A 60,948-nucleotide genomic window follows, 5' to 3' on the forward strand; every position below is an offset into this window, starting at 1 on the left:
TTGACAAAATCTTAGAAAACAACAGCAGCCATTGCTGATTTATCATTCAAAGATTATCATAATTACAATCTCACCAAACCTTAAAGTGGTAGGCCAAAAGATGTTTCTTGAAAAATCATACCATCCATCAATAAAGTAATCAGAGTACAATCAGTTCATTAAACTTGACCATAAATAAAAATCCCATAAAAAATAACATCTTAAAACCCAATAACAATAATAAAAAATCAGATACTTAAATAGCAGAAAACTTAGGAACATCTACAGGAAACTCATCAATCTCATCACTCCAAGGATTCTTCTCTTTAGCAGGATTGACCGTCTTTAACGCCTTCCAAACCGCACTATTACACTTGAAGCCCGACCCGAACGCAATCTGCCATGCTCTATCACCTTTCTTGATCCTCCCTTTAGCCTCAGAATAAGCCAATTCATACCACGGTGAGCTACTCGAAGTATTCCCGAACCGATTAAGTGTCATCCTCGATGGCTCCATATGCCAATTGGTTAACTGCAAATTCTTCTCAATTTCATCAAGAACCGCTCTCCCACCCGCGTGAATACAAAAATGCTCAAACGCGAGTTTGAAGTCGGGAATATATGGTTTAATCTTCATTCTAAACAACTTCTTTCCAACCAAAGTTGCAAAGAAAAGTAACTGTTCTGACATCGGTAACACTAACGGGCCCAAAGTTGTGATATTCGTTTTCAAAGCATCACCTGCGACTCCCATTAAATCTTTAGATAACGCGACTCCAACTTTACCAACCGGATCTTCTAACTGTGTGACACATGAAAAACACTTATCATCCGACCCTTTATGCGTTCTAACTGTGTGCACGAGTTGGTACTTTGACTTTCTTCGGTCAGAACTTTTGTTCGAAAGTAGAATCGCAGCACCGCCCATACGGAACAAGCAGTTTGACACGAGCATCGACCGCTCATTTCCAAAATACCAGTTTAAAGTAATGTTTTCCATACTCATAACTAACGCGTATGAGTTAGGGTTGACTTGTAAAAGGTCTTTCGCGAGGTCAATCGCAATTAAACCCGCGCTGCAACCCATTCCACCGAGGTTAAAGCTTAAAATATTGCCTCTAAGTTTATAATGATTAACGATCATCGAAGCTAAAGACGGGGTCGGATTGAACAAGCTACAATTCACAACTAATATCCCGATATCCTTCGGTTTAACGCCCGTTTTAGCTAAAAGATCATCAATCGCACCAAACATAACGAGTTCAGCTTCTTTTCTCGCTTCCGCCATGCACGGGTTCGGTGGGACCCGAAGAACCGCTTCCGGGAGGTAAGTCGACTCGCCAAGACCCGACCTTTCAAGAATCTTTCTTTGAAACTCGAGACTCGAGTCAGTAAACGAGCCGGTTGCAGTAGATCTTTCCATAAAGATTTGTCGGGTGCATTTCCGTTCTTCTTCCGGCTTATAACACGAAAAGTTCACAAGGTAAACAGGCCGAGGACGGGTCAAAAAATACAGAGTCGAAAAGAATACCAAAAGGGTCGAACACACGACAACCGAAATGAGATTGAACCTTAAATGATCCCAAAGAACATACACATCTTGAAGCGAAAAGGTGGATAATTGAGCAGCAAGAACAACAACAGGTGATAAGAACAAGTACATTCCATGGGTTATAAGATAATGATACCCCAATTTCACATATTTAAGCTTCACAGATTTCTTGAAATCAGGAAGCTTTGAACCAGAAGACTGTGAAATCAAGGGTTTGACTTCTGTGACGTCACTCATGTTATTATCAGATTATAAATTCCAAATTCAAATTCAAATCAATGAAAAGGGTATGAAATTGAAGCTACAAATTACACAAATCCAAGATCTGGGCGTCTGAATTTGTAATAAAAACGTAATTAGATCAAAATCCCCAACTCTTGACCTAATTTCTTGAGATCTGAGATTTGAGCATCAATGGCGAATCCTGCAAATGGGTTCTGAAATTAAACATGTATTATGTTGAATAAGCATGAACCCATGAACAATTTCATGTTAAAGAATCGAAATTGATTGAAATTGAAGAAATTGAAAGCTAACCTGGAAATGGGAATGTGGGGAGTGATGGATGAGTTGGAAATGGGTATTTAAAATGGTGATGAAATTGAAGTGAAATTGGAGTAATTTTATTTATTGAAATGAATTGAATATATGTATATGTATATATATAAACCATAATAGTAATCACAGCGCATGATGACGACAACAAAGGAAGAAGCTTCTTTGAATTAGGCGAGTAACATCTCAGATGGTGGTGTACATGTACCATGTACCCAACTAGGTATTAATTGTAAACCATGTTAGATGTTTTTTCTTATGGAAAATTATTTATTTTACTCTCATTTTAGGCACGTTATATTTATAAAAATATTTTTAATATGTTTAAGATTTATTTTTTCAAAAATTCTGTATTCATGTACTTTGCGTGAATACACACTTTCACATATATGGTTACTAGGATAACAACCCGTGTTACACACGGGTGAAAAACATATCAACAAACAATATAAAATGTAAAAAACATATTTAATCAACACAAATATTTGACATAAGTTTTTTACCAGCAGATATTACAAAAAAAGTTAAAACTATGCATATAAGATAAAAAGAAAATACTTTATAAATAAATAATTAAGTAAATAAGGAATAATATAACATAAATAAACCATTATACCTGAAAAAAAACAAAAAAAAACACATTAGTAACAGATTTTGTAATATTTTTTGAAAACTAAGCTTACAAATACATACCAAGTTTAAACTTATATTTTCACCCATGTAAATTTTTCGTTCAAAAACCTTTTGAAACAAAAAATGTCGGGTTTAAAAACCGTAGCTTGCATTCGATTCTCCTGTCATGAAATAATAATAATAATAATAATAATAATAATAATAATAATAATAATAATAATAATAAGAAGAAGAAGAAGAAGAAGAAGAAGAAACATGTGTAGATAATTAATGAAAAGAGTAGCATAGAAAAGAAATATAAAACAACAAAAAATTTACAGATTGATTCATGAGGATCACTCCATCAAGAAGTCCTCGTTTGGAGTGTTTGTTATTCTTGACGGTCCATACTCTCAAAACTCTAGCCTTAACTGTGGATGGAGATTGTTTTGGGTAAAAATCAATAAGTGTAATTTTGTAACCAAATTAGTAAGTGAGGTTTAGGTGCTTGATAGAAATGAACGTAAATGCAATGACACAAGGATTTTTTGCAAGGAAAACACCCGTTATCCTGAGGATAACAAGAAAAAAACCCCGGGCGGTGAAAACTATCACCACCAGTTTATTAATAATCGAAAAAGGTTACAAATGTTTGGAGCTTTCTTCTCTAGATCGTGTTTACAGAGTAATGCTATAGCTAGAGTGTAAGTTGTGTGTCCTATATGATCTAAACAGCTCCTATTTATAGTTACAAGAAGGATCACTAGATAATAACTAGCAATAAAGAACATTAATTGTCCTGATTATGATCTTGGAGCGGTTATGGCTTGCATATCATTGTTATAAAAGAGTTGTAACTCCCTCCAACGTCTACAATCTTTAATACTTTATTAATTGTTGACCGTTTCTTTTGTTTGGAGGATACTGCATGCTGAAGTTATCCTAAATATACCGCATTTCAGGATACCAAAAATTCTCATGTATAACAGTTGCTTAGTGGTCTGAATCTTTAGGAGATCATGTGAAGTTGTATGACCTGGTAAACACCAAAGAAAGACGGTTGAACTATTAGTATAACGATATATTAAAGATACCTATTGCTTGGGAGGATACTGTATCCTGAAGTTATCCTGAACATATCCTTTGCTTAGGATACTGAAAATCCAAGCCCTAACAATTGTCCCCAAAATTAACGGCTGTAAAAGGTTTATAGCTGTTGATTTTTTGAATCTCGAATTCTTCACCCGATCATTATCCAGGTAAATTTCTTTCTCTCTTTGCTCTTCATCTTCAATCACCATGAGTAACAAACTAAAGCTTTCCGTCATCAAGTCTAGGCTCAGGAGGCTAAGGCTGCTGGGTTGGAGACTCTCTTTTGGGACGTAACTTCTTGGAAGAAGGTGCTGGCGGAGTTGACTGGAAAGAGCATGGAGGAAGCGGGCCCGAACGGAGCGGAGAAGGTAGCGGAGCAGGCTGTGGAGGTGGCGATCAAGGATGCGGTGAACGCGATTGGTGATGAAGCACAACTGGGCAATGAAGGTGGAAAAGACAAGGTCTGAGCTCAGTTTTTTTAAGTATGTTTGTTTGGGGTTTTGATGTTGGTTTGTAATGGCTTATTGAACAATTTACTTTTCTGTCTTTTAACAAGGATGCTTTAGGATAATATGATATATGGGTGGAGGGATCTTGACTTTTCAAGATGAAACCCATGTTATCTTGACTTCTTGAACATCTAGTAATGCTCGGGTGGAAGGATCTTCCACTTGTTGAAGATGAAGCCCTTGCATTGTCTTTTTATCCATCTTTGTAGAGAACATTTATAAACTTAATAAGGTTACATATGATGTCCCCAGCTGTGGGCCCTTTTCCGTATCATGCTTTTGGAATTTGCTAAGTTAAGCACAACTTAGTGATATTTTTACACTTAGCGATCGGGCCGATCTTCGATCTGTCAAAACAAAGTTAGATAGTTCGGGCGATAAAGCCTTATTACTGGCGATAAAGCCTTTTTACTAGCGACAAGGCCTTTATTTGAGAGACATGAAAATGTCTAAACCTTAGATAAAACTGGGGAAAGTCCCAAACGTGAGGGCGTGAAAATGCCGAGACTTTAGATAACATGAAAATGTTATAAACCTTAGATAACATGAAAATGTTATAAACCGTATGTGTGACACGTCTGCCACTTATCTTAAGGATCCGGTATATAGCCAACAACAAACGGATTATCAGCTGGCCTGGTCCGCCTGTCTCGAACTATATCCGAATCATCGTGCGCTCCAGGCGGCGTTAGAAAGGTGAAGACCTTTAAACCTTAGGAGATATCAGGGATATCATGTTCGTGTGGGAGGTGAACAGCCTCTAGCGGTTGTCAAGATAACATATCCTTTGGATAACTGCAAAACACTAAACTTTTACTGAAGGGTGGGTGTTAGCTTGGCTAACACCCCTCCGATGCTTAAGTCAGTAAACTTGATTTAGAGATAAAACAGAAATATGTAAAAATAGATGAGGGGACATACCTTTATCCTGAGGATATGAACATACCAGTTAAGGAGACTAACAAAAATATGCCTTAAGGTGGATAGCATTCAAAGCTCTTGGTATTGGATCACCTTCCATAGTGATTAACCTGTAGGCCCCTTTTACTGCTTCTGAATCAATCAACTAAGGACATTCCCACTTTGGAGCTCGTTTTCCATCTGCTTGGTTAGTGGTATTCTGAAATGCTTTTCTTAACACCATATCTCCTACTTGGAATCTTCGAATTCTGATATTCTTGTTGTAGGACTTGGCTATTCTTTGTTGGTATGCTGCAATTCTGATCCTGGCGAGATCTCTGAGTTCATCAATGGTATCCAGGTCTTCAGTAAGGCTTTGGTTGTTGGACTCAGTATCTTGGATGCTGGTTCTTGCTGTGGGGATCACCATTTCTGTAGAGATAACAGCTTCGGCCCCAAACACCAAAGAGAAAGGTGTTTGTCCTGTTGAATTTTTTGAAGTGGTCCTATCAGCCCAAAGAACAAATAGTAGTTCTTTAGCCCATTTTCCCTTCTTGGATCCCAATTTCTTCTTCAAATTGTTGATGATGATCTTGTTACTAGATTCTGCTTGACCATTATCTTGAGGATGTATTGAAGTCAAAGTCACCATCATGATTCCCCAACTTTCACAAAAGCTGGTTGTTCTACTACCGATGAACTGTGATCCATTGTCACAAACAATCTCTGCCGGGATACCAAATATTGTCGTGATATTACATTTGATGAATAAGATCGCATCCTTTTCTTTAACTTGGACAAATTCCTCTGCTTCGATCCACTTGGAGAAGTAATCTGTCATGGCAAGCATAAAGACTTTTCCACTAGGAGCCTTGGGCAGCTTTCTCACAATATTCATCCCCCATTTCATAAACGGCCACGGGGATATGATAGGATATAATGGTTCAGCTGGTTGATGTAAGATGTTGCTGTGTCTTTGACAAGCATCACATTTTTTTGGAGAAGTTCATTGTGTCCTTCTTCATTGTTGGCCAGAAGTAACATGTCCTTAGTATGTTGGATACTAAGGCTCTGCCTCTAGTGTGGTTTCCACAATCACCTTCATGTATATCTTTGAGAACTTCTTGTGCTTCTTGATATTCCAACCATCTCAAGTATGGACCTGCAAGTGATTTTTTATACAACACATCATTTAGGATAATATACTGGGTTACTTTCATTCGGAATGCACTGGGATTTTCTCCTTCTGGGATCATGTTATCCTGAAGATACCGTATTATGGGACTGGTCCAGGATATTGGCTTGTCTTCAGGTAATGAAGTCTCCATGACTTCATGGTTCTCCTTTGTTGCTGGAGTCAAGATATGAACGATGGGTATATTGATATCGTCTGGTATCTTGAGAGCTGATGCTAAATTTGCTAAGGCATCTGCTTCAGTGTTCTCTTCCCTTGGTACCTGTACTATATCAAATATTTCAAAACACATAGCTAATTTCTTAACTATTTCTAAATATTTTGCTAAGTTTTCTGCATTCACTGAATAAGATCCATTAAAATGGTTAGCTAGTAACAAAGAATCAACATAAACTTGAAGATACCTGACCTTCATATCCTTAGCTAATTGCAAACCAGCTATTGAGGCTTCATATTCAGCCTCATTATTAATAGCCTGAAATTCACAGGATATGGATAGAGGTATAATGTCCCCCTGTGGCAATTTTAGCAGGATACCAATACCTGTTCCTCTTATGTTGGAGGCACCATCTGTATGCAAGGTCCAACTTTCCTTGATCTCCAATTGGTAACTTCTTTTTCCACTTCTTCGAGTATATCCTGGCTAAAATCAGCCACAAAGTCGGCAAGTGCCTGTGATTTGATGGTTGTCCTTGGTTCATACAGTATATCGCATGCACTAAGTTTTACAGCCCATTTTGCCATCCTTCTTGACATTTCTGGTTTTCTAAAAACAGCCTTAATAGGATAGTTAGTTTTTACATGGATAATTAGTTTCAAAATAATGTCTTAATTTAGTAGAAGCCATTATAAGTGCTAAAATTAAATTTTCAAGATAAGAATACCTGAATTTAGCATTTAGTAGGCTTTTACTTACATAATATATTGGATGTTGTTGACCTTCATAATCTTTGACCAAGACAGCACTTATTGCACTCCTAGAAACGGCTAAGTACAAGGATAATGGTTCACCATCAACTGGCCTCATCAGGAGTGGCACTGAGGATAAGTATTCCTTCAAGGATATCAGAGCTCTTTCTTGCTTTTCTCTCCATTCGAATTTTTGATTCTTCCTCAGGATATCATAGAAGTCTTTACACTTCTCTGAAGATTTTGAGATGAATCTGTTGAGAGCAGCAATTCTTCCGGTCAATCTTTGGACATCTTTGACGTTCCTTGGTGATTTGATATCCAGGATGGCCTTGATTTGCTCAGGGCTTGCTTATATTCCTCTTTTGGTGACCATGTATCCAAGGAATTTTCATGCTTTAACCCCAAAATGACACTTGGCTGGATTCAACTTCATGTTGTATTCATCCAGGATGTCAAATGATGTTGCCAAGTCTTTTAGATGATCCTTAGCCCTCCTTGACTTTACCACCATGTCATCGATGTAGACTTCCATCGTGTCCCCCAGTTGGTCTTTGAACATCATGTTGACCAGCCTTTGGTATGTTGCACCTGGATTTTTTATTCCAAAAGGCATTGCGGTATAATAGTATATACCTGTGGGGGTCATGAAGGTTGTGTCTTCTTGATCTGAAGGCTCCATTTGAATTTGTTGAAATCCTGAGGATGCATCCATGAAGGTTAGCAGTTCATGACCAGCAGTTGCATCCACCATTGAATCAATGTGTGGGAGTGGAAATGGGTCTTTTGGACAGGCCTTATTCAAGTCTGTGAAGTCCACACACACTCTCCACTTTCCATTCTTTTTTGGACTACTACTAGATTGGCTAACCATCTAGGGTAGTGGACTTCTCTTATCATTTTGGTCTTGAGCAGCTTCTGCACTTCTTCTTGTATGATAACTTTTCTCTCAGGAGCAAACTTCCTTACCGGCCTGAAAGATTTATCTATACCAAGTTTATGAGTAATTATGGACTTAGAGATACCTGTCATATCTTCATGTTTCCAGGCGAAGGTAGAGGCTCTTTCCTTTAAGAAGGATACCAATCCTTGTTCGATATCCTCAGGCATACCTGATCCTAACAATACTTTGATCTCGGCATCCTGAGAATCCAAGGATACTTTCTTCACTTTTTGGTCTCTAGCCTGCAGGACCTTCCCTGGTTGTTTCTGTAATTGCTATGCCTGAGTGGGCTTTGTAGTCACTTCATTGATGATGCATAACATTCTTTTGCGTCTTGCTGATCGCTTTAAATCTTGATAACTCCCCACGGACTTGGTAGTTTCATGCATTGATGATAGGTTGATGGTACTGCCTTCATGCTGTGGATCCATGGTCTGCCTAATATCACATTACAACAAGATAAAGAGTCAATAACACAAAACTTTTGTAGGGAGTTAGTTCCCTCAATATATATTGGAGGTTTAATTTCTCCCAATGTGTTTTTGGTTTTGCCACCGAATCCCACAAGAACTGAGGACTTTGGGATAATCTCCATTTCCGGGATATCCATTTTCTTCAATGCATCCATCTGAATAATGTTCACAGAGCTTCCTCCATCAACGAGTATCCTGCGCACATAACAGTTAGCTATACATAAAGTAATTACCAAACCGTCATGGTTGGGATCAACAAGATCACATCGATCTTCCTGATCGAAGGAGATAATTCTTTGAGTTGTCAACGTGGAAGTACGGAGAGGTCTTTCTCCATTGTCCATCTTCGTTTCTTTGGAACGCTTCTTAGCTGCAGAATACGAGGTTCCACAAATGTCCAATCCTCCCGAGATAAAGGATACAACCTTGGCTCCGGGTGGTGGAGAAGGTGCCCTTTCAGGTATCTTGACAGGATCCTGACTTTTGTTCTTGTTTCTTCCAAATAGTTCCTTCAGGTGTCCTTTGCTAAGAAGGTATCATATCTCCTTCCGAAGTGCTATACAATCATCAGTGCGATGGCCAAAGTCTTCATGGAATGCACACCATTTAGACTTGTCTTTGCTGGATCCGGGCTTCTCATTTTTCTTTGGCCATCTAGCCTTGTCGCCTAAATCTTGCATGGCACATATTACACCACCAATATCAATATTAAAACAATATTCGGAGATTTTAGGATACTCCTCATCGTCTTCGTTTTCATCCATGGCGTTTATCCTGGAGGTATCTTGTTTGGAATAATGTTTGGGCCTAGAGAACTTCTGTGGAGGGTTTGACTTCCTGTTGGTAGACTCATACTTCGGGATAACCAAACTTCCATGAGCCTTTTTATCATCCTCTAGCCGTATGTATCTTAATGCCCTGTTTTTGACTTGATCAAGATTCTTGCATGGAGTCATGACAAGATCGTCGTAGAAGGATGAATCCTTCCTTAACCCCATCTTAAGAGCTTCAACAGCAGCCGCCATGTCAGAGTTGGGGATATCCAAAGCTTCCCTGCTAAATCTAGTTATGTAATCCCTTAGGGATTCATTATTAGGTTGAACAATTCAATATAAGTCACCTGTCATTTTCTCAAAAGATCTACTACAAGAAAATTGATTATTGAATAAGTTAATCAAATGAGCAAAGGAAGTAATAGTATTGGAAGGAATACTTAATAACCATTTGAGGGCCGGCCCCGTTAGTGTTGAACCAAATCCCTTACATAAACAGACTTCTTTGATTTCAGCGGGAATTGGGTTAACCTCCATCCTCTCTCTGTATTGAGCTACGTGTTCCTCAGGATCCGTAGTGCCATCGTACAGTTTCATGCTGGGTGTCTGGAATTTCCTGGGGATCTCCACGTCGCATATAGGCCAAGTGAACCTGGATAATCTGTGACTGCCTACCGGAACTTCAGCTATTGGACGGATTATCCCCGGGATATTGGAAATCATATCCTTCATTTTCTGCAATTCCCTGGCTATCTCGGGAGATATCCTCTTATCCTGCACAGATCCACGGTTAGTGTATAAATTAGCATTAAGTAAACTGTTATCGAGATCGCGGTTAGGTCTCTTGTATCCTGAGCCTTGACGGCTAGTTCCTCCATTGAGGGTATCCTCAGGATAAGGTGACGTCTGCATAGGGATGTCATCTCCAACATGTATTTCAGAGGACACCATTGGAGATCCTGACGTGAATATGCCGGCTGGCGTGGTTGAACGAGGCTGCATGTTGATGTAGTCCGGCCTCGTCGGTCTGGGTAACTTCGAGAATACCGGAGGACAGATTCCCCAATATCCAGATTGCTGCTGAGACGGGATCCTTGTTGGTTGTGTCCCCAAGGATCCTGGATTCTGAAGGATAGATGATCCTGGAGAATCATAATCAAGAACCCTGGGCATGATTGGAGTATTCTCCTGCCCTGGTTTCTTTTTGATCCCTTCAATTTCCTTGAATAACCTTGAGTTGGTATTTTCTTGCTGCTCCATGTGAGTTTTGACCTGTTTCATCAAAGCAAAATGTCATTGTTTGATATAACCGGATCTACCCGTGTAGAGGTTCCCGGGTACGGTGGAAGTTCTCCTCTGCGTTGAGTGTTCTTCTTCGGGACTGGTGGAGGACCAAGGTTAACACTTGAAGCAGCGGTGACCACCGAAGCAAAAATGGAGCTGGTTTTTGGTTGTGAAGATATGATGAAAGGATGAAGGTGATGGAGAATGAAATAAACGGTTTTGAAAGATTGAAGCAACGATTGCCCCACGGTGGGCGCCAAATTGTTTTGGGTAAAAATCAACAAGTGTAATTTCGTAACCAAATTAGTAAGTGAGGTTTATGTGCTTGATAAAAATGAACGTAAATGCAATGACACAAGGATATTTTGCGAGGAAAAAACCCGTTATCCTGAGGATAACAAGAAAAAAATCCCGGGCGGTGAAAACTATCACCACCAGTTTATTAATAATCGAAAAAGGTTACAAATGTTTGGAGCTTTCTTCTCTAGGTCGTGTTTACAGCGTAATGTTATAGCTAGAGTGTAAGTTGTGTGTCCTATATGATCTAAACAGCTCCTATTTATAGTTACAAGAAGGATAACTAGATAATAACTAGCAATAAAGAGCATTAATTGTCCTGATTATGATCTTGGAGCGGTTATGGCTTTCATATCATTGTTATAAACGAGTTGTAACTCCCTCCAACGTCTAAAATCTTTAATGCTTTATTAATTGTTGACCGTTTCTTGTTGTTTGAAGGATACTGCATCCTGAAGTTATCCTGAATATACCGCATTTCAGGATACCAAAAGTCTCATGTATAACAGTTGCTTAGTGGTCCGAATCTTTAGGAGATCATGTGAAGTTGTATGACCTGGTAAACACCAAAGAAAGGCAGTTGAACTGTTAGTATAACGATATATTAAAGATACATGTTGCTTGGGAGGATACTGTATCCTGAAGTTATCCTGAACATATCCTTTGCTTAGGATACTGAAAATCCGAGCCCTAACAGAGATGTTTTGAGAACATCAATTTCATCCAACATTGTAAAGCTTTGAACCTCCATTGTAATCTGTTTTAAATCAAACGATAAAAGGCTTTTCTGAAATAATTCGTTTAAATATAAAATTTATAATTAACAGTTGAAGAACTTACTTTGTAAAAGCTTCAAAGGCAGAAGATTGTTTTAATGTGGAGAATGCATCTATGAGCGGATGTTATATACCACATATGGAGATGTTTATTTTTTATAAACACCGTAAGTTCAAAAACCGTTTTAATTAAATAATAAATACAATAAATCGAATTCAATATAATGCAATATACATCCTATAAATAAAACCCTATAAATGCAGCATATAATTTCTAATAAAAATCCAGGGCTTGATTTTTGAAACTACCAGAAATTAGACATCTAACTATAATAATAAACCAATTTGACCTGCTGACTAATTTAGAAACCGTTTTAATTAACCCATTTTATTTTTTTTATTTTTATTGAAATGTTTGCCGGGGATCCATCCCTTTTGAAAAAAATTCTTGGTTTGTACTTTGTAAGATTGTTTTAATTGTTTTTTTGTAAAATTTTTGTTGCAGGATTGCTTTAATTAAAAAAAAACAATTTTTGTAAGGTTGTGAATTTCTAGCCAATATATAACTAATTGATCAACTATATTAAAAAAGATTTTAGTTTCCAAAAATAACAGTTTAATATTACCAAAAATTAATTCTGAATATGTGGAAAATAATTTTACGGAAATGTGATGATGTGGAGTTCTATGTGGACATCCTAGATTCATGACACGTGGATAGAATTGAGTTGCTTTATTATATTAGTTAGATTAAAACAGTTAGGTTCCTATCCATATATAATAAGATTTTCAAATTTTAAATTGATAGGTAATAAAAATAAATTAATATTAGTGAAACTTGAAAAAAGGTGTATTATGAACAAAAAATCACATTATATAAACATAATTTTAAGTAACAAACATATTAAACATCATATCGATTAACCGATAATTTAAAAAAATCATACCTTTAAACCCTAAATAGATTAAAACATAAATCGATTAATATGAATAGATTAAATATCAAATCTATTAACCGTTAGTATAAAAAATCATGCAGTTAAACCCTAAATCCAATAACAGTAAATCAATTTGATGTTGTTCTTCACAAAAATTTATTAAACACTAAAACATAAATCATACCTGATAATTGCAAACGATGAACATATTTAATGTTATTTGGATTATGAAACCGACAAATCATGAAGAACCAGTTATAAATGAAGCGAAGAATCAGGTTACAAACGATGGGGAGCGTTATTATTTTTGAATTAAGCATGTGCCTTTTAAAAAAGAAACGATGAACAATTTAAACCTAATAAATTTAATAATTTTTATAATTCTAACAATAATTAGAATAATTAATATCATAATTACATTAATAATTAAAATCAATTTGATGTTGTTCTTCACAAAAATTTATTAAACATTAAAACATAAATCATACCTGATAATTGCAAACGATGAACATATTTAATGTTGTTTGGATTATGAAACCGACAAATCATGAAGAACCAGTTATAAATGAAGCGAAGAATCAGGTTACAAACGATGGGGAGCGTTATTATTTTTGAATTAAGCATGTGCCTTTTAAAAAAGAAACGATGAACAATTTAAACCTAATAAATTTAATAATTTTTATAATTCTAACAATAATTAGAATAATTAATATCATAATTACATTAATAAGTTACAAAAATATAAAAGTCAATATCATTGATTAAAATTTTATATGAATATGTGGAAAACAGATTTATGGAAGGTTGATTACATGGAAGCCTATTTGGACAACCTAGGTGAAGGACATGTAGACAAAATTATGTTGTTTTAATATATTAGTTAGATGTTGTTATATTTTTAACAGATTTTTTTTAAAAAAATAGATGAAATCAAAGGATATGCGGGGAAAATAAGTAAATCATGTTTTATTTCAAATTTATCTTGATGTATTGAAGTAACATTTAACATGTATTTATACAGATCTCAATATTATAAAACTAGGTTAGATACCTGTTTCCTACACGGGTTGAACAATTTAAAAGAATGATATTACATTAAAATAAGTACAAAGTTAAATTGCAACTATAATTCACAAATTTAAAAATAAATCATATATCTCTAAATATTTTTTCGATTCAACATTAGATGATACACTAAAAATATGGCACTATCTCCCTTTAACCCTTTGAGTAAAATATGGCAAAAGGAAGGAAAATCCATGTATCGACCCCATCATCTCCACCCCGTAGGAACTACGAGATTCCAAGGACGCCTTCGGTATCCAGGGGTCACGGACCGACCATAGAACCCTGTTTAATAAGTGGAACGCATTAGCTGTTCGCTCTCAAGTTGGACAGTAAGGGTCGGAGAAGGGCAATTACTCATTCTTAACACCAACGTTGTTAAGGCTAAAGAGTTGGCAGAAAAGGGGGGAAAGCTCTCCATTTCTGGTTCTCCTGTAGCTGGATCCTCCGGAACCACAAGAATCCTAAGTTAGAATTAGAATGGGATTCCAACTCAGCACCTTTTGAACCTTTTGAGTGAGATTTTGAGAAGAGTTGCTCTTTGGAAAGTAGAATAGTATTATGAGAACATAACCAGTACAATTGAACAAAACGAACCTATCATCGGTGAAAGAAAGCTTTCAACTAGTCGAAGAATGTGCAGTAAAAGAAAATCGATATGGTTTTGATTAACAATATATGGACAGAGAAAAAAAAGGCGGGTCAGGTTCATTTAAAAATCCGTGTGTTTTTAACAATGAACTGAGTAAGTTTTAAGGGCAAAAATGATTCATATATATGTAAATGTTTATATATATATATATATATGATATAATGCATATTAGAGAAGTTGTTAAATCATGAAAAATGCCCAATTTAAAACAAACCTAACTTTTTTTAAATAAAATACGTTTTTAAAAACAATTATAAAAATTAAAATGAATTAAAAAATATGTATATTTAATGTATAATTAATAGGAGAGAGAGGCGGAAAGAAAAAGTAAATAATGCATCAAAGATGACACGTGCCATAAGAAAATTTTTATTTATTATATAGTATAGATAGATTGTTGTTAATGTGTATTTATAACGATTATATAATCAATATACATGCAATTTTTTACTTGCTAACTTAGACAAGACTCTAATGATACTTTTAAATTTACAGTTTTGTCTATCATGGAACTTGTACCCTCAACATCATGAAAAGATAAACATTATCATCACATACATCTAAACTACAAACCATTTAATATTTACCAGTATTTAAATCTGGTAGTTTGAGCTTTTATTATATTATATAATTTAAAAACTAAATATGAGATAGTGTATTGATAAAAATCTTATATAAGAAACGCAATTAATTAAATCGGTGACTTTTGTTTCAAAACTTTGGGTTTATTATATTACTTAAAGTAGTTTCTTATTCAAGTAAAATAGAAAAATTTTCTTAACCGAATTAAATTTTTAATCAATAAAAACAAAACCCAATTAAAAGTTAAAACACACCATTTAAATTTTCCAAAGCTCTAGGAAGACTATTCATAAAAAGTGGCTGTTGGTCCATCTTTAGTTTATACTCTAGTTGTACTGATGGATTCAGTAATTTTTGTTATGTGGTGCACTATTTTTATCTGCTTAAATATCATAGAATTAGGTATAAAAAATTTCGGGTTGATTCGATGATTCGGGCAAATTTCATTACAAACTAACAAAAACTAATAAATTAAAACTAAAATCTAACAAATAACTTAAAAAATTAACAGCATCAAGAATTAAATATTTAACAAATGAATTAGGGGTGTGTTTTATAAAATCTTAAATTGATATAAGGCTTACTTTAAAAAAAATTTAAATTCTATTGCTGCATGGAATTGAACCCATGACCTTCCATTTACAAAACAAGCAATTTACCAACTAGTCGAGCACTTGTAGTGCAAACAAAGTGGTTCATTTCTAATTTACAAGGTGGTTCCTCTAATATTTTCTATATATCGATACACTATTATTTCAAAACTCGGATGGTTTCCGGGAACCACCCATTTGCACTCTAAATCCGCCCCTGTCTAGTTGACACAAAGATTCCTACAATTAAATTGTCGAACGACCATGAGTCTTTTAATACATGCTTGAAGTTGAACTTTTAGAAGCAGTCAATCTAAAAATCTAGCATGTTATCATATTGGCAAGATGAGTTTTAACTTGTGGCTTTGATGGTTGCATGGTTGAACTATGCATACATCTTTTATGTATTATTTAATTCATGTGTCCTTATATTAGATTACTTTGTTGTTTTAGATTTGAAATATTCAGAGGAAGCGTTTTAAACATGTCATTATTTGTAACCAACTGATACATAATCAAAATTATGTTAAAAGTTGTGAGAACTGCATAAACATTTATACCTATTGCTTCAAATGTAAAACATAAAACTGTTAAAACCGTGTATTGATAATAACTTAACCGATTATTCAGATGCAATAAAACGGAATTAGGTAAACCGAGTTGTAAGTTTTCTCAAGCAGAAACGTTTGCTTTCGAAAGACAAAAGTGAGTATGCCTTTCTCTAAAATGTAGAATTCAAATCGAATTTTGCAACTACGAATTGTCACTCAGTGTTTTGTTTTTAAATATTTGTCACACACAAGTTCCTTTCTCTCTTAAGTCTTTTCCTTTATAGGATAAACGTAGAAACTAAAATATGCTCACATAGTACGTACTTGTCAAAAATAAAATTTAGATAACTATTTTATTTTCAATAACAAAAGATTCTAAGAAATACGACCTTTAACGTCATCACAAACAATTTTTATAACGGTTTATAATCTACTCTGAATCCATATAACAGTCTACTGCAAAATTTAAATCATTAGCCTTCTAAATAAGAGAATACCTATTACACCACCTAATATCATTGGGCCAAATGCCCTTCAATGTCATTAGTCATCACGAACAAATTACCTTGCCATTTCTAAATGTAAGAAAAACAAGGGAATACCTATTACACCACTCTGGTATCATTTAACTATCACTACTTTGGTGGGGTAGTCAGGGATTTATCTTAGTTCTAAAGGTTTCTTCTGTTTGAAGTTGTAGGTTTGAATCTCACTCACGCGTCATATTCATGAGTTTTATGTATTGATAAATCATGCCTCAAAAGCAACCCCCCCCCCCCCCTCCTTTTGAAAGCTTTATAAGGGTTTAGCCCATTTTAGAAAATATTGCAATTCCAACAAGATCCTAACTAATGTTGAAACAAAGTTAATCATGATTATAAAGACATGATTAAAAAGAAATATTTGTGTTTTACATGTTTCTTGATATGCATTAAAATTTTAAAAATAAATTTGTAACCTTTTAAAAAATCTCTTATATCAGATATGCTAAATCTTTTAAAATAAAGTTTATATGTGCTAGAATAATGACATGGTCAACGTCAACTTATTAAGGTCAAAAATTGGCAGTCAAATATGAACGTTGTGAGCATATGGAATGAGTTGTAGGGTAAAGCCGCCCTGATTTAGCTGTCAAATACCAAGTCACGAGCCGTCGTGCATCAAGGGCCCCACCCGTCCGTTTCGGCAACTGACCCACCAGTAGCTATCACGTGAGAGTTTAAAATTCCTCAAGTGTATAATCATATAATTGTGTATGTGCGCCCAGACTTAAGTTCTAAACAGACATGAAATTACTGTGAAAATTATGATAAATGAATATAACCATTAGTTTTATTTTATGTTTTAAATGTTTGAAAATAAATGAAAAAAATATAAATACAACAATAAATGCATTATTTCTCTTCAATTAATACAACTAATATAACCATAATAAATCACTCTCTTTTCAAGTAATACATTTAATATAACCAAAATAAATCCTCTCTAATTAATAAATATCAAAACATAATATTTTTTTTCAATTGATATACTTAGAAAATTATTGTTATAAATAATAATAAAAAATATCATACAAATGTGTTCATTAAATGTAAACAATAAATATACAACATATACAAAATTATATAACCTACACTTGTTTTGAGCAATAAAAACGTACAACATACAAAAAAGTATACAACTTACATATGTAATTCGACAATAATTATATAAACTAGAAAAGGATACACACATACTATACGTGTGTAGATTATATGTTTTTCATGTGTAGGTAATATGTTTTCTTATTCTTAGAACAAGTGTATGTTACATGTTTTTGTGTAGGTTATATATTTTTTATTGACATTTAATACTAACATATGTAAGATAGTTCTTGTATTATTCATCATAATGTACCTACGTGTTGATGGATATTGATATATTGAGTTGGAAGAAATTGCTTTTGGATAGAAAAAATATTTAATGTATGAATAAATTGTATTTAAATGTGTAGGACAAAATTTTCGAGTGTAGGTTATATATTTTTTGTGTGTAAGTTATAAGTTTTCGTGTGCGTGTGTAGTTTATTGATGCTGAATTTTGTGTGTCGGTTATATGTATTTCGTGTGTAGGTTATATGTTTTCTTATTCTTAAAACAAGTGTAGGTTATATGTTTTTGTGTAGGTTGTGTACTTTTTTGTTGATATTTAATGTAAACACGTGTAAGATAGTTTTTTGTACCATTCATCACAATGTCAATACGTGTCGATGGAAATTAATATAATGAGTTGGAAAAAATTGGTTTTGGATAAAAAGAAATTTTAATGTATGAATAAATTGTACTTGTGTAGAATAAAAATTCAAGAGAGAAAAAAAATAAGTTATAAAAATAAATGAATTCTTAATATTTTCCAATTATAATAATTTGATCAGTTATATTAATTAAATAGATAACTATTATATTTATTAGTTATATTAATTGAAGAGAGAGCATGCATTAATACTTTCCTCATTTATCTTTAAGCATTTAAAACCTAAATTAAAATTAGTGGTCCATATTCATTTCTCACATTTCTCACAGTAATTTCATTTTTTTCCTGAACCATCCCCTGGGTGCCTATATATATAATATAAACGAAAACCCTAAAATCCTATGTGTCGCGATATGGTCACTCCCCCCCTTTTATGGAAGCCACCAGATTGCTTGATTTTTAAATGGAGGCCTCTCATTGATTTAACCCAAATTCATGGGTATGGGTCTTACCAAAACCAGATGGCTCTTAAACGGGTTATAACATCTCATTAAATTAAAAATTAATCTTACCAATTATTTGATATGAAAATCCTATAAAATAGGGATATACTAAAATTTAATATCCAATTTAAAAAAAAGATATTATTTATAATGAATAAACAATTTTACAGTAATGAACATAAGCGGGTCATGGGGTCACCAAAACCAGATAATTTTTAAACGGGTTATAACATATCATTTATTTATGAAACCATTTCATCATCACACCCTAAGTATATTAAAAACCTTCTTACAATAAAGAAAATTAAAATCCAAAAAATAAATATTAAAAAACAAAAAATGTAAAACAACCATTATCTCAAGCCATCAGATTGTTTTATTTGTAAATGAAGGCTTCTCACGCATTTGATCTGAATTCACGGGTAAAGGTCTCACCAAATCCAGATATCTCTTAAACTGTTATAACATCTCTTTATATTAAAAAACAATCTCATCAAATATTTGATATGAAAATCTTATAAAATTGGAATATACTAAAAATTAATATCCTATTTTATTTAAAAAAAATATTATTTATAATTAAGAAACAATTTTATAATAAAGAAAATAAACGGGTAATGGGTATCACCAAACCCAGATAGCTTTTAAACCGGATTATAACATATTATATATTTGTGAAACCATTTCATCATCAAACCTCAAGTATATTAATTATTAACTTTCTTACAATAAATAAAATTAAAACCAAATATACATATATAAATATTAAAAACGAATAATGTATAACAATCCCCGTAATATAAGGGATAAAATCTAGTATATATAAATATAAATATAAATATAAATATAAATATAAATATAAATTTGGAACGACCAACTAAGTAACTCCGGATATTCCGTACGCGGCCCACAATGGCTAAAGGTAGCCCAAGCCGGCCACGAGTCTGGACAGATGGAGCCCCTAGCGGTCCACCTATTGAGGGATTCCCCGGATAAACCCGACCCCCACGCCCGCCAAACGACACGACAGGGAGGAGCCAGTAAAACCGAGTGAGATCAGGACTCGAACTCTGGCAAGCCAAGGTCATCCCTCATATCTCCCATATAAATTGGTGATAGTAAGGTTTGAACACCCTACCTCTCACTAGTAAAGTGAATGCTCTACCATTAAGCCACATCCAATTTATGTATGGGCGCCTATATTGGAAAATTATTTATTTATTTATTTTTTCACGGAAAGAGTATAATTACATTAAAAAAAGGCGTAAACGTATCCAGCGGGAAACTTGAAAAAAGTTACAGACTTTGAAAATAAAAAAAAACAGTGAAGAATAAGAGGTAAACACTTAAGAAGTAATGCAAGACAATGGGGAGTCGGCCCTAACACTTCAATCGACTTCCTTATACTTGGGCCTAAGTTTGAACCACCCAAATAGGCTTCTTTTAATTTCATCAACCGTGAAGGCAATGGATAATGCCCAAGCCTTAAACACCTTCACGTTCCGTTGTTTCCAAATGAACCACAAAGTCGAGTAAATAATCGCCAACAATAAACGCCTTCTCATCTTACTTTGCGGCTCCACCGTAACACCCAGAAGATGCTCAAAATAATCTAGTCGGTAAAATCTCATCTGCACCAAAGTGAGATTAACCTCCAGATCGCTTTAGCCCGGGTGCAACCCAAGAAAACGTGTTTCGTCGATTCATCCTCCAAAGCACACACCCGACAATTGCTCGATAGCAAAGGCATCCCTCTAGCAATTAGGTTGGGCGTGACCGAGATCTTGTTTTGTAGCAACTTCCATACAAAACAATTTATTTTAATTGGAACCCAAGTTTCCTACCTGCAAATCTGAACATCGTCTCCATGAATAGAGTCTGCCACGAGTCGTCTCGTCACTTGAACCGTGAACCTGCCCGAAGAGTCACCGGTCCAACGCTACTCATCTTTACCTTCATTGAATGAAGACAATGTAACCATTTCCTTGAGATCATTTAAGTCAGACGACTCCTTAGAAGATAGGTTTGATTTATACCATTCAATATCCGCAAACACTAGCCCGGAACCAAACGAGGAAACCAAATCACTAACCAAGCACGTTTTCTTAACTGCCAATTTATAAAGATTAGGGAAAATATCCTTCAAAGTGAATTTTCCAAGCCACACGTCTAGCCAAAAACGAGTCGAGTGACCCGTCCCCACCTTTCTAACAAATGCCTCATTTAATTCAATCTCGAAGTCTAGAAATTTTTTACCGATCTTCGTGATGTTTTGCCACGATCCACGAACGGACTGATCATTTTCGGTTCTCCATCGCCACCACCATTTGGCTAGAAGAGCCAAGTTCATCATTTTTAGACACCCAACGCCTAAACCACCATATCGTTTAGGCTTCATAACAATGTTTCAAGAAACCAATTAATTCTCTTTTTTTCTCCAAGGCCACCCCACAGGAATTTCCTCCAAATTTTTTCAAGTTCTTTTATAGATTTTAGCGGTGCATGGAACATTGAAAGGAAATATAAAGACAGACTCCCAAGAACGGCTTTAATTAACATAAGCCTTTCACCGAAAGACAATGAGGTAGCTTTCCATTGGTTAAGTCTCTTCTTAACCTGGTCGATAACGGGTCTTCAATGTTTGGAGAGACCCATATTCGGCCCGATTGGTAACCCGAGAAACATAAAAGGGAGGGCAGCCGGTTCACAGTGAATTATCCTTGCCATGTTACGTACCTATTGGAAAATTATTTGGGCACTAGTTTGATATCACGTATAATTTATACGAGTTGTATAATGTTATATGGTTTCTACTAACTTTTAAACTCGTGTATTACACGGAAATTGTTAAATAATAAAAATAAATAAGTTTCGTTATTTGAAATAAATAAATAAAATTAAAGGTAAAAAGAAAATAAAATATACAATACAAATAATAAGAAGTCTAAAATCTTAAATTTACAAATTCGTAAAAATCTCTTTATATACAACATTTGACAAATTTCTTTTGACCCATTACCCATGGATAAGTATTATGAATGAGATGGGAGATTAGAGAATTAGAAGGTAAATTATAACCTATTTGTCAAAATTGTTTTGACCTGTGACCCATAGATATGCATGATAAATAAGATAAGAAATTAGAGAATTAGAAAAGAAATTATAACTTATTTGCCAAAATTATTTTGACCCATGGCATATAGATAGCTAGAATGAATGAGATGAGAGATTAGAGAATTAAAAAGAAAATTATAACTCATTCGTCAAAATAGTTTTGCCCCATAACTCGTGGATATTTAGAATGAATAAGAAGATAGACTAGGCCAAAAATAAATGTGAGACTACCACATCATCCATATTGTTTTCTTTTATTAGTATAGTTAGATGAGAGATTGAAAAATAATAACAATTTACGAATTTGTGCTAGTTGCTAGGTATCAATCAGAGTCGGTATATAACGGAAACACAAACACACACGTGCACACGAAAGCAATATAATAAACGACACAAGATTTAACGTGGTTCGGTCAAGATGACCTACATCCACGGGTTGCAATTAGGGTATTTTTATTAAGCAGTACAAAAGATTACAATACATAACTAGGTATTTATAGATTACAACTAGGTTAAATGAATTAGGCACCAAGAAACCTCCAAACGGGCATCCTCCATAATTAAACGAGTTGCCCCTTTTGTCTTCTAATTATCAACCAACGAACCCGACCCAACTAATCCTAAGAATCTTCCAATTGAAGGCCTTGCTATAAACTCTAGCCCGCCATTTAAGTACAAAGCATAATATTAGTAATCTTTATTAACAAGGCTTCCAATCTTGCAATTCCTATAAGCAAGCTAAGACTTCAGTAATAACCCAGTTATATCCTTAATGTGCTAAACATAGTTATATAATTATTAAATAAAATCATGCTAATCTAGACACAAAGTAATAATTCTTCACTTTTAACTTAACTAAAACTACTAGCCGGCAAGTGAAAACGGTCGACTCTGGTACAGCTAGGTAAGTCCGGATATCGAACCCACAAGACTCTTTTATTTACGTAACTAGCTAAATTAGACTTAACTACAGACATGACTATTTATTTTATTATTATTTTGGGGGTGGGGTTGGGGGGGGGGGTTACTAAGATACTAATTTTAAACTAATTAATAAACTAAAGACGACTCGACTTAGAACTTGGACTTAATTCGGATGATGAAAAATAACCACCTAGGCTAGAATCCCCAAAGTTTCAGTTATCAATTAATCGTAAAATGCTTTGTTATGGAACTGGGGGTCATAAAATAGTCAATTAAAGAAAACCCGAATAGGACCCCTGACCCTTCTTAAGAAGAGACCTATGGATTTATGTTAAGTTCTTAAATACACTAGTTTTAATATTAGACTCACTTACGGCTATCTATAATTATGAACAAGTATATTTAAATGAAACCATACCTTACAGCGCAAATATCAAAGGTCGTTTAATAAATTCATTAGACATTAATAGACAAAGCTGACAAATCAAATCTAGACGGACTCCTTACGAAGAACTAAATCTAGCAATCTTAATCAACAAAGACCTATCAAATAATTTATCACCTTACAACTTTTTAGATTAGAAGCACATTTTTATTTATTTGATTAATAATATTGTTTCTATGATCTTATTGTAAATCAACCATAAACTAGTCAAAAACACACAGTAGATTACCTAACAGAATCCTCATATGAAACAATCACCAAGGAAACTGTGAAACCATAAAACTTATCAAACAAAACCAAGCACACATATGCATCGAATAAATAATATCAACTGTTTACCGATTCATAAAACCATAACAAAAAGCAAATTCCAATCAAAATTAAACATCAACGATGGTTCATCATAAAACCTAGGCAGTCTATAATGTTTAGCCTAGCATTATTAAATCAAACAAAGCAAATAAAATAGGATTCATGGTGAAAAATAGATAAAGATGATAGATTAGGGTGACACAACCCTTAGTCTTCGATCTTGTGTTGATATCTCTTCACCGTGTGATTCTAGGCCTTTAAACGCTTCAAAACTTTCAATCTTAAGCTCCAAATTTGTCCCAAATGGCTGGAATTCGTCTCATTATGATAGGGTTAAGGTTAAACATGCTTATATAGCGATTATGGTCCCAAACCCTTCATAACGTCAAAATATTTTAGAAAATAGGCCTCGTTGCGTAGTGCAACGAGGAAATGAGACCTGTCTGCGTGTGGCGACGAGCTCAAAATTTCAAAAATAACTCCAATAACCACACCACCACGCGCGACGTGGTATGCTTATGTGGTCGCGTGTGCGACCAAGTTAATCTGGGCCGGTTCTTTTCCGATTTGACCAGTTTCTACTGGTTCATCCGGTTCAACCTTGATTCGTCCCGACTCTTCGTTTCAGCTTGTTTAGCTTCTTTACCCCCTTTTTCAGTTGTGTTTAACTCCCAAGACCTACATAACACAAATATGCTAGTGGTATACATATTTTAAAACAAAAACGAACAAAATACTAATAAAATATTATATAAAATATGTGAAAACGCTATTCGAGCTAGAGATCTAGTCGCAAATCGATACGTCAATTCGTGAATACGTTAAGGGATACTTTATTCAATACGTTAATGATGATGATGAATACATTATGTTATAGGGAGAATCTGGCAGCATAATGTTACACGGAGAATAAATATGGCATATATCTCTATGCATATTCACTATGGAAGGCCTATATGTAGGCAGCTCTCATTCGTTAACATCACTAACGAATGAGGTCTTCCCATAGCGAATGACCTCCCATTCGCTAAACACCCTTAGCGAATGTGCTTACTTTAACAAATGAGCTTAGTCTTTAACGAATGGACCTCATTTGCTAACATTAAATGACTAAACTATCCCTAGTCTATTCGAACAGCTGCGGACAATAAATCATGCACTAACAGACACCCCCTTTGCTGTAGCTATCAAATACTTTGTCCTCCAATACTTTAGCTTCGAATACGTTAAGGACAAATACGTTAATGTTAAATACGTTTAAAGTGGAATACTTTAGTGATCAATACTTTAACTGCAAATCATTAGCCGTAATACTTTAACTCCCCCTTGACTGATGATTCTCGGGCTTGTGCAAACAGACAAGTCTTTATGTCTTATAAGCAAACCAATAACTCGTAGCTTCTCATATCAGATCTCCCCCTCAAATAAGCATCTCCAGGTGATCATCCCGATCATCCAACTAGCTTATGATGTGGTTCAATCTTTCAACAATCAGCAACATGCCATCAGCTATCCGTCAGCACTGGTAAAGTAATAATATCTTTACATTTAACTTCGTCACACATCTTCATAAACAACCTGATCGTTCAATATCTTTCATTTCAGTTTCCTTCTCTTGATAACGTCTATCCCAAAATATCACTCTTTAAAGCTCTTCAACATCCCATTCGCTTGGATGCGCTACTGTTTTGGGCATATGATTCAAAGTTCCAACCTCCATTATCAATCATAAACAATCAGATTCTTCAATCCAATGACAGGACTCGTATGTTACTCAACAAGATCAACCCTTTCAATATAACATCCCGAAAAATCCCGTATTTATTTTGGACTAAAAATGTCAACTTTGAAAGTTAAAGGATTAAAAATATTCCTACAACAAGTAATGAGAAAGAAAAGAGATAAGAAAACAAAGCATCTCATGTTAAGAAAGTAAGAAAATCCATCCCACATGGAAAGATGGAAGAAAGTGGAAGCTTTTTATAAGGAAGAGAGTTTCCATAATAATATTCTTATGTGGCTAACCACTCTCATTAGTCATAGCAAAGGGTGCGAAGCACCCGACGCGCACGGACACGGACTCGGACTCGGACTCGGACTCGGGCGATGGGCGTAATGTGGCGTTTTGATGGCACGCTTTGCACTTTCACTTCGCACGCCTTCGCACTACGTGAAAGACAAAATACCGAAAGTGGGTTAGTTCGCGCTACGCGTAGTACCAAGTTAATGTTTCTTCGTGCTACGCAAAGTAACTATTTTGCATGCGTGACACATGTGGACGCGTGGCGACCTCAGCAGTCATTATGGTAGCTCGCGTCGCTGTGAACGACCAGAACATTTGTCCTTCGTGTTACGCAAAGGAGCAGAAAATTTTCTATAAATAGGAAGGTGTACGTCACTTTCCAAATTCACACCAATCACATACCACTTTCACACGTTTACCTCGAGAATCGTGCCGACCTCGTAGAACGTGCCAAGCTCCGAAGCTCTGACGATTTAAGCCTCAATACGCGATAGAAAGTAGAGGTGTTTTTCGTACAAGCTTAGGCATATAAACTCCGAATACCCGTGTAAGGTAGGGGTTCCGCTTAAGTATTATTTTATTATTATACTTGGCTTAGACCATAGTCAGGGGTAAACCTTGATCATAAATATGTTTACAAAAAATTTATGCATACAAAGGTTATAGTTAAAATAATGTTCCTTTATGATTAAGAAATATAATCTTTTACATACAAGATGAGATAGATAAATATAGTTTCTTCACGATTAAGAGACACAAAGTTTTATACATACAATGGATATAGTTAAAATTTATGTTTCTTCGTAATTAAGAAATGTAAGATTTTATGTTCAAGGATTATAGTTAATTGATGTTTCCTCTTTAAGAAGAAACCTATCAAAAATGTTTCTTCATGAAAAAGAAACGCAACACAAGATCGGTAAATAAATATAAAGACTACATGTTTAAAAATTCATTCAAACAAATGATCAGTCAAGGTTTAAAGCTATCAAAACCATACTAAAGGTCTGTAGTTGGATCAAGAGACGATCTGCGTATTTATAAAAACCTATTTTATTACAGGTCAGTCATCATTCATTCACAAAGTTTCAAACGAGATCACCTCATCATCCAGAAAAGACAATAATAGGTGAATATGTTAAACCTTTTTACAGTCAGTCATTAAGATAAACGGGTTGTTATCCTAGCAAGTCAATCAAATGTTTATATGAGATTACGCGATCTCTAAATTTAAAGGATTACGTGATCCCTAAGTCACAAGGTAGAAAATAAAAGCAAGTCAGACCGAGTACACATGTGTCTGGATCCAAACATATTTGTCTAGCCCATCAATCAAGGCTACGTGATCGCAGGCTAGCAATCGTAACGAAAGTTCTCCAATGGGCATCAGTTCCTGGAGAACCATAATTGTGTGTGTATGGCAAGTGGCACAAGTCCTATGAATAAAAGACGTTTCTACTGAGATTGTTCAAGAAAACTATCTTGTCAGTCAAAGATTGTATAAATGTTTTTAGAGTCAACGATTCATCAGCATATCGCTGACGTATTTTTCCCCCACATTTCAGAAAAGCAAGTATAATACATATAGCAAGGAATTAGAGTCATTCATGAAGTTAGAAGCTCGCTTAGGAAATGACTCAGTTTTTAATCATTAAAATATTATAATCAAGATTAAACAAGGTTTGTAAATCAAACACTTGGATATTTATTATCCGATAAGTTTTCAAAATAAATTAATATTTTATTATAACCAAAGACTTCCGCTAATAACTTGAAACTCTGATATATTTACAAAACATGTACCAACTAACGGGTGTCACGCTCAGGCCCTGAGTCAGGCCGTGACATTCAAGAATTGCCCCCTCAACAGAAGTAATCTGCCGAATACTCGTAGCCAACATTGTCAGGATCTAAGTCCTTCAGAAAGAGGTAAACGGACATACACTCGTATCCCACATAGTCAGGTTTCAGTCTCGAGCGAATCAGTCAGGAATCGAAAAATAATTGCAGTCTTGAACTCAATCAAACGTAGCTTTGTAATCATGAATTACCACCCTAATTGCAGTAATTTTCAAGAAACTTTTGCAAACGTAGGAAGATACCAATAAAAATAAACACCTTCCTCCTTTTCTTAACAAATTCGACAAGGTCTTGAACAATCTTCAAATATCTCTAACCTCTTCTTTAACTTAATCGGGTACTCCCCCTCGGCCAGTCGATACGCGTGAAATTTCGGTCGGAAAATATGTCGTCAAAATATTCAAGAAGAGTATCCGCACATTCGGAATATCCCAGAAAAATTTTGATTTAGAAAATTTTTCCAAAATACTCTTTTTTTATCCTCATACGTTAACACTTGTTCTCTTTCGCTAGAACAATATCACATTCGTCCACATCCATCCTCATTCGTTATACATTGAATGAATGCGTCTCGGTCGTTAAACCCCGTTAACGAATAAAGTTTATACATTAAATTACATTCATTAACCCATTAACGAATGAATACATTAAAGTAACGAATGAAGCTTATATGTTCACATTCGTTAAACTCATTAACGGATGAGTTGTTGTGAACGGTTACTGTAGCACCCTCACCGGAAAATACAACTACATTCATCGGAAAAATGGTTATCACACCGGAAAACTCAAATCTTCATCCAATCCTCAAATTAGCATCTCAGATTCATCATGAAGCATTGAAATTACATTACGAACTTGATGAAATCATCAATTTCATCAAAAATACACGTAATCATCATGGATTAAGATCAATACGGAATCCACAGCGGATTTTATTGATTCAACATCAAATCTGCAATTAGAATACATTACAAAGCTTCGGAATCACATCATTAACACAATCCAATCATCAATTTCCATAAACATCCACTGATTCATTCAAATTCCAATCAAAACAATAACTTAACACTAAAGAACACGATGAGTACGAATGACGTATCACGAGCAACCGCCGGCTCTGATACCGGTTGTGAACACGTTATTCGAGCCAGGGATCTAGTCGCAAATCGATACATTAATTCGTGAATACATTAAGGGATACTTTATTCAATACATTAATGATGATGATGAATACATTATGTTATGGAGAGAATCCAGCAGCATAACGTTACACGGGGAATAAATATGGCATAGAAATCTATGCATATTCACTATGGAAGGCCTATATATAGGCAGCTCTCATTCGTTACACTGTAGTAACGAATGAGGCATCTCATTCGTTAACATCACTAACGAATGAGGTCTTCCCATAGCGAATGACCTCCCATTCGCTAAACACCCTTAGCCAATGGGCTTACTTTAATGAATGAGCCTAGTCTTTAACGAATGGACCTCATTCGCTAAACATGCTTAGCAAATGAGCCATTTTACATTAAATATAAAGACCAAACTATCCCTAGTCTATTCAAACAGCCGCGGACAACAAATCGTGCACTAACAAAATATGCAGGGAAAACATATATATTTATCATTATATCAATCCCCCTAGTTGCAGCAATCCCTTTAAGAGATAACTGACCCGTCAGTCAAAACTGACCCACCCTCCATCTCAACCGGTACGCATGATCCACTAGATCCAAGATAACCCGAGAACCACTACCACTCTCCTCATTCAGCAGAGTTCCATAAAAGAGATTTCATCAATCGGAATAACAGTCTTCAAAACACAATGTTGTTTTGTAGCTGTTCCTAGAACACAACTCGCGCTACAAACTCCTAACCTTCTTTAGACCTTTGACCCCGCTTAGCTTGAACCACCTTGGCATCATGCTCAAATCTTGCAAATTGAACCTTATTTTCCCCCTTCGACTCAGTGAACCAAAATTTGTTTTGAGAGATGGTCAAACTTCCCTCAGCAAATACTTCGATCATATATAATAAACCATACTTGTTTCCATGATCAATAAGCACACTACATTTAGTCACCTTCCATTTACCTCCACCGAACTTCACTTTCATGCCTAGTTCATCCAATTGACTAACAGAGATAAGCCTTCTCTTCAACGATGGAATAAACCTAACATTCTTCAAGTTCTAAACAGTTCCCAATGGACTTACCAAATTAACGTCCCCCATGATCGTAACATTAAGAATATCACCATTAGCAATACGTATCTTCCCAAAGATACCAACCTTTAGATCACCATCGTCTCCCACCTATGCGTGTGTGAAAGAAAGAATATTTTGCAGTATCGCAATCTATGCGAATCGTCTATCAGTGCAAACAGCTGTATGTTCAATGAGGCTAAAGCTCTGATACCACTTGATTCCTAACAAGCGTCTTCTGTCTATTGCTTTATTTATTTTCAGCTTCATATCCGCGTGTTAATTCGTTTGTGTGATTGTGTGTTTGTTCCACTACGACACTTGGTTCCTAACAGTGGTATCGTTGATACTTGAACTGAATGAATTCACGTTGGTTCACCGTTTTAACAAATGATTTTTTTAATTGTGGTTCGCCACGGGTTTTTTTTCCTAAGAAACAAATTATATTAATTTGATATATTTGGGCATTGACGAAGTTATTTCTCAGTTTAGTTTTGGTGCTGTAACCCAATAACAACCGAATTTGCGTCAACTCAGAGGCGGCCAAAGGCTGCACCTTGCTAGTTTTACCAAAGGATTACAAATCGTTTTAAATACGTTTTTTCTTATCATAAGTTATACGAGTGTCATAACTAGGGCTGTCAATTTTACCCGAAACCGGAAACCCAACCCGAGAAAACCCGAACCTAAACTCGAACTAACCCCACCCGAGAAACCCAAACTCGATAAAGGCTAACCCGAAACTGAACTGAAGTAATTCGGGTTGTGATGTGCTAAAAGTAGTTATATAAAAACACGCTAATCTAAACACTAAGTAATAAATTCTAGACTCTTAAACTTAACTAAACTACTAACCGACAAGTGAACCGGTCGACTCTAGTACAGCTAAGTAAGTCCGGATATCGAACCCACGAGACTCTTTTAATTACGTAAACTAGCTAAATTAGACTCAACTACAGACACGACTATTTATTTATTATTTGTTTAAGAGGGGTTTTACTAATAAACTAATTAAGAAAACTAAAGACGACTAAACTTAGAACTTGGACTTAATTCAGATGATGATGAACAACCACCTAGGCTATAATCCCCTAAGTTTCAGCTATCAATTAACTGGGAGAATATTTAGTTATAGAACTGGTATCATAAAATAGACGCTTAAGAGAAAACCCGAATAGGACCCCTGGCCGTTCTCAAGAGACACCTATGGGTTTCTAATAAGTTTTAACGCACACTAGTATTAAAAATCAAGTTTCCTTACGGTCACCTAATTAATTACAAACTAGTTCCTTTATACGAAATCCTACCTTACAGCTCGGAAATCAAAGGCAGTCTAATATATTCAATCGACTCGATAGACAAAGTTAATCAATCAAACCTAGACGGACTCCTTACGAAGAACTAAATCTAGCAATCCTGATCAACAAAGACCTATCAATAACGTAGCACCTTACAACTATTTAGGTTAGTAGCACACTTAGGTTTATTTGATTAAATAACATTATTTCTAAGATCTTATTCGAAATCAATCATAAAATAGTCAAAAACACAAAGTAGATGACCTAATAGCAACCTATCATAATGACAAACAATAATCAAAGCAACTACGGAATAATAAAACTCAACAAACAATCCTAAGTACACATATGCATCAATTTAATATAATCAAACCTTTTACTAGTTCATAAACCATAACGATAAATAAATCCCAAGTCAAAATCAAACATCAACGAAGGTTCATCATAAGCCTAGGCAGTCTATAATGTTTAGCCAAGCATGGTAAAATAAAACAAACCAATGATAAACGAAATCATGGTGAAAAATAATGTAAATAGAAGAAAATAGGTGATAAAACCTGTAGTTTTCGTTCTTGATCGATTGGCACTTCACCGGCTGATTCCTTGCCTTCAAACCTGCCAAATATTGCAATCCTAAGCTCCAAGAAACTCCAAATTCGGCTCTGGTTCGCAGGGTATGCTAAGGATTAAGTTTAGGGCTGTTTATATAGGTTTCTGGGACCAAAACTGAAAAAAAAGGAAGAAAATTCGAGAAACTGGGTGCCCAGAGCGCCGTGCGGCGGCGTTGTGCCCTTCGGTCGCGCGGCGCCGCGGGCTAGGGATGACTGACCGGTCCGGTTCGTTTCCTGATGCGGTCCGGTTCAATTCTGATGCGGTTCGGTTCAATTCTGATGCTTCGGTTCACTGTTTTAGCTCATTTTTCGCTCTTTTTAACCAGGATAAACCTCCAGAACCTATATTATTCAAATATTTTAGTAATATACAAATTCTAATAAAAACCAAATAAAAACTAATAAAATATTAATTAAAATATACAAGGGATTTATATATATTTAGCATTATATCAGGTTGGTTCTTCAGTCCGAATTCTGGGTTTCGAGTCAACCCGAATAAACTTTTTCTTTGAAAAACCATATATATATATATATATATATGTATTATAGGCTAAGCATTAGGTGCTGACGTTATCATAATTTAGTCCAAATCGACTATTCTCATTCCAAATATTATGAATCGATTGTTTATTATTTCTTAATGTTTCAAATTATGACTAAAAGCAACTATAATTCAACTCTCTAATCACGGCATATTGAAGACGATTATGTCGGTCTTTTTTATTATGGTTGAACTTTGTTAAATTTTTACTCTTTTTAGGATGTTTTATTGGTTTATTTTGTTTTGCTATTGGTTTATTTACATTACGAGTAAAGAAAAATATTTTGCATTTAAATTTAGCAATGTAGTTTTTCTTTTCTAAGATACTTGAAACCAGATTAACCTAACCTGAAAAGACTCGAACCAAAATTACTCGAACCCAAAGAAACTGTGAAAGATTTGGGTTGGTTTCGGGTCTCGATTTAAAACTTTGAAACCAGAAGAACCCGACCCGAAAAACCCGAAACCTAAAGAACGCCCCTATTCATACTATATGTTATGCATGTTTAATTTCTTGGGGTTAATGTTGTTACCTTTACGAACCTAACTGCTACTGATCGAATTTGCATCGTTGCATCGTCACACTCGACATGTTTTATTATCTAATTAAATATTTTGATGGTATCTAGTGGGATCATGGACCATAGCTCAAACTATATGTGCTTATTTATTAATGAAATTGAGTTATACATTATAAATATTAATAATTTAGCTTAACTTAAACAAGCAAGCCAACGAACATTGTTACCTTGGCTCGAGCTTAACTCATTTACAAATCAATCCAAACCAATACCTTGTTTATAAGCTATTTTGAAAAAAGCTATGAGTCATATGTGTATTAAGTAGATGAAAACACAGAAGAACACAGAAAACAACTTACCCAAAGAATGATTAGAAGTAGGAGAAATTCGAGGTCAAAGGGTCTTGAAACTTGACAGCCAACAGAGCGAATAGCTTGGATAAACTTGAAGAATTCAACAATGGTGGAGAGGGAATTCGTGAAATACAGAGGGACAACTGGAATGCAGTATTTTTTAGGGTTTAGTGATATATTTTTATTAAATACAATATCCTAGATTCGTTTATTAGGTAAGAGCTTGTCTAGGAAAACTGAATAATTAATTTAATGACAAAATTAAGTCATTTAGCTTAAGTATCTTGGTTATATTAACCAAATAACGAATTTGGACATGCAATAATATTATAGGACTTGACTTGGGGCTCAATTTTCGTAATTTAGGTTGTTTTAGGCAAGATTTCGCATTAGAAACGAATAAACGAGTTAAAACCGGGTTTTGGTTGTATTTGGTGGGTCCCCTGCATGGCGCGAGGGAGCAGAGGTGTTTCATACGTGCGGTTCGAGAGGGGGGTATCTGACCAAAGTTTGTTTTTTGACGATTTTAGCCCCTGTAGCGGTGGCAGTGGTTTGTTGGTGACAAATATTATGTATAGGAGTGACGTAACCACTCTATCCTAATATAAATCCTAACATGCTAAATGATGTACTAAAAGTAGTCTAATAATTATTAACTAAATTACGCTAATATAGACACTAAGTAATACTCTAGACTCTCTAAAACTCGACTAAACTACTAACCGGCAAGTGTACCAGTCGACTCTAGTATATTGCTAAGTAAGTCTGGATATCAAACACAGAAGACTCTTTAAATTACGTAAATTAACTAATTAAACTCGACTGACTGACACGACTATTTAATTATTATTATTTAAAAGGGGGGTTAATGAAAACTAATTATATATATATATATATATATATATATATATATATATATATATTAATTGTGAGTGTCGGTGGCACTCACATATTGCTACTGTGCTACCCCAACAATTTCTGAAGCATCTTGTACAAGTTCTTAAAGCATTGGTGTTGGTAGCTTTCTATTGGTTGTTTGGGCGGTGCATCTTGTACAAGTCCTTAAAGCATCTTGTACAAGTCTTGTGTGCAGCAGTCAGCACGCCATATGTTTATGGGTGGTGCTTCTTTACTCCACCTTTTCAACAACTTTTCTTTCTCTTCTGGTTTTCTCACCCATAATCTTTGATTTCTGCCTCTTGGTTTTCCACCGATTGCCGTTGTCATCGCCGATTGTTACCGGGCATAATTAATGAATCGTTGGCAGCGATTGTGCGGTGGTGGCAGTGCTCTGGTGTTGGAAGGTAATGACTATTAAATCTAGGGTTTATGATGCCGATTGCCACTCCGTCGCCACCGGTTGTTGCCGGATTCGATCTACGAACCCTAGGAGATGATCAAATGGTGGTGCAGTGCTCCAGTGTGGGCAAGTGATTGTTGCTAAATCAACAGTTTCTAATGCCGATTGCCGCCGATTATTACTGGTTTTGATCTACGAAACCAAGGCAATGGAACTTAAGGTTGTGATGAATACATGTTACTTGGGTAATCCATTTGCAACCTATCTTGCAGCCGTGCTTTCATGATTGTCAAACGTATCTGAGCCTTAAATCGTATTCTAATATCTATTAATTTATCAAGATTATTGCATTTCAAGTTGTTACTCTCTCTAATTCTTTTGCTTTATTATGTATTCTTGAAGTTTATTTTTTAATGCATAATTTTGTTCTCAACACATTAGTTGTAGGGATGGGTGATGATGAAAAATTGGTTAATCAAAAAGCCCAAAATGGAAGACTTATAAAGATTTTAACAGGTTAAGGACGTTCATCTCAGGTAATGATCGGTTTCTCTGCTGTTTGATTTGCTATTTTTAGTTGTTATAAATGATTGATTACGCTTATAATATGGTGCTTGATTTGCTTAAGTGAATCTTCCAAGCACTCTAGGGGACTTGAAATTTTCTATGGGACCTGAACGAACTTTACGCTAATGAACTTTAATGAATTAACAAACATTAAAACCGACATAAGGGTAAAGTAAGCAAAGCAATTCACCTGTGATCCAATTTTCTGTACCACTTGATTTACTTACTTTACGCTTATGAAATTTCCAGTCTATTTTTTTCCTCATCATGTAAGTGATATCAGGGCTGCAATGGATTTACGCATTTGGTTCATCAATTCTGCATCAATGGGCTGCAGTGAATTTAGGATTTTTGTTCATCAATTTTACATCAATAGGCTGCAATGACTTTAGGCATATTTTAGATAATAAGTATGTAGATATCCTTTATGTAAAACCTTGTATGCAATTGTTATGACTAACATTACTTATATTCAACTACAATATGTATCATTTACTGCTAACAAACAAAAGCAATAGCTCGCATTTACTTGCCCTCGCCGCGAAGCGCGGGTACACCCACTAGTTTTAAACTAATTAAGAAAAACAAAGTAAAATAAACAAAAGACAATTAAGTAGATTTGCAATCAGATGGCGATGAAAAACCACCTAGGCTAGAATCCCCAATGTTCAGTTATCAAATAATCGAAAAATGATTTGTTATGGAACCAGGATCATAAAATAGTTATTTAAAAGAAAACCCGAACAAGACCCCCATCCCTTCTCAAGAAGACACCTATGGATTTCGAGTAAATTCTTAAGAACACCGGTTTTAATATTAAACTTCCTTACGGTTATCTAATTAATTATGAACGAGTACATTTATACGAAATCCTACCTTACAACGTGGAAATCAAAGGCAGTTTAATAAATTTATTCGACATTAATAGACAAAGCTGAAAAATCAAACCTAGACGGACTCCTTACGAAAAACTAAATCAAACAATCTTAATCAACCTAGACCTATCAATTAACCTATCACCTTACAACTTTTTAGGTTAGCAGCGCACTTTTATTTATTTGATTAATGATATTTTTCTATGGTCTTATTATAAAATCAATCACAAAGTAGTCAAGAATACACAGTAAATAACCTAACAAAATCCTATTATCTGACAAACAATATCCAAAGACTTGGTGAAACAATATAATTCATCAAATAAAACCAAGCACACATATGCATCGAATAAACGAAATCAAACTTTTACTGATTCATAAAACCATAACGAAAAGCAACAATCCGAATAAATTCAAACATCACAATGGTTCATTAAAAACCTAGGCAGTCTTAAAAGTTTTAGCCAAGCATCTTAAAATTAAATAAAACAAGAACATTGGAATTCATGGTGAAAATAATAAAGAACGAAATATTAAAGGCGATAAAACCCGTAGTCTTCTGTCTTGGATGATAGGCGCTTCACCGTATGATTCCGAGCCTTCCAATGCGTCAAAAACCTCCGATCTTGAGCTCAATTTTTGTCCACGATGGCCGTCTCACGTCTCATCTTCTTCAGGTTTAGGTTAATGACGTTTATATAGTGATGAAGGCCCAAAACCGGAATATTCTAGAAATTAGGCCTCATCGCGCTGCGCTACGAGAAACACCTCTCCTGGTTACCCGACGTGGGGAGATAAATGAATTGGTCGCGCCGCGCTACCAAGCTTCTCTTATTTGGTCGCGTAGCGTGGGGAGATAATTTGGGCCCGGTTCGTTTCCGGTTGGATTGGTTTTCATTCTGGTTCAACGGGTTATTGGTTAAAGCTTGTTTCCTTCTTATTTCTTCTTCTTTTTAACCATTTTTAACGACCGAAACCTACCAAACATTAAAAGGTTAGTAGTATACAAATTCTCAACAAAATTAAATAAAAACTAATAAAATACTATATAAAAATACAAGAAAAACATATATATATTTATCATTATGTCACTAAGCATACTATAAAGTATCTTTTAAGACGTTAGACGGTACCTATGTGTCGAACCTCCAATCGATGGTTGAGATGTACTCCCCTCCATAAAGGCACCGATGAATTGTTTGTCCGATGAAGGTTTATCCGTCCTTCAGCCCATGGTCGGATTGTACATCATATACTTTAATGACATATGCGTTATCTTTAATGTTGAGTTTACAACATTTTTAATTTAGTAATATTAGCACGTATGTGCAATGCTTTTATTTAAAACTATTTATTTAGTTTTTTTCTATAGTTTTATTTGCTAACAATGTATTTGTGTTTACAATGTGGTAATTAAAATTTTTATAAATGAATTTATTTGGTTAAAAAAGTAGTTTGGTTATGAAAAATAAACTAAAAGGTGGTGATTGTGTGAATATGTACTTAGCTTCTTTGAATCCTTTTTGGTTATCCTACTTTTTCTAGCCATAGCCTTCTCATTCCAAGATATTAGGTATTCACTTTCATCTTTTGTGAATATCATATAATGAAAACTCAGTCATTCTTTAAGTGTTTACCTAATAGTTGGGTACAAAGCTTTCATACATTGCTCTCTAAACGTGGGAACTTTACACACCATCAATTTACTTCGAATTCCTTTCACCAAATTTACACTTTATGTTAACATGATTTAGAAATGGTTGGTTTATCACCAACGGAGAAGGAGAAGAGGGAAAGAGACATAAGCCTTCATTGTCAAATGGAGGATAGGATAGAAGGAGAGAGGTTATATACTTTTTTCCATACTCATTATACTACGTACATATAATAATCATTATGTGTGAAAAATAAACAGTTTTTTAAATGTTACGATGGTTGAGATTCGTAAGTAGGAAGATGATAGGAGGATAAATAGTCCATTTTAATTAAATGTTGAAATTTTATACTAAAGTTAAAAAGTTAATCAACTGGTGCAAAAGATTAGAAATTTAAACTAAAAATATTTTGTAAAAGAGGGTACTTCTAATAATGCATATAACTTTTTTTCCCACTTAACGCGAAAAAGAAAAAAAATGAAAGAAAAGTCTTTCATTTCCTTTCTCTCGTCTTCTTTCCCCTCCTTTCTTCCATTCCTTTCTTTTCTTTTAATTCTTATAATTTAGAAGGAAAATTTTTCATTATTATAAACCAGAGAATTCATAGAGACTTTGTATATTATTGAATGAAGAAGAAGTCTACAATGTTCAATACATAAGACTATATATATATAAGAATATAACTACCATAAACTACCATATACACATAATATATATATGATTTTATAACACTCCCCCTCATATATACATTACCGTTCATTATACACTATTAACAACATGTTCCAAGATGATGTTAAATATGTACTTCAGGACCTATGAATAAACTGACACTTCTGAATCAGTTAAATATGCTGCCTCGTTAAAAACCTTACTAAGAAAACCCAATGGGACAAAACTTAGTCAAGGAAAAGAGTGCAGCGTGTATAGTGCTCCCCCTCAATTTAACTAACGTCTTTCAATCTTCGAAGTCCGATCATTTGTGATAACTTCTCGAAAATGCTTCTAGGTAAAGATTTTTTGAATAAGTCAGCTAAATTTTCACTTGACTTGATCTGACGACCTTCAGTTTCCCCCTCCTTCTGCTGGTCATATGTTGAGAAGAACTTGGGTGAGATGTACTTTGTTCTGTCACCTTTGTTGTAGCCTTCTTTGATTTGAGCTATACAAGCAGCATTGTCTTCATAGATAATTTTCGGCTCTTTCTTGATTTGTTCTAATCCGCATGCTTCTTGTATGTGATTAATCATTAACCTTAACCATACACATTCTCGACTGGCATCATATAGTGCAATCAGTTCCGCATGATTTGAAGATGTTGCTGTAAGTGCTTAGTTGATTTCCATGAAATTGCGGTGCCACCATAAGTAAATACGTAACCTGTTTGAGATCTTGCTTTATGTGGATCTGATAGATAACCAGCATCAGCATACCCCAACAAGCTAGCACTTGTCATTCTTTTGATAAAAAAGACCTAAATCTTGTGTCCCGCAAAGATATCGAAATATATGCTTTATTCCAGTCCAATGTCTACGTGTTGGATTCAAGCTGTATGTTGCTAGTACATGTACCGCGAATGCAATATCAGGTCGCCTGTTATTTGCAAGATACATAAGGGCACCGATTGCGCTTAAGTATGGTACTTCTGGACCAAGTACTTCTTCTCCCTCTTCCTGAGGGAGGTATGGATCTTTATGTGGGTCCAGCGGTCGATGAACCATAGGTATGCTAAACGGATGGCCTTTAGTCATACTGAAACGAACTAACATCTTTTGAATGTAGTTTGACTGGTAGACGAATGTGCCATTGCACAGATGCTCGAACTGCAGGCCGAGGCATAATTTTGTCAAACCAAGATCTTTCATTTCAAATTTTTTCTTTAATAATTGGGCAGCTTTCTCTATCTTTTTAGGAGATCCTATTATGTTGATATCATCAACATAAACTGCTATTATGGTAAACTTCGAGTATGATCTTTTTATAAAGACACATGGACTGATTACATCAGCCCATAAAACATTGGGTTGGGTCATAAATGTATGTGTTTATAACACTCTCCCCCTCATACATTTATATTATACACTATCAACATTACACTACTGGATAATGTTGGCTCGGTTCTTCTGGACCGATATTAACTAATACTGCTAGATTAGTTATGTTGCCTCTTGTAAGTGTTGGATCATTGACCTTTATAAGTGAAAACGTATAAGAATTATAGCTGAGCTCAGTGCAAGTCTGATGGATATCCTGCATAAACATAACATGGGACTCTGTATTTTCTTTATGGAACAAATCCATGTCTCAAGTCTTATCATTTAATACGTTTAATGATGCTGTCTCGCTAAAAACCTTGCTAAGAAAACCCAGTTGGACAAAACCATAGCTAAGGGGAAAAAAATCATGCATCGCGTATTGTACATAACAAACAACATGCTTCAGGATGATGTTAAATCGGTACTTCGGGACCTATAAGATAAATTGACGCTATTGTATCAGTTATGTTGCCTCGTTAAAAACCTTACTAAGAAAACCAAATAAGAAAAACTTAGTGAAGGGAAAAAGAGTCCAACATGTTAAACTAAAACTATGTTTCACTAGCACATATATTGAGAAAGCAATGCTAATATCGTGATATTTATAAGATACATTAGGGCATTGATCACGTTTAACCATGGTACTTCTGGACCAAGTACGCATTAGCCCTCTTTTAGGATCCATATGTATATATATAACGATCAACCAATCATGAGTAAGCTTAGTGAATCAACTTTGCTCGTATAAAATATGCTAACATCTTCTGGATGTAATTTGACTAACTAATAAATATGCAATTATACATATACTCGAACTGCTGGTCGAGGATTAATTTAGTTGCGTCAGTTATTGAATATCAAAATTTTCTCTTAAATAGTTCGATAGAGTCTCTCAATGATGTAAGACATCATCACTGTAAACTGCGATTATATGAACTTTTAAGAATGAAATTATGATAAATGCATATGACTGATTTGACCAAACTCATACCTTTTATTAAGATGTCTATAGAGTCGCTTGTACCACATACGACTAGTTTTATTGAGACCATATAAAAATCTTAGATTCATATCTCGGGGTATTGTTTTTAATGCTTCGGGCATTTTTATCCATACAGGGATATTCATGTATATGTAATGTTCAATTGTCACGTATAAATATACAGTGATAACATACATAACTTTTATCTGAAGTCCTTCTGAAATTACTAGGCTGATTAAAACATCTAATGGTTATCGCATCCACTACAGGGGAATACGTTTCCTCATAATCAACTACTGGGATTTGGGAAAACAACCATTGTGTTATAAGTCGTGCCATTCATCGCAAATCTCATACTTTTCGTTTCTATTATATATAAAGACACCCATTTATAACCTACTGGTTTGACTTCTATGGATGTTCGAACTACAGGTTCGAAAACGTTTTGCTTGTCATACAATTGTTGTTTAGCCGTAAGGGCCTTTTGCCATTTTGCAGTCATCTCTGTGTATATACTCTTATAGAGTTTTAGATTCGTAATCTTTCTCATCGATTACTTCTGTAGCTATAGCATAAGCAAGTATTTCATTAGCGCGCGTTACATGTAGGTTCCATATTGTACCTTTGTACATAATTTGTAGAGATCTCATATCGATTTGATACCGGTGTTTCTTCTGGAACTTTATAGATTATATTAGTCTCTTCTAGGACATTTACCTCTTCCAAGGTTTTATTATTTCCTTCTAGAAATATATTAGTCTCTTTTGGGACATTTACCCAACATGGTATTATATTAATAACCTCTTATATGGTTTTACAAGTAACCTCTTCTAGGGTTACACCAATTGCATTACTTTGCTCATTCAATTTTCGTGGGTTTTATCTTTGGAACCAATTTGTCTTCCACGCAATTTTTGTATGGTAATCTTATTTTGATTACTTTAATTCGAGCAAATGAATTTGATACTGGTATATGTGACATTGTCACTCTATATGTGTTTTATGAATGCATCTAGTTACTCTTTATAAATGTATGACATATTTGACTTCAGATTTATATTGATCTCTTCTGGGATCTAAAATTGATAAAATTGATATTGTGATGCATTTCATATTATTTCATATATTACGAGGCTTTTCATTCTTATCTCCCCCTAAGACTGGAAATACTATCATATGTAAATGATTCTCTTTAGAAGATTTAGCTATGATGGGGAGTAGTTGCTATCAGCAGTTGGTCGTTATTTTATTAGTGCGGTGACATGCAAAATAAAATATGTATAAACTATATACTGTAGAAGAACTTCAAGTCCTTTATAGTTAGAACTGCCGGTCTATACATACGGTGTAGAACTTCATGTTCTTTTAAAGTTGAACTACAGGTTCAATACTATAAGGTTGTTACACAATTAACTTATCTGTAAAGTTTGTGTATGTCATTCGCAAATTTGATGTGAAGTATTATTGTTACAGGTAATTCGTCTATTAGTTTTTGAATTTTAATACCTCAAAACATAATTAATCACAGATGAAGTATTCATTTTCGTTTTGGTCAACATAAAAAATGCATTTCATGTTATTTTTTGTGTTACCAGTCTTTCTAAAAATGTATCTCACTTTAAGACTGGGAATATTATCAAAAAATTAGCATATTAAGATTCTATTAATAGTTCTCTAGCCGACTATTAGTTAAAACCAATACAATTATTCAGGTATGTTTGTGATTCCATTGGGGTACATTATGGCGGCGGTATATATAAATCGCCCAACCATATATCTTTATGTGAAATATATTTGATTCTCTTCTGGAGATTAGTTATAGTAAGGAGTATTTGTGATCAGTAGTTGGATACTATTAGATTAGTGTAATGGCATGCCTTCGTTTAAGATATGAGTATTCAGTAATGACAATTCATTATAATTGATAATTAGTATGTATTTGTATACATTTGAGAAAACTTCATATTGTACTCATTATGTATAATTGTATTGTTTGAGAATAGTGTTTGTTAGTATTACCGCTATCTATCAGACATTCATCACCAATCATAGCTCTTTTGGAGCTAGCATACATATTTCTTCAGGAAATAAAAATAAAGAATACGAATTAAAACTTATTACAAAGTAGGGCGGCGAACTCAAGTTTTGACAAGTTCGACATTTTATCTACAAAGGAAAAAGGTGATACAATGAGTATGTGTTTATTATAGGAGAACTTCAGATTCTTTTTATTTATAACTTCAGGTTCTATACTATAAACTTCTTATAGTTTTTGCGTATACAAAAAATTAATTTGTAATTAATCATAAAATATATCTTGATAAATATATGCTTTTAGATTATTATGAGTGCTAGGAAGCACTTTTGATTATTTAACACAATAGATAATTTAGCACATCATTTTTAAAATTTAATCCATATCTTAAAGAAAACATTGGGAGAGTTCTAAATTGCTTTGTTTAAACGAAATAATATTTCCAAACTTAAAATAAGGATAAGTTTGAAAATTTTTCATATTAAAACTTTTAATTTTTGGAAGATTGGACGGAAAGATACAATATGATTATATGTGTCAATGGACTTTAATTACAAAAATAAATGGCCGCGAGAAGCATGGAAATTTCAAACAAACTTTGCATTCAATCCGGTATCTTCCATCGTCGGCTTAATAGATGAAGTTTCTTAACAATTTTGTTGATTCCCATCAGTTGATACGGAACCTCCGTCACCGCCATTAGTCTTCTAAGTATCCACCGGAGCAATCTCGGTTTATTTTAATCTTCTAAGTATCCACCGTCACCACACCACACCGCCGGAACCTAACCAACCGCCGTCGCTGAAGTCGCCGAGTCAATCAAAACCGTCTGCGCCGTCGCCGGATTGGGCGGTATAACCGCCGGAATCTAGGGCCGCCGGATGGTGCTGATGGTGTTGGGTGCACATACAATTCACGGAATCTGTTTTTTTTTTTTTTTTTTTTTTTTTTTACTTATGCCTTTTCACACTAATAATATTGAAGTTTTGCAATTTCCGGATTTATGATTGTTGATGAAGTGTTTGATTTTGATTTATCACTTGATTACGATTAAGTATTTTTTTTTTTTTTTTTAATTTTTGAATCTGACAAAAACTTCCAAACATGAAACAGGAGTTTCATATAAGTTTCATATTTTGTGATTGCGAGATTCTCTTTGATTTTTTTTGAAATAATTATATATATTTTTTGTTGATTTAGATTCTTTTCAACGAACAGTGATGGAAATTTATGATTTTGATATATAGTCATACTTTTTAAACTTCGGATTTGATTTTATTTACATTTATTCAAATTCTTGTTGCATGGAAATATATATATGTATATATTATTGTAAAAACTAATAACGTGAAAATATATGCAACAAACTATGAAGACGATTATGTGTACCCGGATACGATGAACAATCGGATGAATTCGTGTAGAGGTCAAATCGTGCTGATAACGTATTATAAACCAGGAAATCCAGAGAGATTTTGTATATTATTGAATGAAGAAGTATTCTACAATGTTCAATACATAAGACTATATATATAAGAATATAACTACAATAAACTACCATATACACATAATGTATATATGATTTTATAACATTCATCTTATTTTCTTCTTTCTTTATCCCTTTTTCTTTTCTTTAATTCCCATAAATGAAACTATGAAACACATCTAATTCTCTTTCCTTCCTTTCTTTCAATAAGAAAAAGAAAACTACGAAGCACAACTCTTCTATTTCCTTTCGTTCTTTTTCTTTTCTCCTTCTTTTCTTCCCTTAAACGAAACTCGGGAACACGAAGCTAATTGAAAGTTTTACGTTTAAACCTTATAAAATGTATTATATTTTGTATCATATCTTTTACAAATGACAATGTGTATATGCTTATCAATATAATAACTATTTAGGTTAAACTTTTTCATAACAAATTAACAATATATATTCGTATTAATGTTAAGTAAACAATTTTTTAATTATAAGCAAATAATATAAATCAAACTGAATAAATGAATCAAATAAAACAAACTAGATAACTTTTTAAACGGTAAAGCATCAACAGATTAAAGCAAGTAGTGTGTATATTTACAAGTAACATTTACAAGAAATCATGAAATATCCTCAAAGTAAATGGTAGGACACTAAATTTGGTCCTAAGTCCTAACAAACCTATTACAACATCTTTGTCATAGGACTTAACTTTTGGTATTACACTAGGCTATTGACCCATGTACGACACGAGTGAAAATATAGAAATCGTCTAACAAACACATGAAACTTTAAATGACAAGATAATTTGTAGTATATTTTTTGAGACGGCGACATGATATTTATTACGTACGTAACTTAAATACACAAAATAAATTAATGTAAAATCATAGAAACATGAAAAACCCTATAAAAACATATATATTTCACAAATAAATGTTGTTATAAATACCGAAAACACATAATATAAACTTAAGGACTTATCATAAGAAATTATATTGTCAAAAAGATAACTAAAATTTATTATCTCGATCGTCCTTACGAAGCATCATGCAACACGCTATATAAAAATTATAATGTAATTGGATTTAGGCGAATTAACTAAGTATTTATAATGAGCCCAAAAATTGTTGTCAACTGCGTTGAGAAAAGTAAACTAAAGTAGTGTTAATATCTGCAGAAAATAATATATGTTTAAAAATTCATAACTTAAATAGAAATATCTAAAGAATCTATATCTATATCCACATCTGCATCTACATATATTGGATGTTCATAATGTAATTGTAAAAACATGAAAATTATAAACGTTACCCGAGCATACCTTAGTCTACTGGATACGAAGAATAATTGTTAACTTCAAATGGCATAGAGGATTATAAAATCGTTAATGTAAAAATGTCTAACCCACAAACATTATGTGTTGAATGTGTATGAACAAAATGTGTAGAGTTAAATACTATTCAACTTTTCATATGTAAATTAGGAGTTACTATTTTATTTAATGTCATAATCATTAATATTAATAGATGAATTAAATTTTTAGTTTTGAATAATATTATTTATTTTGAATTATTTAATTACGAAGAAAATTTGAGAAGCCTTAATATGTATGGAAACTATATTGATAAATCAATAGGTATATGCCATTTGTCTAAAAAGCTTATTGCTTTAATAGTATAGATAGATAAGTTTAATTTTAATGCACCATGGCATTTGATTTCATCATATAAAAACATTTATTTAAACAATGTTTCCAATCCAACCTGGCAACCTTCATAGATGTCATCGACACCTAGCACTTTGTTGTTGCATCTCTATATTGTTCCGTCATGAAAACTACATACATCACAACTTTACTAGTTACTAACCGTGATATAACAAATTCGGTGGTTGTATCGAATTTTTTAAAAAATTGATTGAAAGCGGGTTGTATCGGGAAGTTCAATCGGGGTGAATTGTTTACTTTGTAATTTCAAATAAACGTAATTTTAATTCAAAAAATAACCCGAAAGTATATGGTTCCAAAATAAAATATAATCCAAAAGTTAATATGATTAAAAAATCATACAAAAACACCCGATTTTCAAAAAATAATCCAAAAGTTTACCTGTTTCAATGTTAATCGTTAAGCTAAAAGTAAACTTTTAAAAATATAGGCCGCAAAATATCATTATTTCTTGGGCTTAAAACCGATTTGTCAGCTTAAACCAGTATTTTAGAAAAAACCGTCAGTTTGATATTCCGCTCAAAAATACCAGGCTCAACACACCAGTCTGGTATGCGAAACCCGGTATTACCGGTTCAACTGGCCACTACAAACCGGTTTTTAAAACACTGATTGTACCATTTCTAATATAATATTTTGGGGTTACATATCTCACTTTTGATTCGCTTTCAAGATGACAAACTCACACACACTTTAAATCTACTCCTAAATCTACAACGTTAGTTCCCAGCGAGAGGAAACCCACGACCACTTGACCAGAAGACACCTTACAAATTACAATATGCGTCACACCAAATACCACCGGGTGAATTTATGTATAGTTATAACGTTGATTCGATTTGTAAACCTAAACCAATAGTATAACCGGTTAAACAAAGCCGTTCGGTCCAGTTTTTAAAACATTTCATTACGTTGCATGATTATGACACCGGAAATTGGTCGTCTATTTTCCCCCAAATTCTAGGGTTTGTTTGCTTGTTCTTCCTGCAATTCAATTCAACCGATCAAAACTCTTTGATCAATTACTTCTATATTCAAAATCACCACAATACAAAACCCAGATTCAATATTTACTCAGCATGATGTCGTTAGGGTTATCATCATCACTCTTCTGCAAGCCTTTCAACTGCACCACCAAATCTTCCAATTACCGATTCCTAGCTTCTGCTGACGTTCCTGATTTCCTATCCGTCGATTGGTACGATTAAACTTCTGGGTTTTTAATTTTGGTTATATTCTGTTTGCTTTAATTGAAGGAATCTGAATTTTGTGAAGTGGGTATATATTTGATAGTTAAGTTAGGCCTACCGAATAAATTTGGTTGGAATAGGATATATGCGATCATTGCAATGTATCCGGATTCGGTAATGCTGATTATTGGAACTAGGGGTGTGCATGGGTCGGTTTCGGGCGATAACGGAACCAAAAACCGAAATTTTGGTTTTTTAGTTTTTGAAAACCGTTTGTTTTTTTATTTAAGCTTGAAAATTTTGGGCCGAAAAAGAATTTTGGCTAAAAATAATAAATTTGGGCCTAAATTATTTTGTTAGTTAAATAATAAATTGATTGTTATACATTCGGGCTAAATTATTTGGGTTATACTATGTATTAGATTATTAAAATTTACTTAAAATGAAAAATGAAAATATATAAGTTCGGTTTCGGTTTTTCGGTTATAATTACATGCAAAACTGAGACCAAACCAAAAGTTTGTTTTTTCACGAAAACATAAAACCAAACCGTCGGTTTTTGTTTCAGTTTGGTTTTTTCGGTTGTAGTTACATGCAAAATCAAAACCCCAGCACCTGCCACCCAATGAGAGTTGCCGCCAAAAGTTTGTTTTTTCACGAAAATAACCAAACGGTCGGTTTTTGTTTCAGTTTGGTTTTTTAGGTTATAGTTACACGCAAAATCGAAACCGAGCCAAAAGTTTCACGAAAACACAATACCAAACCGTCGGTTTTTGTTTCAGTTCGGTTATTTTGGTTTGGTTTTTTCGGTTATAGTTACACGCAAAATCGAAACAAAGCCATTTGTGTTTCAGTTCGGTTATTTCGGTTTGTTTGTTTTGGTTTCGGATCGGTTTTTTCGGTTTCTTTCACACCCCTAATTGGAACTTGGAAGTTGATTATGTGAATTTGTGAAGATTCACCATTGATGAACCTTGCCATTTGTTTATGTGGAACCATTGAAACAACTTTGTTGAAGTTATACAGATGCTATGCATATATCATAACAGAATCCACTTTAATAACTTCTGCTGTCTTTTAGAAAGGCGAATCCACTTAGTTAACAACAATCATGGTTGCTTTTTATTGTTGCTTGCAGGCTGGAATCGCGTAGGAAGAGACCATTTGGCCCGAGATTAAGTGTAACCTTCTAACTAACACACTGTTTTCAAATCCAACTATCGTTTATTACAATATTATTGTTGCTTAAGATATCCGGATGCAGTTTAATGCAGAAGAATGTGTACAGTACCAACTTGATGCGTTGATGGTTAATGACCAACCGCGTCCAGATTATGGGGTCGAAGTCATGTATAGGGTATTTCTTATATCTTTTTAACCTAATTTATCTTTCACGGTTAAGTTGACTTTTATCTTGACTTTCAGTTTGCTGGATTTGACCCTTTTGAACGGTCTCTATATTTCGGCCCGTCTTTTGATTTAGGACAGGTCAGTTACTACTTCCTAATCTGCAATTCATTATCATCATGCAAATATTAATCACAGGTTGAATTATTTGTTGTGCATGCAGTTTGAACGGTTTAGACGAATCTTTCATCATTCAGCATACCGAGTTTTACTAAATCACAAGGAGCGAAAGATCTTGAGCACTTTAAATGTCGAGGAGGTTAAATTTTTAATCTTTTTAACAATTTGTTGGATTAGCATAAGTTTGTACTTTCTCACATATGCTTTTGTTTGATGTGATTTAGAATCGTTATAAGCAACGGGTTTGGATACGAGGAGCTCGGCCCGAGGAAGAAGAAACATTTCAGTTTACCATGGTTCAGGTACATTTGCTTTGTTAATATTATAATTTTCCTTTTGTTACAATAATAATATGTTTTTGAAGATTATATGATTTCGTTGATGGGTTTGCAGAGAGTCGGTGGCTTTTGGGATGGTTATTGGCTTACAGAATCACTTCTTCATGACGGAGTTAGCTTTTCGGGCGGGTTAGCATACTGAAGAAACAATGTTTTTGTAAATAAACTGTCACTATTTGTATAAGTTAATACATAATTAGTGTATATATATGTTGTCATGTATACAATATAAACAATTTAAGGCCAAGAAGTATCAATGTATGTTTGATGACATTGAGCTTGCAAACACACAATAAAGTAAAATATAATTCATAACTTCGAACAAATATCATTCTTACAGATGATAATAATATACTAGTCTCAACAAACAAGATCAAGATCAAGATCAAACGTGCCTCAAAAACAAAACAAACTGGATGTTAGTAATTAACATCCACAAAATCTTATAACAAGAATCAGTATCCGATCGGCAGGCAAAATCTCAGTTTCAAACTCATGCTCTTGATCATACTTGCGGAATCCATTTATTTCTTGATTTGGGGCTGCTCAATGTGTTTTGTAACCACATAGCAGTCTGGTGGTGTAATGTTTGTGTAATAATTATGGATCGTTTCAGTTATCTCAAAACCGAACTTCTTATAAAAACGGATTGCATCCTCATTGTTCGTCTGCACATGCAAGTAAATCTCGCCAATGTTCTGCTTGCTGCATAGATCGAGAACATGGTTTAACAACATTGTACCTGCCATAAATATCAACTGCATTATTAATACTTAATATACAAGTGTTTGAACGACCATAGGTACCCTTTTGACTTTTGAGGTCAAACTTAAATATTACGGATACTTACCAATGCCAAGGCCACGATAAGGTGCCAAAACACCTAATGTCATTATGTATACACGAACGGCCCCACCTTCTTTCTTTTCAAGTCGGCATGCAATTGAGCCAACACAAATATCACTGTAATATGCTGAAAAGGTAGAAAAATGAACCCAAATATAACTTCAAGCAAATTTGTTTATAAAAGTTAAAAAAATCCATAGATTTAATATATTTGTTTTTTGATTTCCGTCTTCTTTGGCATAAGCTCTTTGAATCTTGAAAATATGGACTACGAAAATCAACTATATGCCATATAACATGAAGAACGAGAACCAAAAGTAACATTTATAAATGAAATAGCCATGCTTTTAGTGTTTTATACCAATATGGTCATACTAGAACAATTGCATGCATATAACCATGAGATATGCAAATTTACTTTTACTTGTCTAAACCTTAAATACTCTCATTCTATACACGAATAACAATACATACACAAATCTATACGCAATATGGTGTCACAAATCACATTAATTTAATAAATTTTTAATGGGAAAAATTCAACTTTTATTTATTTATTATTTTTTTTTAATCAAAAATGGGTTGTTCCGGTTTGTTACTGTCAGATCCAATGGGCCAATATCATGTCAGGTTTACATAAAATCCTTAGCTGACATGGCAAGTTGCGTGGAATTCATGTCAACAACTCACCAACAATCATATTCTTAAGCGGTCACTATCACATGGTCACACCACTTTAAACTCCACAAACCTTTCATAATAAAAGATGACACCATCTACGATATTAACAAGAAAGTAGTAACAATAGCAAACCTCGAGTATCTTTGTGAGAGAGTAGAAACTCGGAATTCCCCAAAATGGTGCAACCGCTTTGATAGTGACTACTTAAGATGTGATAGTTGTGATTTGTTAACATGAATCCACACAACTCGCCACATAGGCCAAGTATCATGGGTAAACCCTGTATAATCCTGACCCATTCAGGCCCGATATCATATCTCTTCAGTAATGATTTTACGGTTTTTAAAAACTTGTTACAGTTAAATCATTAAATCATTTTATCTAAAGTTCCTCTGCAGAGAAATACCGACTTTTAAGAGTTTGATCGCATGCAAATCCTTAAAGTGGTAATTAACTGTCGTGCGACCTTACAAAAGTTTAAAAAAACTCCATGACAATAAACACGCCTGTAAAAGTAAACAAACAAGAAAATCTGGAAACGGGAAGTAGCATTATGAGATCACAAAAGCCATCACATACTTGATGGGTACGGTGTCACTATTTATAAAGTGACTTTAGACTTAGCAGATATGAGTTTAAAAAAAAGTACTAACATGTGCTGATACACCTTTATAAGAACGCATTTGATGAAAAATGTTTTGACCCTGATTTTGTCAAAACAAACCAAAAACAATTCCATCTTAGGAAAAAAAAAATCTGATACACGAGTAAAAGTAATGGCTTAAATGAGTGCTTTGTTTCTGATATGGCCATACAAGTATACCGCACCCAAGAAAACAAATATTTTCTTGATTTTCTCTTTACAAATGTAGAAACGTGACAACCAGGGGTGTGCATGGTGCGGTTTGGAGCGGTTTTGGGCTAAAACCAAACCAAAAACCAAAACATCGGTTTTTGGATTTTTTGAAACCGTTCGGTTTAGGTTTTTTCGGTTTCGGTTTTTCAGTTTTCTTTTTGGTTTCGGTCCGGTTTCGGTTTTTTCGGTTCATGCCATTTGAGCTTGAAAATTTTAGGCCCAAAAAAAAAAGTTGGCAAAAAATAATGAATTTAGGTATAAATAATTTTGTTAATTGCTAGCTAATACTATTATGCATTTGACCAAAAAAACTTGAGTTAAATATTTATTAAATTCTTATAAATTACTTAAAATAAAATAATAATAATAATAATAAAAGACTAAAAAAATTAGGAATTCGGTCCGGTTCAGTTTTTTAAAAAAAAAACACAAAACCAAACCATCAGTTTTTTTTTTCGACTCGGTTTGGATTTTTGGTTTTTCGGTTTCTTGCACACCCCTAGTGACAACAAATAGTTCCTCATTTTCCATCGGCTCATAAACATAAGTTCAAAAACAAGCCAGCGAGACACCACCAACGTCAAGAAAAGCAATGCTAAACAACCGAAAACCTACTATCAAAGGCGTCTAATAACACAGATTCAAACATATAAGCACTGTATTAAACCCGTACCTACATCAACCCGAATCAACATGACCTAAACAACAAATGTTCCACATGATTAATCAAGAACAGATAACCAACTTAACATATAAATCTATAAAATCTCAATTCACAAAACCTCATATAAAGCTTTAATCTTTCAAAACCCTAATGCCATTATCTATCACAACACACAAACCAATTACAACCCAGAAATAATAATCAAACATTGATAAAAAAGATGATTAATTTGACAGATAATAATAATAATAATAATACCTAGCTTGGTGAATTCGCCAGAGGCAAGAACATCGGCGTAATACTTATCGTTGTAACGAACGGGAAAGAGAACGGAGTTAAGTTTCTTCAATTGCATTAGGTTCTTGTCTCTAACGCCGTCTAATGAGGTGGAAACTGCACGACCGGCACCCATGTTTCTTCTTCACGCTTCCAGAAGGCGATGACGATGATAGGGCTTTCGCCTTAATGTTATGTTGTCTTTCTTTTATTTATGTTTTCTCTCCCTTTAACTTCTACTTGTGGCTTTTAAGTCCTTATAGTTTTCAAACAATCTTGTTTTAGTAACTATGGTCAAAACTTGGTGTTTATGGAAGGAAGTTAAATAGCTCGTGGTTTGAAACTCGTTTGGGGTTGGTTTGTAAATGAGTAGAACTCGAGTCAAGGTTGGCTTGTTCATTGTCTCACTCGTGTTATTTGTTCGGTTTACTTGATTAAATTAAGCCTGACTTTTAACGTTCTATATCCCAAGTGAAAGATGTTCAATTTTTTAAACAAATTTTTTATCATTATTCAGTTCAATTACAACAATGTTTTTTTTTTTTCTTCCTTTTGAGTTTTAACAGTCTAATCGAGTCAAACCAAGTTGAGCCAAGCTTAAACTCTAGTTTTTTAGGTCGACTTAAAAGTTGAACCCCTAACCCTTACTGGGTTTGTGAACAACAAGAGTTATCAAATTTGAAAATGTATTAAATTCGACTGAAATCCCATTAAAAAGATGGTTATTGTAAAATCTTTTTTGTTTGATTTAGTTTTTCATTTAATATAAGTTAACTATTTACTAATGATCTAAACAATAACGAATTATGTGAAATCTAAAACCTTAGAAGAAGAAAAAACAATTAATTAATAACAATGCTTTTAAATAACTCAATTTCTTACAAGAGAAAAAAAATCATCAGTGTTGTAAATTCCGGTTTAGACAGCAGATTAATCGGCGCCTAGGCTCTAATCGGACCCCATGTGCCTCAATTTTAACTAATCGGAGGCTTCAGACGCTAATAATCAAATCATTGGTTTTACAAGACCCAAGCTAATTCGTTTATAAAGAATTACAGTTTTTTAAAAGCAAGAAAGAATTACAAAATAAAATGAAAACTTCAATAACGACGTTCCTCTCACAAAATCCACATATTTGTAACACAGTGATTTCATTATATTAAACATTATGGGTTGTAAATATTAACTTTTATGAATGAAATAATGTTAATGAACATTATCAAATTTAAGTTATGGAGTCAATTATGACCCGACCTAAACTTGGTGTTCAATGATTTGAGAAATGGACCTTTAATGACTAGACGAGGAATAAACTTTACACTGAAGTATTTTGATTTACTCGATGCATTCCTTAGGCTGCATATATATATAATATGTTTTTTTCCTAAACGTTTTGAGCCCTCAGGAAGGAGTGGGCCTTAGGCTGTAGCCCACCCTGGCCATGCCTTGGGCCGGGGCTTGAAACCAACTATGGTTTAAAACTTATAAGTTGTGTTGGTTTTACAAAAATAGTCAAAATGAATATCAGATCCAGGTACTCACATGTATTAAGGCATAATAAGATGTAAATGGGTGACATAAGAGAAAATAATCTAAAAATGACTCGTTTATAAGTAATGGTCAATAATATACCCAAATAACGAAATGAGAACCAAGGACAGAAATATACATTAAACTAAGTTATGTATATGGTATATCTCAAAGATAAAGTATCATTTACTGTTTATTTTATAAAAACCATACGAAAGTCTTCCTCCTCTGCCGACGGCCACCACTCCTCCACCTCATCACTCTCTTTCAAACTGACAATCGTGAGATTTACAAACCCAATAGAAACGTTCATTTTGAGCCAAATGGGCTATATGAGAAAAAACAAAATAGCCAAAACTGTAATTGTTTATTTTCAAAAGTAAAACTCCTTTGAACTCATATTTTTTGTTGTAACTATGAAAAAAAACAGAGATAGTTTTGTCACTTGTCTTGAGAAATTTGTTCAGTAGTAAGACTGTAAGAGGCCTGTCCTCCCTGGTGAAGGCAAATGTTTGATTCTCGTTTGGGCCAGTTGGATGGACATCTGGATGATGAGTCGAGGCCAAGTGGTTTCGAGCTCGAGGTCAAAATTAAACGAGGCATCTCAGCTAGGCTTGAGCTCGATTTTGAAGTTAAACGAGCATAAGATCATGCCAACTAGCTAAGCCATGGCCGATTTTAGCTTATGCTGTTTCAAATCAAGTTTTTTTAGCTAGTTTTGTTCGAGCTTTTTGAGCCTGAGCTTCGAGTCATGAGTTTTTTAAACAGCCCTAGGGTGAAGAGACGAATCAAAGCTTTAATACCAAGTTCGAACTTGACAGAGGGGCGAGGATTTACGAATTCCATCCAATTCTTACACACCATAGAAGCACAGCCTTACGGCGGTTCTTCGACTTATTCCCAAAACATGATAGGTTCCTCCACCTTAAAAGAAAAAAAGATTTATTTGTCACTTTTTGACCACGTTGACCAAATATGACATCAACGTAACCAATTACAACGACTTTCAACACCCCAGGTACACAGTAACAAGTCAAGCGAGTCACACCGGATCACTACCCGTGACCCTCATAACCACCTTCATTTCCAACTATAAATACCAGCCATTATCAATCACTTCGCGCCTGTTATCACTCACACACACATTCGCCCCAAAACACAATTTATAGGGTTTGGTTCGATCCAAAAATGAGCAAATTAGCAGGATTATCAGGCCTGACGAGCCTCGATCGGTTCAAATACTCGTTAGGATCATCACCGTCTGGTCCAGTAGCTGCCAAAACGTTCAATACATCTTCACGGCAGCCTTCCGGTTCGACTTCTACCGGAAGCTTCGCTAATTTGAAGCTCGCGGCAGGTAATTCAACGAATGCTTTGAGATTAATGACTTGTAATGCGTTTACGTAACTCGTGTTGTTTGATTGCAGAGAAATTGGTGAAGGAGCAAGCGTCCTCGAAAACAGATCTTGACCTAGCGGTATGATGAGCATCTGTATCTCTGTTTATATGCATTTCAGCTTGTTATAATAAATTTGAACGTATGAATGTGTGTTTCTGTGTTGCTTTCGGTAGGTGCTTTGTTATAACTGTAGTTTAGTTGTAATGTGATGTTGTTTTCGAGTAATGTAGCGTATGTTATATGGAATTATATGAAAGTTATTGCGTATTTGTATGATTAGAGTTCAAATTGGACGGAAGGATCATTGACTGTTTCAGAATGTTCAAGGTAGTTTTCGAATAGGTTAAGTGTAATAGTGTGTGAATATGTATTTATGTGTATGTTTGTTGAGATATTGATCACAAAAAGCATTATAGTAAATCATAAGGTAGAATAGAGTGGAGAGGATATGAGTATACAGGAAAGCCTAAAACAGATCTTGACCTAGTGATATGATGAACGTCTATATCTCTGTCTATGTGCATTTCCGTCTGTTACAGTAAATTTGAACGTATGAATGCATGTTTCCGTGTTGATTTTGGTAGGTGCTGCATTATAAGTGTAGTTAACTTGTAATGTGATGTTGTTTTTGTGTAATTGAGCCTATGTTATATGGTATTGTGAAGAAGCAAAAGGAAGAACTCATGTGTGATATTTGTATCAAAGTTATTGCGCATTTGTAGTCAAATTAGAGTTCAATTGGATGGAAGGATCATTGACTGTTTTATAACGTTCAAGGCAGTATTGGAATAGGTTAGTGTAATAGTGTGTGAATAGGTATTTATGTTTATGTCTGCTGAGAAATTGATCAACAAAAATTATTTCATTATTCAAAAGTTAGAATAGAGTGGAGAGGATATGAGTATACTGGAAAGCCTAGAGCAGATAAACATCTGATAGTATACTGCAACTTGATAAGTACGTGGAATATGTATTTATGTGCATTTCTGTGTTGATTTGGTAGGTGCGTCATTATAAATGTAGTTTACTTATAATCATAATTATGATATGATGCTGTTTTTGAGTCCTCTAGCCTATATATTAATTATATGAAAGTTATTGTGGATTTGTAGTAAAAATAGAGTACAATCATTCAGTTGGAAGGAAGGATGATTGACTGTTTCATAATGTTCAAGGCCTTGGTAGAATAGTGAAGTGTAATGGTGCATTAGTGTGTGAATATGTATATATGTGCATGTTTTCTGAAAAACTGATCAACAAAAGGCATTATATTAAATAAAAAGGTAGAATAGAGTGGAGAGGATATGAGCATGCAGGAAAACTTAAACAGATAAATTTGGATAAAATACTGCAACTCGATCAGGTGGAACATGATACTCAAGAAATAGTTGGATATTGCTACGATTTCTATGCATAAGTTGTTTGAAATAAAGGCTTCCATGAAACCTTTGGAGTATGTGCATGTGTGTTATATTTGTGTATTTGTTGTGGAATTTGTTCTGATATAAGTTGCAATGGATACAGAATTCTAAGATTAAGAAGTTATCAGACCATATTCATTTGTTGGAAGAGAAGTTGCAGCATGCCTATAATGAAAATGCAAAAATTCAAGTGAAGCATAGAGAAGATGAGAAACTTTGGAGAGGACTAGAGTCTAAATTCTCCTCCACAAAGGCCTTATGCGATCAACTTACTGAAACCTTACAAACTTTAGCTGATCAGGTTCAAAATGGTAAGAATTTTATTTTTGATTCTTGATTGATTAGTAAATTATGAGATAACCATGAATGTAATTTTCATGGTGCTGCTTCTACAGCTGAGAAAGACAAAGTCCTTTTTGAAAATCAGCTGTCTGAAAGTTCAGTAGCTTTAGACAATCTGCATGGACAGATGAAGTCTCTCTCTCTAAGGCTGGAATCATCTGAAGAAACTGTTAGGACTCGTAAGTTTAATCTTTCTTGTTATAAAGCCTGTTATATTGGGAATCCAATTAGGACTGCATTTTTCATAATCCTGTTCATTATATTGAATGTTAAATTTTACTTGCAGGTGACAAAGAGCTGAAGGAACTTAAAATTGAGAAGGTAAATGTAGAGAAACAACTTAGAGATGAACATAACAAAGTTCTCAATCTCATCAGTGAAAAAGGTATCAATAACTTTAAAGACAGATTGTGTTTATTCCCTGTGTTAGTGTGATACACAAGTAAGATTTCAAATTGTTTGCATTTCAATTCATTTGTATTTTGCAGATAATCTAATCAAGAACTTTGAAGAGAGTGCAGCTTCTAACAAATCAGCCATAGAAAGTTTGACCTCCAAATTGAGTGAAATACAACTTGAGCTAGTATCAAAGGAAGCTACACTAAACAACATGCAAGAACTATGTGAAAAACAGGAGAAAGAGAATACTGATCTTACAGCCAGTAACAAGAAGTTTGCAGAACATTTAGACAAATCAATGCAAGAGAACCAGAATCTTGAAACTTTTGTGCAAACGATGACTGTTAAGCTTACAGATTTGGATAAACAGAGTCTAGCCTTTTGGGAGAAGGTTCTTAAAGTGGATGCTCTCTTTTCTTCTTGTTTCGAGTTAGCACAAGAGGAAAAGAAACTCGCAGCACAAAAGGCACAGCAACGTGTTGACTGTCTTCATGGTCAACTCTTGAAGACCACATCAGGAAATGATGCATTGCAGTTGGTCAAGCGAGAGTTGGAGAATAAGATCAGTGGGCTCCAGAACGATCTGAATTTCACAATAAGCCAGCATGCGGAAGAAAGCCACCTGGCAGAAGAGAAGGTTCAGAAGTTAGAGTCTGAAGCAAAAGCACTTCTATCAAAGAATGCTGAAATGAGTAACATGATTACCACTTTGGAGGATAAAATTCATTCTTTAACTGAAGCTTCTAGATTATCAGAGATACAGATGGTGCACACTTCACACATATCTGATTGTTAGATAATTTATCAGCATGCTTAATCAGTATTTTTTTGTTAAACATGCAGCAAGACTTCCAGTTAAAGCATTCGGAGTCTGAAACTGAGAATAAAGAGAATATCAGGAATCTTGAATCAGAGATAGATAAAACAAAAGAGGAATCGGATACTTTGAGAAAGCAGATTCTGCAGCATGAAGAGCATGTAGACTCACTGGAGAAACAACTTAATCAGCTTCAGAACTTACTACAGGAGAAGGAACACGCTGTTTTGGAGTTTAACGAAAGAGAGAAACTCCTGGAAGATCAAAAAGCAGAGGTTTTTACTTTTTTCTAAGCCTGGTAAAACGGGTGGGCCGGGTCCGGCAACAAGTCAAAAAGAGTTATGATCAAATTGTACTCTGTCATGATACATGTGACATTCATGTGCAATGAAATTATCTATAGGCTCAGAAGCTGTTTGTTGAAGCCGAAGGTAATGTGGCAGAAGCTAAGAAGCAATACGATGAGATGTTAAGAATTAAGCAGTTAGAATTATCAAAGCATTTGAAGGAAATCTCTCAAAAGAATGATCAAGTAAGTTTTTCTGTCACGCGTTTGTGCCTGTATAAACCGTTGAGATGATGTGGCAAACTGACTGAATTTTATCAGGCTATAAATGATATTCGAAGGAGGTATGAAGCGGAAAAACAGGAATGCATAAAGCTTGAGAGGGAAAAGGTTAGATGTTTATTATCTTCTGTTTACTAATCTTGTAATATCTTCAAATTGTTCTTGAATATATTTATATATTTTCTCAGGCTGAAAAGGCAATTTTAGATATGGAAAAGAAATGTGACCAAAAGCTTTCAGAATGCAAGGAGGAATCAAAGAAGGAACTGATGCAGATAAAAGAAGAACACACTACTTTGGTATGTATAGTAAAGAGTGTGCAACTATTGTTAGTTTATTTTTTAAAGCGGATTATTAGTAGTTATTAATTATATCTCTTTTGTGCATGTTTTCCAGATTAACAGCATTCGACAGGAGAACGATAGGAAGGAAGCGGATCTAAAATCTAATCATGCTGAAGTGGTAAAAAAGATGCAAGTTCAGGCTGAGAATGAACTTAAAGAGGTATTTACATCTTTACCCATGGCTGAAGACATATTCATAATGAATGCATAAGTACTTACTTCACATTTAATCTAGAGAACAAGGTTACTCAAGAATCAACGTGAAGCTGAGTTAAAGGAATTAAGATCTCAACATGAAGAGGAGTGTAGGCATCTTGAAGAAGAGCTTAATATCCAAAAGGACAAGGTATGTAATTATGTGTAGCTCATTTTTATGATCTTCAAGGGCAAAGCGGTCAAACGGGCGGGTCGGATCACAACGGGTGTAATCCATATGGTATTAATTTATCACAGGAGGAGAGACAGAAGGCTTTGCTGCAGTTACAATGGAAAGTAATGAGTGATAAGCCTCAAGAAGAACAAGAAGTGACATCAAAAAAGGCCTGTATTTGTAACATAATACGCAAAAACCGTATCAAATATCTACATCATATCTGTATGATCTCAGTTGACTTTCTCTTGTATGTAGGATCTGCCTTACATAAGGGCAACACAATCACCCGCAACCAGCATGTTGAAGAAAGCCGACAAGGGTAAACCAGGAAATGCTATCAATATTCCCAAACATAGCAAAAAGGTAACTCACCGTGAGTATGAAGTTGAAACATCCCACGGCACAACAATCAAGAGGCGAAAGACGAAAAGTACAATCATGTTTCAGGTATTATGGCACTCCTGTTTTCACACCTATATGCTTATTGCAAATGTGTTTTTGACATGTTGTTTGTACCTTCTAAAAAGGACTCGAAAAAGAACAACAAGAGGCAAACACCAAAAGCCAAAACCCCTAGAGAAGCTATCAAGGTAATTATAAATATAACTCAATGTGTGTGTTGGAATAAATACTGTTTTGTACTTGTTTAACATGTGTATATTGAACAGAGAATGAAGGGAGCGAGTCAACAGAATCATAATATAGGCGATCTGTTAACAGAAGGGTCGTTGAACCCATATGCAGATGACCCTTATGCATTTGACTAAAGGTAGTATCTGAAACCTCATTTTTACATGTAAGTAATATGTTTCCAAACTTGGATTTACTGTTTTCTATTATGCCTTGAATTGATGGGAAAATATTATGACTCTGCTTACTTCTCTGTTTTACTTGATCAGAGAATGATAATAATTGCATAGACAAATGTGAATATACACCATCTTTGTATAGCTATACATTTCTCAGTGAAGAGTTATTACATTAAATTTTTATAGAGTAAACTATGAATAATATGACAGAATTAAAGTTAAAACAAAATTAATATAACCCACAATTCATGTGCTTTTATGATCAAAATCAAATCGCGAAACTGAGTGGAAATCTTCAAAGTGAAAACCGGGGTTTCTGATGAAGGAAGCTGAGAAAACTGCCTGTGTTGTTTGTCCAACCATGCGACCTGTTGAGACGTTTTCGGTCATATCTTATGGCCTTCGTAACTTAATGCGTAGGGGTGGCTCGACGATATAAAAAAAGTTGTCGCTTAGGGCTCACATGTTTAAGGGGCCCCAAATTTCTAGTTTATATACTAAAATCGTACATAATTTTTTGATTATTTGAATACTATACGTTTTGGTCTTGTCAACATTTCTAAAAAAAGTTTTGGAATAAAGAATTTTTGCCATTTTTCATTGTGACATCTTTTTGGCCAACAAATTGAATCTAATAGGTGATATAGGGTTTCACTTTGTTAAATTATCAGTTTTGACTTTTGATCAGAAGAGTGCAAATTTAATATATTTTAAAGGCTTATTTATTTATTTATTTTCACTAA

The 60,948-nt window shown here is 34.3% G+C and overlaps 3 protein-coding genes and 1 pseudogene across 4 annotated transcripts; 2 read left to right on the top strand and 2 right to left on the bottom strand.

The window, feature by feature from the left end:
* Positions 1-183: 183 nt before the first annotated feature.
* LOC143575512 (3-ketoacyl-CoA synthase 11 pseudogene) lies at positions 184-2,127 on the bottom strand (annotated as a pseudogene). Its single transcript, XR_013142774.1, has 2 exons — positions 2,069-2,127; positions 184-1,968 (listed from the first exon to the last, which is right to left on the bottom strand). The product of XR_013142774.1 is annotated as a 3-ketoacyl-CoA synthase 11 pseudogene (transcript).
* Positions 2,128-47,914: 45,787 nt separating this feature from the next.
* LOC143574255 (uncharacterized) lies at positions 47,915-49,082 on the top strand. The gene is made up of 6 exons (XM_077058919.1): positions 47,915-48,196; positions 48,280-48,372; positions 48,441-48,503; positions 48,586-48,681; positions 48,767-48,844; positions 48,936-49,082. Exons 2-6 carry the CDS (start codon positions 48,322-48,324, stop codon positions 49,020-49,022), a joined length of 375 nt encoding a protein of 124 aa, XP_076915034.1. The 5' UTR covers positions 47,915-48,196; positions 48,280-48,321; the 3' UTR covers positions 49,023-49,082.
* Positions 49,083-49,404: 322 nt separating this feature from the next.
* LOC143574266 (uncharacterized) lies at positions 49,405-52,341 on the bottom strand. Its single transcript, XM_077058928.1, has 3 exons — positions 52,186-52,341; positions 49,731-49,853; positions 49,405-49,622 (listed from the first exon to the last, which is right to left on the bottom strand). Exons 1-3 carry the CDS (start codon positions 52,337-52,339, stop codon positions 49,405-49,407), a joined length of 495 nt encoding a protein of 164 aa, XP_076915043.1. The 5' UTR covers positions 52,340-52,341.
* Positions 52,342-54,921: 2,580 nt separating this feature from the next.
* On the top strand, positions 54,922-60,285 carry LOC143574905 (synaptonemal complex protein 1-like). The gene is given in 16 exon segments (XM_077059409.1): positions 54,922-55,090; positions 55,161-55,210; positions 56,657-56,864; positions 56,949-57,074; positions 57,182-57,280; positions 57,384-58,060; positions 58,138-58,386; positions 58,515-58,643; positions 58,719-58,787; positions 58,868-58,978; positions 59,076-59,183; positions 59,259-59,369; positions 59,477-59,635; positions 59,637-59,843; positions 59,924-59,986; positions 60,065-60,285. Coding segments are annotated over 16 exon segments (2,634 nt in total). The 3' UTR covers positions 60,164-60,285.
* Positions 60,286-60,948: the final 663 nt, after the last annotated feature.

The sequence above is a fragment of the Bidens hawaiensis genome, unplaced genomic scaffold (assembly GCF_021521415.1).
Source record: "Bidens hawaiensis isolate Kalapana, Puna unplaced genomic scaffold, B.hawaiensis_p1.1 tig00001412_1, whole genome shotgun sequence".
NCBI lineage: Eukaryota > Viridiplantae > Streptophyta > Magnoliopsida > Asterales > Asteraceae > Bidens > Bidens hawaiensis.

Bases quoted from the DNA above. Each gene is read 5' to 3' on its own strand.
- LOC143574255 (XM_077058919.1), top strand. From the start codon at position 48,322: ATGGTTAATGACCAACCGCGTCCAGATTATGGGGTCGAAGTCATGTAT. The intron at 48,504-48,585 runs GTCAGTTACTAC...TTGTGCATGCAG, and splicing joins CGTCTTTTGATTTAGGACAG to TTTGAACGGTTTAGACGAAT. The intron at 48,682-48,766 runs GTTAAATTTTTA...GATGTGATTTAG, and splicing joins GCACTTTAAATGTCGAGGAG to AATCGTTATAAGCAACGGGT.
- LOC143574266 (XM_077058928.1), bottom strand. From the start codon at position 52,339: ATGGGTGCCGGTCGTGCAGTTTCCACCTCATTAGACGGCGTTAGAGAC. The intron at 49,854-52,185 runs GTATTATTATTA...CTACCTTTTCAG, and splicing joins TGGCGAATTCACCAAGCTAG to CATATTACAGTGATATTTGT. The intron at 49,623-49,730 runs GTAAGTATCCGT...TATTTATGGCAG, and splicing joins TTATCGTGGCCTTGGCATTG to GTACAATGTTGTTAAACCAT.